The sequence below is a fragment of the Chrysemys picta genome, chromosome 9 (assembly GCF_011386835.1).
Source record: "Chrysemys picta bellii isolate R12L10 chromosome 9, ASM1138683v2, whole genome shotgun sequence".
Lineage (NCBI taxonomy): Eukaryota > Metazoa > Chordata > Testudines > Emydidae > Chrysemys > Chrysemys picta.
The window spans coordinates 51,020,285-51,082,851 of NC_088799.1; the positions used below are offsets into that span (position 1 = coordinate 51,020,285).

At 52.2% G+C, this 62,567-nt stretch overlaps 1 protein-coding gene across 4 annotated transcripts; it reads right to left on the minus strand.

The window, feature by feature from the left end:
- Positions 1-675: 675 nt before the first annotated feature.
- PFKL (phosphofructokinase, liver type) lies at positions 676-44,793 on the minus strand. Of its 4 annotated transcripts, none has more exons than XM_065556209.1 (23): positions 44,542-44,734; positions 29,847-29,920; positions 27,022-27,099; positions 24,505-24,544; positions 22,578-22,767; positions 21,525-21,690; positions 21,218-21,262; positions 20,631-20,739; positions 19,112-19,207; positions 18,923-19,015; positions 17,954-18,079; positions 17,390-17,454; positions 14,388-14,451; positions 13,258-13,407; positions 12,827-12,897; positions 10,861-10,948; positions 7,739-7,891; positions 6,389-6,553; positions 5,281-5,342; positions 3,689-3,800; positions 3,142-3,241; positions 2,506-2,611; positions 676-1,990 (listed from the first exon to the last, which is right to left on the minus strand). In XM_065556209.1, exons 6-23 carry the CDS (start codon positions 21,596-21,598, stop codon positions 1,843-1,845), a joined length of 1,827 nt encoding a protein of 608 aa, XP_065412281.1. In that variant the 5' UTR covers positions 21,599-21,690; positions 22,578-22,767; positions 24,505-24,544; positions 27,022-27,099; positions 29,847-29,920; positions 44,542-44,734; the 3' UTR covers positions 676-1,842. The 4 variants fall into 4 exon arrangements, with proteins under 4 accessions (XP_065412281.1, XP_065412282.1, XP_005303722.2 ...); XM_065556210.1 differs by having other exon boundaries at positions 13,258-13,404; positions 44,542-44,665; XM_005303665.5 differs by lacking the exon at positions 24,505-24,544 and having other exon boundaries at positions 44,542-44,793.
- Positions 44,794-62,567: the final 17,774 nt, after the last annotated feature.

Consider the following 62,567-nt stretch of genomic DNA (forward strand, 5'->3'; position numbering starts at 1 on the left):
AGTGGTCATTGTATGCGATGATCAGAGATCGAAGACTCTAAATGTGTTCCTATCTCTCCACCAATCAAAGAAAAAGCCCACGTGGGTGGTGACCTGTCAGCTTGTTTTCTGGGAGAAGAAGCTATAAGTATGGACTCAGGGAAAGCTCCTGGATCTCCGGACTCCTTGGACTCTTACAGGGAAGGGTACTCTGTGGTATGGGGCCTTGCCCATTATTCCTGGACAGCTGCACAGAGTGCTCAGAGCAGACGCCTAGCGCTCAGCAAAGGCCCACGGCGGGCTGCAGAGATGCCGTCTACATGCTGCGCGTGCGGCTGAAGCTTAGCCAAACCACGGCCTCGCCTAGGATTTCATGCTGCATCGCTGCCCTGCTTCCCAGCGAGCTAGACTCCGTGCTGAGGCCTCGTTGGGTGGGGTTTCAGCGTCTGGACGGATAAGAACACCACAGCACAGGGGCAGTGAACCAGTGACAGTGGGGGAGAGGGGCCTGTTTTCCAAATTAGCTCACCCTCTCTATGATCTACAGCCCTTCTCTCTCCATTCAGCACCACGGGACTCCGCCAACACGGAGAGCTGGGAGCCGTGCTCTCCCTTGGTCCAAGCCCCCATGAAGAAGAGCCACGCTGGTGCTCGGCTACACAGGCAGGGGCGCAAGCACCGCTTTCCAGACACAGGTTCAGGTTCAGCAGGTTTTATCGCTAGGAGACACAAGCAGCACCACAGACAGCACAAGACACGGACTGCACAGAGAACACCGGGACACAGCTACAGCCACGGTGACCACCCCACAGCGTGCATTGGGCATGGTGGCTCACGAGGAACATCGGCAAGGGCCGGGAAGGGCGCTGAGCGCCTCGGCCGTGCTAGGAGCCTGCGCTGGAGAGCAACAGAAGCCAAGCACTCGTGCGAAACAACGTCTTCTGGGTGCTGACTGCTCAGCACAGAGCTGAGCTGGGCTGGCGCCCAGCGCCCAGAGAAGACTCCCGCCGCCAGGAAGAAATGCAATTTAGCAAGAGTCCCATCAGAGGAGGCGAGCGGGAACATGCAGGTGACACACGTCTGCCAGGTTGGGAAGAACAGAAGGGGCTTTATTGGGTGCCTACGCAATGGCGAGAGAAAGCCACTGGGAAGCGTCTGCGGAGACCTGACGCTCATCCATGGTCCCTTCCAGTTCATTGCGGGTGACACTAACACCTTTGGCCATGTGAGTGAACCATGAAGAATTCATCAGACACTGAAGACATTAAGTAACGGGAACAAAATCCGAGTGTGGGCTAAAGGATCTGCCCTGTGCGGACTGGATGTGAGCACGCTCCTCCCCCAGACACCAGCCTCCTGGGCCAATCTCTTCAAACGGGACGAGCCCACCGGGAAAGCCTTACAGGGGCCTGGCTTGGGTCCAGACCCTGAAGGGTCTTTAGACACCTACGTCCCTCTGAAACCAATGGGAGTTAGGCACCTCAGTACCTTTGAGGGTCTGTCCACAGAGCTTGCTGAGAATCAGGCTCCTGTAAGGTGGCTCTAGCCAGGCACCCAAACCACTGATCACTGAATCATCGGTAGGCCTGGGACCCTGTAGCCCAGACCCAGCAGGGGAGAGGCAGATCACAGACCCGCTCTGCAGGCCGGGTGGGAGACAGGAGTGTTAACTAATCTCGGAGGCTGGTTGAAATCCCCAGAAGGCAGGAGATCCTGGGAGTCACGCTAGCCAGCGTGCCAGCACAAGCACCTGGTAGCCCCCGTCCTGGCACCGGGGACTGGGGTTCAGCTAACACTGTGTGGAAAGGCAATAGAGACACGGGGGATGGGGCACTACAGCGTCCCTGCAGCTAGGGGGCGGTGCTAGAACCCCTTCTCGATGCTGAGGGTGCGCCGGGTGACGTGCTCCATCTTGCCAGAGATGTACTCAGTCAGGCTGATCTGGTAGTTGGCCAACATCTTCAGCATCAGGCGCAGATTGAGCCACCACTGTTCCTGCGGCAGCCTGTGCCTGTGGGGGAAAGGGACAGAGATCAGCCCTGCACCGAGCTGGCTTGCAGCAGTGAAGGGTCTAGCCCAGAGACTCGTGCTCCTGGCAGATGGACAAATCCCCCCCATCCGGTGTTTCCAGCCCGCGAGATGTGCTTTCCCCGCAGCGGAACAGATGGCTTTGCAAAGGGAAACTGGCCCTGTCTTGGAAACCCCAGTAACCCCAGACTTTGAAATGCACCAGGAGCCCAGCGGGTGGAAAGCAGGTTTTCTGAGGGAGTCAGACAGGGGAGATCAAACCAGGCTGAAAGGGAAAATGAGTTCTGCTCTTGAGCTGGGGCGTCGCCCAGCCAGTTCTGTCCGAGACGCTGGGAACACTGCCGTCCTGGCCCATGACTGCGTCAGGCCAACTCCGGTCCCTGCCGCCAGCGCGTGACAGGCGCATCGCTGCTGGCTTGGCTGGCAGTGGCTCCGGCTCCCAAGCAGGCTGGCGCACTGGGAGAAGGGAACCCCCCTCGCTCCCAGCCTGGTACTCACTCAAAATCGGTGACTTTCTTGAGCTCCGACACGGGGCTGAAGGCCACCGTCTTCTTCCTGAGCCCGATCACGCAGGCTGAGTCTACCGAGTTTGCGAAGACGCGCCCTGTGGGACCACAAGTGGGGTGTTAGCAGCAACATGGACATAGCCACGCAGGGTCCCCCACCTCCCCTGCAGAGCGCTGACTAACCAGCAACACACCCCAGTCTCAGCAAGGGGCTTCCGGAATGCAGGGGCCGGCTTGCTGCACCATCAGCTGGGGCTACCTCGTAACGAGCCACTCCAGGCCAGGACTGACTGAGCTGTGGGGCCTCTGCTCCCCTTTCACCTCTATAGGCTATCTCTGCAGGCCACGGCTGGGGCAGGTTGGGACATTGCATGGACACTTTCCCATGCTGAGTGTGTCCCGCGGATCACCAGGGCTGGTGGGGCCACAGTTACCAGCCTGGCTCAGCCGCTGGACACTCGCCCGGGGGTTGGGGGGTGGTGGAGTGAAGCCTGCCCGATGGACCCCAGGGGCTCAGTGTCAATGCCTTGGCAGGCAGAGCATTCTCTGAGCCCAGGGCAAACACTGCATCCTCGCCCACATTCCCCGTGCCAGACAAGGCCTCCCCTTGCCGCGACACTCGACCTACCCTTGCGATAAGCCTCCTGCAGCTTCTCCGACATCCACAGCATGGCCTTCACCCCCAGCTTGGTGCCATAGTTACGGTCAAAGGGGGTCGGAGCTCCGCCCTGCAAACGGAGACGGGTGGCCCCACGGGGCACGGAATTAAGCCAGGAACAAAGGGAGCTTGTCGCACAGCTGCGGGGGGAGGCTTTAGGTGGGGGGGTGGGGGGTGGCATCTACTCATCATTGTGTAACGCGGGAAGTGGGTGCCCTGGAAATGGCCACCCGCCTCTGGGCCGTACACAGAGCATACAGCCCAGGCAGCTGCAGCACAGCATGTGCTGTGCTTTCGGAGGGGTGCGGCCTGCAGAGCAACACTCAGACCGGCTAAGCACGGTGCGTGGAGGCCTCCGCACTGCCGTGAGCGCAGGAAGACAGGGAAAGCAAAGGGGTGGCAGGGCCTAGAGGTGACTATGCCACAGCCTGTCCTCCTGAGCTGAACGGGAGCCCATCTCTGGCCCTAGCCGCCTGCCCAGAGGGTTCCCAGCCCAGCCGGGGCGGCTGCCGCCTACCTGCTGGAGGTGTCCCAGGACGTTGATCCTGCAGTCGAAGATCCCTCTGCCCTCGGACGAGTAGAGGTTGTAGAGGAACTCAGTGGTGTAATGTTCATGGCACTTCTCATTGCTTGGGGGAAGGCAAAGGAGAGCGCATTAGCGGGGCTGCCTCCCGAGATTCAGCAGGCCATGGTGGGGGGGCAGAGGATCCTACCCACAGCTTGCTGCGCCATGGGCAAAGCGGGGAGCTGCACGGTGCTTAGAACAATAAGCTATGATCCCAAATCCCAGCACGACCTGGTCACCGCCACCCCTGGCCGGGCTGTCTCTGAAACATTCCGCAGTTACCAAAGCTTGGCAGGTCAACAGCCCAGTGCAGGAAACTCCCCCTGCCCTGCGTGCCAAGCCCTGGCTCAGGGCCAAAGCCCTAGGCATTAGAGATGGAAGAGCACAGCGAGATCTAGCTCTCCCTCGCCCTACCTGTTCAGGATTGCCCCGGCTGTGTGTTAGCCAGCTCTTTGTGGAGCCTTGCTTCAAACATCTCACGGGATGGGCCTGCCACCTCGGCCTAGCCAAAGAAATCGTCCTGCTAGGGAACTTTCCCTCCTGGAGGCTACATCTAATTCATCCTGTTCTTTGACAGCCCCCTGAGGGACTTCTCCCCAGGCTTCCACCCACCAGGCACCAGAGCTGGTGAAACAGTCACTGCTCAGCTGTGCTAGATAGTGGTAGCTCCCCAGGGGTGGTCTCAGCCAGGCCGGGAGAGACCGTCCCCGCACTAGCCATACCGCACGGCACAGCCATGTCTCACTTGCTGACCCCTACCACCCGCAGGTCTCACCCCTTGCTCCTGCGGTCCCGTTTCCTCTCCCCCATTCACATGCTTTTTCCCCACTCTGGTTCGTCCCAGTATTTCCTGCCTATGTTTCTAACCACTGGGGGCTTCACTAGGCTGATTTGGGTTAAAGCTGAATTGCCAGGTTTGGAAATAAAAGCGTCTGAAGGCCGGAGGTCAGAGTTTCTTGTTGGCCCTCAAAGAGCTAAAGCTGTCTCAGCCCCCTAAAAACAACCTGGCACTTGGAATGCTGCTCTGCAATGGGGCTGACTCCCAGCCCCAAGCTCATGTCTTCAAACTGGTTCATTTAAACTCTTTGCGGTTCAACCGCAGCCGCACCAAAACCAATGTTCTCCACCCTTGCGTAGCGTGTTGGCTTCCCTTGAGAGTCCCTCCCTGATTCCTGTGTGCACGTGTAGCCATTCAACGGGCAGCAGTCGGGCTGCCTGGAGGGTCAGGGCTGTGTCCTTCAGCCGGCACACTCCTGAACCCTCTATGCTCCAAACGTGCATCCCATGGGGTACTCTCCTCAGCAGCAGGAAAAGGGTTAAAACTACTAAACCCTCCCCCCAAGCAGGATTTAAGCAGGGCCACCCCCCCTGCCCAGCTCTATGTCAGCTCTCCAGCCTGGCACTCAGGGGGTGCCGAGGGGGCTGGCCGGTGCCCCACGCAGTCTGGTTGCGGGCTGGAGCGTGGAAGCTGGGTTAGTTTCGCAGTGGTGGTGCAGCCTGCAGAGCTGCGTTGCCACAGAGAGAAGAGCCTTGGGCTGACTCACCGGAGCACCAGGCCCCTCTGAATGTCAGTCTTCATCTTCTCAGTCAAGTGCTCAACGTTGGCCTACAAGACAGACACAGGGCATGCTAGTACAGCACTCAGCACCATCCCACCACCCAGCACCTGCCTGGCCAGGGGCTTCCTGCCCCATAGAAGGCCCTTAGCCCCACTCTTGCCTTCCCTCCATTCAAACCTTCGGTGCAGGGCAACCCCAACCCAGAAACACCCTCATCCAATCAGCATTATCTCCTCCTTCCGGCAGGGTCCAAACAAGGGCTACAACTTGCTCTCAGGCAGGGAAAGGAAGCTGATCCGAGGGGGGCATCTCCTCTGTCCTGCGCTAGTGCAGCCATGAACAAACCTTGGCTGGCCCCTAGGTATTGCCTGGGGGAAGGGAGTTACCAGGGCTCATTCCACTGCCTCCCTGGGTGAGCTGTACTGCTAGGGCCTCTGGCGAATAATTTTCTCACCTCCCTGATGGCCCAGGCTCTTGAGACCCTTCACCCTCTGCATCAGAGGGACCCAGGGAGCCTATGCTTGTAGCAGGAGGTGATGCCATCCTCACGATGGGAGGTTACCACACCAGCCTCTGCCACGGGGCCTTTGTGAATCCAGCACTCAGATTCAGATCTGATGAGGCAATGAAAGGCAGCCATTTGTTTTCCTCTGCTACCTCATGGTCCTTGGGCCCAGGGATCCCTATCAGACCCTCCCAACCCCATGTCCAGCACCGTGCCCTTCCCCGTCACATCTACAGCTGATGTCCTCACCGAATTCCCACTGGCAACCCCCACGCTTAGATCTCCTCGGTCCAGCGAGTGAGTCAGAGATCACGGCTCTCTCTTCCCAGGAACCATCCTGCGCTCTCTCTCCTCCCTTTAATTAATGGTGCTGCAAAATAATTACACGTGCTACGTCTGCCCCACGTACTATGTCTGCCCCAAACACACTAAGGGAACGCTGGAGCAAAGCCACCTGCTGCATGCTCTTCCTGTTCCTGTACATATCATGTGGCCGCATCTCAGTCTGGCCCACGTCACACCCACAGGGAAGGACACGCCCAGCTCTGTGCAGAGCGTATCTCCGCGGGAGCCAGAGAGCGAGCTCACCTTCAGGTCGTGAATGGTGAAAGGATCCTCGTAGACGTAGGCGGCGTCCGCTCCCACGGCGATGCCGGTCACTGTCGACAGGTAGCCGCAGTAACCCCCCATGGTCTCCACGATGAAGACGCGGCGCTTGGTGCCAGAGGCTGACTGCTTAATGCGGTCACAGCTCTGTGCCCGGGAGAGAAGAGAGGGCTCGTTAGCACAGACGTCAGAATTGGAGCAAGTATGGGATCCCCACCCCTGGTCATGGACAGCTGGCAAGGAAAACCAGCCGTGGGTCAGAGCCATGTCTGCTGTCATCCTGAGCAGACAGGCTCTCCTCCTCCAGCCTGGCAGCCGAGGATAGCTTGGCCCTTCACAACCCTTACAGCGCCCCTGAAACACTAGACCCAACTTGGATGCATGCTCCAGCAGGACAGGGCCCTTGACCCCTGCTTCCAGGCAGCACTCTGCCACTGACCGGCAGGTGTCTGCTCGGAATCAGAGCAGCTCTGGGGTCCAAGCCCTGTGCTGGGGAGGACCCCGCTGTCTGGCAGCCCGTGGAGCATGGCGGGGCCCAGGCTGAGCGGGCAGAGGAAGGGGAAGTGCCCCTGGGTCCCCTCCCTGCGCGTAACCTGGTGACACAGGCCTGGGCCTGTCTGTGTTGGAACCTTTCTGGCTGGCTTAGCAGGGTGATGAGCAGAGCGTCTAGCCAGCGCGGGGAGGGAGGACAAGGCCCCACACAGCGATGGGAGGAGGAAGGGGCTGCTTTGGGGTGCAGGAGGCTGTCGAGGCTGGCCCCAGCAGGAGCCTGGGTCGAGGCAAGGGGTGGGTCTCTGTGCTCTATGTGGGGGGTGAGCGAGTGCTCCCCAGGCAGTGTGCAGAGGGGAGAGGGGGAGGATGGGGCTGTGTGGGTGACCCATGCTAGAAATGCAGGGGAGGGTGGGCAGCCAAAAGGCACCGCCTCCTTCCCCACATTTCCCTGTTCAACAGGCTGCAGGTTTTTGTGCTGATGGCTCCTAGCTGCACTGTGGAATTTGTCAGGGGGTGGGCAAGAGCCCCTGGAGCAAGGGGCCTGGATGCTGGGACTCACCCTGCACGGGGATGCCCCATGCACTGGACCACAGAGTCATGCTTGCTCCCTCTCTGGCCCAATGACGTTGGAAGCAGCAGCAGCCTAGCTGCAAACCTCAGGCTCTGCAGATTGCAGTGCTGGTCCCAGGGTTATCTAGGTAACTACAAGCTAGACACTGCGAAGCTCAGCGTCACGGTGCCCAAGCCCCTTTGCAGATCCGGGCCTGCGATGGGAATGCATCTCCCAGCAGTGACATGTCTCCTGCTCATGCCTCCCCCCCGCCCCCCGACTTGCCTCACCTCCATGGCAGCATTGACGGCTGTGTCGCAGCCCAGGCTGAAGTCCGTCCCAGGCACGTTGTTACTGATGGTGGCCGGGATCACGCACATGATGATGCAGAGCTCCTCATACTGCCCTCGTGCCTCGACCAGCTGCAGTACCCCCTCGTACGCCTGCAGGGGGCAGCACAAGTGGAAATGTCACGACACAGCAGAGACTATAACCCACCCCCAGGGCAAGGCCAGTTTGATGCTCCGTGAATTGACATGCTCACAAGGGTGCTGGGGGTTAGCAGAGACTCAGATCTCCTATCTACCCCCCAAAGTAGCAATGCGCATACAGCAGGCACAGGAGCTCCCCAACTGCCTGCTTCAGCGTTCCGCAGGGTAAGGCCTTTGGGATACGGACTGTCTCTGTTCTGTGTGTGCCGCACCTAGCGCAGCGGGGTCATGGGCCATGGCTGGGGATCCACAATATCAGTAATAAATAATAAATAATAATACTAGTGCCAAGCTCAGCCACTGGCTTTCCCTGCTGAGCCTGACAACTACTAATCCCAGTGCTAACACCAGCTCTGTAGGCCTTTGGGAAGATCACTCAACATCCCTTCCTAAAATGTGGCTGCAGTGGCTTGGGGAATCTCTCAGTGTAGAACTGATTTTGTGAACTCTCTATATAACTATCCCTCAGCGTATATTGAATCAGCCATCTGCTAATGGGGTCTGTCACATTCCACCGAGACCTGGCTATAACAGGAACAACGAAGAGTCATTAACCTTCCATTCAGGGGGAAGCACCCTAGAACAAAGAGATGGCTGCAGCAGAGGAGACACCAGTTCCCCAGGATGGCTGCAGGAGGTGGGGTTGAAGCAGTGGAAAATCCCCAGCAGAAATGAAGGAACAAAAACAAGGAGTGTTATGAGTTGCTGTTAAAAAGGAATATGCTTGCTGGGCGAAGAGGGACCTTCTGATGGCTGGAGAGCAACAAGGTAAAGGGAGCTTATTTCAGGAGTCAGAGGAAACTCCACATTCAGGAAGAGAAGACTGAGCTAGAGGAGAGGGGTCCCAGAGGGGGGGAGCTGGGACCCCAGAAGGCACGGACCAAAATCCAAGGAATGCTCAGAGTTGGGAGGACCCTGAGGGAGGGAGTGGCGTACAGGGCTTTCTTTGTTTGCCTACATCTGTGTATCTCTTGTGCTTTGTCTATCAGTAAAGTGCGATTGGTTTCGAAATTCTTCTGCAAAGTCTCCATGCAACTTGCTCCAATTGTCGTGTGTCCCTGAAGGGTTAAACTTAAACCCGAGTGTCCATTGGGGTGGAGCTCTAGGGAGGGTGTCCTTGAGTGACTGGGCTGTCTTGGGAAGCCAGCACTGGTCCTGGGGGCTCAGGACAGCTGGGCCACAGTGGCCTATTCCTTAGAAGTGGCATCAGAGTCTTGGCCTGAGAGGCCAGAGCCAGAGAAGGTGGTTGGAGCTTGCCCAGAAGCAGACAGATCCAGCACGTGGGTCCAAATACATCTCTGTGGAGGGGCCAGGACGGGGACAAGTTAATAACACATACCTGCCTCACATGGGGGTTGTGGGGCTCCATCAGCTGCAGAGCACGTCAGTGCTATTCTTACCTATGACTGACAGGAGCAGTGACTGCTGCCATGACTCACACCCAGACTCCAGGCACAGAGCGTAGGGGCAGAGCTTTACCCCAGCTGGTTTAGAAAGGAGGCTCATGGGCCCCCGGAAGGGGAGAGAAGCATCCTGCATGCAGTGGCCTAGAGCAGGAGCTGATGGAGTCTGCCAAGAGAGGGTGCCTGACTCGAGGCCAGGTTACAATAGCACCCAGCAGACCCCAGGGCCCGTGTCTCACCTCACACCAGGTGCATTTTGCTAAGCGCATGCTACGTCCAGCTTGAACGGGTTCAGCCTTTTGTGATCTTCTGACCCCAAGCAGGATAGCTGTGGTCCCTACCTCACAGCGTGGGGCTGGGGTGTACCCAGGCAGCTCCTGCACATGCACAGTGTGTCCAGGGCCACATTGAGCACCCACATTTCCCAATTTGGGATACACACATCATCACAGAAATGGGCCTGTGGCTAGAGCACTAGGCTGGAACTCAGGAGATCCGGGTTCTAGTCCCAGCTCTGCCACAGACTGCCCGTGTGACTTGGCCAAGGTGCTTCATCCATCCAGGCCTCAGTTCTCCATCTGCAACATGAGGCTAGAACACCTTTGCCTGGTCTGTTCAGAACTGTAAGCCTTTGAGGTGGAGACTGTCTCCTACCATCAGCATGTCTAGTGCCTAGCAGCGGGGCCCTGATCTCAGCTGGAATACTAGTACAGTAGAACCTTGAAGACCCAAACACCAGAGTTATGGACTGAGCGGTCAACCGGACACCATGTGGAACCAGAAGAACGTGATCAGGTAGCACTGGAGACCCCCAAAAAAGGCAAATACTGTACTGTGCCTGCATTGCACCTTAAAGGTAGGCACATCTGGGCTGCCTGTTCGCACCCTCACCCCACGCATGGGCAGCCATTTACAGCTAGGAGGTGAAGATGCTGAGGTTCGCAGGCACAGCAGTGAGCCCCTGCTGTCAGCCCGAGCCGGCAGAGCAGGAGCAGCGCTGGCATCTGTGCCCCTTTCCTGTAAGCTGTGGATGCTGGTTTCATCCCCTCCCCTTGGTCGGGAGGGGGACAAGCTTGCAAGCTCAGTCTGAGCCCAGGAAAGAAGCTACTGATGCTACAAGGAAGGCGCTGGGGCAGGACCTGCTGCTCTTGTGGCCAGAGCCTGGACTGGAGTGTGAGCTGCTGGAGTCGGAGGCCGAGCGGCTGCCGGCACGCTGGGCTCTGGAGGAGCATCTCAGTTTTAAGGGGCCACAGACTGCACTGCGCAGTCACTGACACCACAGTGCCCCAGGGTGCCTCACTCCTCACCCTTGCAGCCAGGGGGCTAGACCCAGCTGCCTGTCCCCACCCCCACGTGCGGGGCTGCCGCTTACAGGTAGGAGGTGAAGACACTGTTCAGAGTTCCGAACAACCTCCATTCCCAGGGGGCCGTAACTCTGAGGTTCTGCTGTCATACAAAATAATTCACCAGCCCCCTTTGCCCAACAGACCATCGAAGGGGCTGGCAGCCTCACCCCACCTCAAAGCCTCCAACAACAAGGAGGCCGTAGATGTTGAATTTCCGCACGTTCTCCACGATCTTTTCCAGGCAGGTCTTCGGAAGAGTTCTGTAAAGCGAAACAAGGGGGTGGCTGAGTGCAGAACGTACCCTGCACACCATGCTGGTTCTACAGCCGGGAGCTGGGCTGGCCACATCCAGGGAAGAACACACACTAGTGAGAAGGAACTCACTTCATCAAGGGACAGTCACCTGAAATCTCAGCCCTGACTGGATGGCAAGAGAATTCCCTCCCTGCCACCCAGTCATTAGTGCTTAATGGCTATTAGCCAGGATGGGCAGGGATAGTGTCCCTAGCCTCTGTTTGCCAAAGCTGGGAATGGGCGACAGGGGATGGATCACTTGATGATTACCTGTTCTGTTCATTCCCTCTGGGGCACCTGGCATTGGCCACTGTTGGAAGACAGGATACTGGGCTAGATGGACCTTTGGTCTGACCCAGTGTGGCCGTTCTTATGTTCTGTTCAGGATGAACAGAGCAAGGATAAGGTGAGGAACTTGTCTGGAAATATGCTCTAGCTCAGCCACAAGATACGGGCTTGAAGCAGGTACCACTGGGTGATGATCTCTGGCCTGTTTTATATGGGAGGTCACACTAGATGATCACAGCAGTCCTTTCTGGCTTTCACATCTATGACAGAGAGGTCTGCATAGGACAGTGGCATCTGGCTATTGCTTGGGACACCCTTGGAGAGAAAGTCTCTCTCACAAGAACATGAGCAGACAAACACACAACACACCCCTTCGCCGGGTCCCAGAAGCATGAACTGCACTCTTAGCACCCCAGGGAGCAGCGAGACCACAGGGATCGTTAAACCCACCTGCTCCTAGTCTCCCAGGGGTGCTAGCAGCTGCACTCACAGCTTGGTTTGTCTGGGCTGGGAGTACACCCTCACCCACCGATAAGGATGGCGGGGAAGCCAATCTGCCAGCTTACTGAAGGCTGTTCTGCCAGCCCCACCCTCCAAGCGGAGCAAGCTCGGCCTCAGACTCCAATGCTGGGTAGCGCAGAGGGAGCGGGTCGGGTGTGTTTCATCTCTCACTTGGGTTATTTTCTAGGACACACTGGCAGCCTGGGAGAGGCCCGGCGACCATGCTGGGATGCACCAGAGCCACAGCTCGGTGAGAAGGTACTGGGGACCGTCCCGGGGCCTGGGTCTCCCGCCGAGCTCTGCAGAGCTGCGGTCCTCCTAGCGCTGAAGCAGACGCTCCTTGCCAGGCACAGCTCCGCGCAGGACTCAGGCAGGCTCCCCAGAGCTGTCACCCAAGAGCCCACATCACACCACGTGCCTGGGGAACAGTGTGGAGACGGGAGGGAGGAGAGAAGCCTGGTGACGCAGCTAGGCCCTGGGATCTCAGGCCATTGCACCAGGACACCTGACAACTGAGCCCCAGGGTCTGATTTGCGCCTTGTGCAAAAGGGATGGACAACACAGGCAGCCTGAGCAGGCAGAGTTTGCTCTCATTCCACACAGGTGCCTGCAGCTACCCTATGAATTCACAGCCGGATCGAAGGGACGCACCCTGCAGCAGGATCCCAAGAGGCCAGTTGCTCCCCCCGCCTCCCATTTTGGGGAAGTTTCCTTTTCACATGGGGCCTTTTCTTCTCTCAACAGCAATGGGAGATGTTGACTCCAATGAACCCTGGAGTGACCCCTAGGCTGCAGTGGGGCGACCCCAGGCGTGAGCTGGCAATGGCTCTGCTCTGGGATATGCAGCAGGCAGACCAGTTCTAGACACAGGTTTTGCTTCAAGGAGATTAACAGGCGTTTGCTCAAAGTACATGTGAGGCCAGCCCTACCTCAGTGGGTCATGGAGTTTCAGAAGCTTGCGCTTGGCCCCTGTCTCTCTGCTCCTGCCCTGATACTTTTCATTGTGCTTAGCAGCAAGCACTGCTCAGATTCGCCACCCCGTCCGTGGCACTTACCGCTTGGTGCCCAGCATGGACCCGCCGCGTCCCAGCCAGCCTGCTACGTCGTGCCAGCCCACCTTGCGGATCTGAAAGGAGCAATGTCTTGGTTCATGCTGACGACAATCCAGCCTTTTCCCATTTGCTCCCAGCCTGGCTGCCGGGAAGCTTGAGACACCCGTCAGCAAATCCCCTGGCTCTGGGCAGTGAGATGATGGCACGTTTTGGAGGGGGCGCGTGAGGATGGAATTTGGCTGCTTACGCTCTCCGCGCTGGCTGAGCTCAGCCTGCCGATCTCACTGGACGGGGCCAGCTTACTAACGGCTTGGTGACGTGGCAAATACTCGCCAGGGGTGTTAATACAAAGCCACCCGAGTAGGTTCCCCAGAGGCACATGCCGATGTCTGCCCCCAGCTGCCCCTGCCCGCAGTCAAACTGGAGAGGTGTACCTGCCCCTTCGACAAGCCTTCAAAGCCATCGTTCACCACGTAGACCGTGTGCCCCTGGGAGATCCCGATACGCACTGCCGACCTGACAGCTGCGTTCATGCCGGCCGCCGGGGCGCCGACGTTCAGAATCGCCAGGCTGAAGTGAGTCTGCTGGAAGGGAGACAAACAGCACCAGTCGGCACAGACAGTGGCAGCAGGGAGAGCACACGCGTGCCCGGGGCACTGCGGCACTGCCACACCACACGCCAGCCAGCCCCAGCCACATCAGCTGAATGGCACCAGGGGCACTCTGCTCCATGACCCATCGGGTTTGTGGCTCCAGGGATCACTGTGACCACAAGTTCTCTGGATCAGTCACTGTGGGAGGGGGTGTGGCCTCCTGGCAGCCCCAGGAGCCGCTCAGCTGTGGGCCGGGGTGCTGGGAGAGGCAGCCCACCCTTCCCTGCTGCAGCTGCTCACCAGCTCCCCACTGGTGCGGGAAAGAGTGCAGAGTGGGTCTTGCTGCACCAAGGCCTGTTCTTTGCCAGGCTGCGGGAGCCCCAGGGAGAGCAGGATCAGACACTGACTGGCTCTGTCTGTCCCTAGGGAGCCCCTAGCACACTTGGTTCCCCCTCCCCCGCCCAGCCCCCTCCAAGGACCACATGCTGCTAGGAACAGCCAGCATGCAGCTTCCGCCACCCTCTTAGCGAGATCTCCATCCCTCTTAACAGGAGGGGTTTCCGTCATTGAAAAGCTACCTGAGCTAAGAGTGAACCTGGGCTCTGCCTCCTGATGCTTTTGGGGGATCTGGGTGTGAGATTGAGACCAGGTCTGTGTGCGCATCCAAGGGTGGGTGTGTTGGTGCATGCATGCATGCGGGTGTGTCAGTGCACCCAGGTGGGTGAGTCCGTGCATGCAGGCGGGTGAGTCCGTGCATGCATGCGGGTGTGTCAGTGCACGCAGGTGAGTGCATTGGTGCGTGCATGTGGACATGTCCGTGCACGCGGGTGGGTGTGTCCGTGTATGCATGCAGATGTATTGGTGCATGCGCGTGGGTGGACACCTTTTTTTAGTTTTCAATAACTTGCAGTCTATGCTAGATTAGACCCAAGAGCCCAAGCACTATCTGCACCTTCTCCCCCCTGACTTACCTTTTCATGGGCTGTTTTCTGGTGTGCCAGGAGCTTGTAAATGTTCCAGTTATTTTCAAAGCTCCTGGAAAGAAAACCACTCTCGATGAGCCAGTGACCCCACACCACAATCACATCGAACCCCACCTGCAGGATCCACTCCAGAGTTAGCGATCAGCGCCAAGCTGGAGATCACAGATTTAAGCAGGGAGGGGACAGGGCCATGTGCCTAGGAGAACAGCTCCAGGGTGTCAGACTGTAGGAACTGTAGGGGGGTTCCAAAGAGGATGGAGCTCGGCTGTTCTCAGTGGTGGCAGATGACAGAACAAGGAGCAATGGTCTCAAGTTGCAGTGGGGGAGGTCCAGGTTGGATATTAGGAAACACTATTTCACTAGGAGGGTGGTGAAGCACTGGAATGCTTTACCTAGGGAGGTGGTGGAGTCTCCTTCCTTGGAGGTTTTTAAGGCCCGGCTTGACAAAGCCCTGGCTGGGATGATTTAGTTGGAAATTGGTCCTGCTTTGAGCAGGGGGTTGGACTAGATGACCTCTTGAGGTCCCTTCCAACCCTGATATTCTATGATTCTATGAACTGGGTGTTCGGAGGGGAGGGGGGCAAGGGGGTAAGGCTATGCCGATTTACTCCAGCTGAAGGGGGAGCTAACGAAGTGTGAGCCCCGTATCTCGGCTAGTTGTGCGTCTGCATTCCCCAAGGAGGGAAGGGCTGGACAGTTGATGTCATTATGCTATTGTACTTCCAGAATTTAAACTAGTGTTTTTCGTTGCTTGTGCATGAACATGGGACTACTTTGAATCTCTCTCTCCCAGATCCCAGTTAATTCTCCCATTTAGAGCAACCCCCTCCCAACTTTCATCTTTCTTAAGGCAGTTTTGGTACGTTTTAGTACTCACAGAGCCTTGGGAAATGGCAAAAACATCTTCCTTTGGCTAAGTGAGTGTTAAACTCATCAGAATTCCGGGTTCCCGCCTTCTGAACAAGATTTTAAATCATGGTAGCTGAGTGAGAACAACTTCGCTTTGGGGATTTTCTAACAGAAATGCTGACTAGTGCCACGTGCAGATTTGATTGCATGGGCTGTGCTGCTGATTAACTGCCCACACAACTTTGCTAATGAGTGAAGGTTGCCGAGTGGTGCCTCATGCCCTTCTGGAATGAGGAGCTCTGCTACACAAACCAGGCAATACAGGGTTAAGGAACATCACACACAACCCAAGCACAACCTTAACTCTGCCCCTGGGAGCTGGCAATAGCCAGTGCAAATGGCACACTCAGGCTGATGCGATGAGAAGCAGCCACGAAGAGTGATCAAAAGAACCTGTCATTGTCTGTGTTGTGTTGCACAGATCTGAACTGCAGCATTTATCCGCATGCCCCCCAGCTGCGGTCGCTGTGCTAGCAGTAGCTGTACTGAATGGAGGAGGGAGCGAGTTGGCAGAGCTGTTGCGGTGACAGTGCACGTGTACCGTGAGGATCAGGGCTGCCCTGAGCGCTGGGAGCTGCAGGGTGTGTCAGTGGCAGGGCACAGGGACTGCATCATGGGACTGCTGGCGCTCTGCTGGCAGAGGTGGCAGTGGTCTCTGGACTTAGCACGGGGTCAGCGAAGGCAGTATCTCAGAAGGGCTCCTCAGGGCCAGGGCGAAGGGGAGGGAACAGCAAGTTGGGGGGGTTGTGTGGAGCAGGCTCAGGCCGGGGTAGATGGCTCCTGTTCGCCGTGCCTGGCCTGAGCCCAAGTGTCGTCTCAGCAAAGCGAGGCTGTCTGTCCCCCGCAGGGCTCGTGGGCCGTGTCCCCTGTGTGTGCAGAGCGCTGCTCCGGATGCCGGCAGCAGGCTGGGACCTCGCCTGCTGAGGGCAGGGGAGGCTGCAGTGCGGGGCTGGCGTCACTCTTGCTCGCCAGCTGCTCTTTGCAGAGGCAGAGGGTCAGCTGCCCTCCAGATGGGCCCCGCCCACCGGGCGGCCAGAGCCGTGCTTTAACGACGCTGCTGCAGTCCATTTCCTTGGTTTTCAAAACAACTTCTCAGCCCCTCCCCATGTCCCACGGCCCAGCTATCCCTCTGCCCGGCCTCTGGCTCTGTGGCAGCGACTACCCAGCCCCAGCATGCCCTGGCTGCACGTAGCACCCTCACTGCCCTGTGTCATCTGCTCGTCACCCCTCTCTCTCCCCCGCACAGCCTTCCTCTCTGTGGGCAGCAGGCGTTGGCAGGGAACCCGCAGGGTGAGGGGCTGGGCAGAGGACACGGGAACAGCACAGGGACTAGCATGGAGCTGGGAGGGTGGAGGCGGGGGGCGTATTTTGAAAGGGGGACAGAACTGAGGGGCAGGGATGTGGAGGGGTTGGGCGGAGAGCGATAAAACCTCCCCAACCTTGCCCTTCTGCACAGCTCTGATCCCCCCTTCCCACCCCACTTCTCTCTGCACAGCTCCCACCCCCACCTTCCCTCCACCTGCTCACTCCCCCAGTGCCGCGAGAAGGGCCAGGACCAGCTGAAGGCAGGGAGGGGCGGGAGAGTGGAGATGCAGAGTCCCTGCCCCTGCCCTGGGCCTCGTGCACAAGCATTTCACTCCCTTGGGCGCGTCAGTTTAGCTCTCACCTCCCTGCAGTTCCAAATTTCACTCTCAGTAACTGTCAGCATCGCTCCCCCAAAGAGCCAGGGGTGCAGGGCACAAGCTGAGATCAATCCCAAGGAGTGAGATCGGTTTGGGGAGGATCAAAGCCATCGCCTGGGCCCCAGATGTGCACAAAAACATTAGAAGAACCAGGTGATTTTGTAAATACATGATTTCTTGGGGGGGAGGGACTGTAGCTTGGAAATCCCTTGCTCAAATGACCCCAAATTTGCACCATTGACCCTATCCCACATCCCCATGAGCCACAGCAAGTTTCAAAGCAATCTGAGTGAGCATGTGCATTGTACAGTACTTAGAATAGTCATCTTAAAAAAGGTGAGTGACTCTCAACCGTAGCTATTGCAGAGCTGCTGCTCCACCATAATCAGGGTGCCTCACCTCCCCCGGAGCTGGATTGCCTCTTCGAACCTCTTCTCATCCATCGCTTTCTGCACGTCCTTTGTCTGAAGAAAAAAAAAAAGTGATGGGGAAGTTTCAGTAAGAAAGAAAAACCCACGTAATTCAAGGGAAGTCAGCTAAATGTGAGACACGGTTGAAAATGAAATTACACTTGGCAGATTATCTCTTAGTAACCCCTGAGCCTGGCTAGGGAGCAAACAGGGCAGAACAAGGCCAGAAATGGATTCTCTCTCTCACACACACAGACTCAGGCTTTGGACGACAGCCGAAGGGATGTACTGGGACTTTAAATCTCTAGATACAGGGGATCTGTGTGTGTGAGACTCTGCATTGCTAATGACACATAAACCCCCACCTGCGCATAGCTAGAACAGACCCCCAGATACGCAGATCTCTGGGGCCATCCTCCATTTGTTCTGGACTCTCGAGTGCTGTTTCTCCCTTGCTAATTGCTGTCATGTGCACAGCAGAGTACAGTATAAAAGAGAGGGAGGCCAAACTGAGCAGTAGAACTGTTCACCCAGAGCTGCCCCATATACTCACCACCTGGACGCACTCCATCAGGGGCAGGCGGACAGACTGGTTCCCGGAAAGGCTCACCACGCAGGCGGGCGTGTCAGGCGTGGCCTCCAGCAGCGCCATCACGGCCTCCATCCCCATCTTACTGCTCTGTGGAGGACACAGTAACCTTGGTATGAGGGCTGATTCTCTAGTGTGGGCCCGCTGCTGCCACGTGCCCTGCTGCATGGCTCATGCCCACCTGTCAGAGGCAGCCGTGCTAGTGGGGAGCCTCGTACAGACACGCTAATGGGAATCGGAGCATCACGTGGGCTTGGCTACACAAAACACACCACGTACTAAGGAGAGACTGAGCTGGTAGGGCACAAATGTACCTGAGGGCTGCTGCTGAAAGATCCCGCAGCCACCCAGATCTTCTCCCAGACCCCCACATGCCAAAGAAACTTCCAGGGAGCAAGCCCCTGCCCCACACATACACCAGAGGAGACAGGTGCTGCTGCAACTCCTGCAGGGGTGGTTTTAATTCTGTGCTCGGGTGTTTCCCCCTTGTTAACTCACTTCCCCACACAGGTATCAGAGCCACGGGCCACTGGACAAAGCTCCGGCACAGCCCCTCGGAGGGGGCAGGGAAGAGATGGGTGGATTCTGTGGCTCAGTGGGTTTGTTTCTCTAATTTAGATGATTAGGATCCCAGATCGTTACTAGGCTATTTAAGATTAGGACAGTTAGCAGTGGATTAGGAGGGGGCCGGTCTCTGTTCTGCACAACAGGGTCAAGCACCAACGAACGCTGCACTGTATGTGTGACTCCAGGCATTCCCCCGAGCCTGTAAGCAAGTGCATCTCGCATTGGGAACCTTCCAGGGGCCCATTTCCTGCTCACCGTGCTGGGATTTCACCCTCCCAAATGCAGGCACACCAGACCCGTCGCTGCGATCACACACAGGGCCCGCTTGCACACAAGTCCCCTCTCGGCCAAACCGATTGTACCTACCAGCACGCGATCGAACGCCGAGGGGGTCCCGCCACGCTGCACGTGACCAAGAACGGTCACCCGGGTGTCAAAGCCGAGGCGCTGGACAACCAGCTGTTCAGCAGAGAAAAGAGAGTGGGTTTGTTACAGGCCAATGTACTTCCAGAGCCCGCCAGCAAAGGAGCGTGTGCCCCAGAGTGCGTCACTTACATCCTTCACGTAGCTGGAGGAGATGGGTTTGCCGTTCCTGTCGATGGCGCCTTCAGCGATGATTATGATGTTGAGCCGGGACCCTCTGCTGCGCGTCTGCCACAAGAGAAAGAAACAGCCAAACTTAACCGGAGCTGGCAGGAGCAGACAGACTGGCTCCGCTGGCTGTTCAGGGAGCTCACTGGTGCTCAGCACTGATCATTTGCTCCCTTGCCTGGAGCAGGGAACTGCAGATTCCTTGGTAAACTGATGGAGAGGATGCACCGTGGCTGTATGTTTCTGTGCCCTTTGCTAAAACGCAGTGACATCCCTCACTCAAGTCAGGGAGATCTCTCAAAATCTTCTCCAGCCACTGCAGCTCAAGGCCAGAATCCCGTTACCCAGCAACGTGCCACCGCACCCCAGGGACACAGCATGGCACTGCCCGGTCTGCAGAACTCTAGAAAGCAGCCCCCTCCTCCCCACGGAGCTCCATTAACTTCAATAGGGCCCTGCCTGCCAGTTTCTCTGGGCCTCCCCTGGGCACGTTTCAGCTGGATTTGTATTCAGCAGCATATTTTGTTTAATTAAAGAGACGGCTCAACCCTCTTGAACTCCTGTTGGCGCACACACTCCCCTTCATGCACCGGCTCCGCTAGAAATGCCCAGTTCAGCCTTCAAGAGGGGTCAGCTCCTCAGCTCGGGGGAATCGGTGTCGCCTAGTGATTGCAGCGGAGCCGTTCCGATTCACAGCAGCTGGGGATCTGGCCCAAGCTGTTCCTAATATGAGAGAGGAGGGCACAAGAACTAGGCCAGGCCCAGAGCATGCCCACTTGTGGAAACCCTAAAGAGGAAGGCGGGGGGACTCGCCCCATCAATTGGCTTTGTCTGAAGACACTGTTACCATCACGCTGTCTAACCCAAAACAATTACAGAAGCTGGTTTTCAAGGAAATGAGCCCGTAGTGGAAACTCTAGTGGAAAAGACAAGGGTTGTACACAACCGTGTACATGTACATCGTTGTGTGCGACTCGGTGGGGTCCATGTGGGCAGGCAGATCTGCTGGCATGGAGCAGAGTGCAGGATTGGGGCCCTAATATAGGTGTGCACCCTATTGAGGGGTGCCCATTATACAGTTAACAGAACAAAGGACCAGAGATCACGGCTTGGTAAAGGACCAGTGAAGACAAAATATTAAGCATTTGAGTCAGCCTTGCCCACACGCTCCATGAGCATTCTTTCCAAGCACCTGAGCAGCCTTCTGGTCCCACAGTGGTTTTGAATTGAAATTTACCAGGTGTTTGGCTGAGAACATTGGACTGCTGATGCTAAGAATAGACTCCTGCTTTGAAATGGGGGTGTCACTTCATTAAGATCCTTTTTGCCCAAGTGGCAGGACTAAGAGAAGGGCAGATAAAAAGGAGAGACCAAGGAAGAAGAGTAGAAGCTTGGAGTGGCATTTCTCTCTGGATTCCCCACCAAACCGAGCTCACTTCCCCAGCTGACAGAAGATGATTGCCGCGTCCCAAACAGCACTCACCTCCCCAAGCCTCTCGCACATGAAATCCTCCCAGCCATCCTCAGGAGGGGCCTCTGGGATGAAAAGCCAGTCAGCACCCGAGGCCAAGGCAGACACCAGCGCCAGGTACCTAGGGAAGCAGACTAGGGAGGTAAGAACCGTGTGGCTTGGGATCGAAACAAGTTCAGGCCTCTCATGGCTTGGGAGTAAGCATGAGAAATCCTGTCCACATGACAGCACCTGACAGAGTTAGTGGCATGGTTAGCTTGCAATATGCCTTGGGCCTGCACACACTACGGTTATGTTGCTAGTAACCACAGAGGCTGGCAGCAGTCTCCTTTCCACCAGAGCAAACCACTGCATGGTTCCCATTTGCCCCAGGGCGCATTGCTGATTAGGGACTTCTCTTGGCTCTTGTGTAGTGCATTCCACACAGCCCAGACCTTCCATTGCCCTCAGCACCGCTTCCTCCCCTCCTATCCAAAACCCACTCTCTTCCCCTCCCGACACTGCCAGCACCCATCCCCACCACACACCCCCGCTTCTCCCTCTCTCCCAGACAGCCACCCTCGCCCTCCCACCTCCGAAGAGTGGGGGCCTCTCCTTACCCACAGTGTCTGCCCATCACCTCCAGCACAAAGGTCCGCTGGTGGCTGCAAAGAGAGAACGAGGATCAGAATTTGGAGAGTAGTGTCTCTCTACAGCAAGGCTCCTTGGCCAGAGTCAGGTTCAGTCATCAAAAGGCCCCTCCCATCGCATCCCCCAAGAATCTGGGTCAGAGGCAAGGGCTGTGCAGCGCTGTGTTACTGTTCAGTACGGAGCTCTGGCCCTGCCGAGCTGGTACACCCTCCTGTACGTTCTGTGAGAAGGAGCCGGCAGAGAGAGGAGGGCAGCCGCGAGGGACTCCCCGCTCACCTCTGGGCTGTGGTGGTGATCGCGTCGATCACCTCCATGATGCGGTGCAGCGCAGAGTCCGTGCCGATCGTCATGTCGGTGCCACAGAAATCATTGTCGATGGAGCCCACCAGGCCGACGATGTTCAAGTGACAGTATTTCTTAGCCACCTCCTTGGTGATCTTACCTGGGGTTAAACACAGAGAGGCTGCAGCAATCAACTCCTGACTTTCCCTGCAGAGCAAGACACTGCTCCGGCTGCGGGGCAGAATGGGCCCTGCTTATGGGCATGCAAAGCAAGCCGTTACTTTGACAATACATGTTAAATCTAGGTATCCCTGTTCTGCTTGAACAGTGTGACTGGAAAAGGCCATTGTCCTGAGTCTTCCAAGCCGTTTGCTGCAGACAGCAGGAAGCAGCCATGCAGCTCCCAATTGCTCCACCAGAAAAGCAGATTTGACAAGTTGCAGTAAGGAGAGTCATATAAAAAAAAAGACCAGCCTAGAAATTGTGGTTAATTTCATGGTGATCTCCTCTGTTAGGCCTTCAAAGCCATCAAACCAACTTCACGATCACACCCGCTTTCTTCCTGGATCAAACAGAGAGCTGCATCCTGACTAACTCCTTTTTGATATAATTTCAAGACTTCAGGCTCACGTTCATGATTTAGACTTCGCACCTAAGCCCACATGTGCCTTTGCGCAGAGAAAGGCAGAACAAGAACCCACAGTTCGAGCTGATGCCAGGCAAGTTTAACAGTGAGGGCAATTCGCCATTGGAACAGAGGGCCAAGGGACATCTCTTGATGTCCTCACATCCGGACTGGAGGCCTACCTGGGAGACGCTTTAGCCAAATACAAGTTATTGGGCTCAACGCACTGAGTAAATGTAATGACCTGTGATGTACAGGAGGTCAGATTAACTGATCTGATGGTCCCTTCTGGCCTTAAAATCTATAAATCTGATGATGTCTCATGCTCAAGCTACTCCCCCCCCCTTTGGCTTTGGCCCTGGGGATTAGCACAGTGCTTGTATTACGCTGCAGTTCAAACTGGGGCCTGTGCTGGCACGTACCGTCTTTGACCAGCTCCTCCAGCAGGCTGCCCCATTCTGTCCGGAAGATGTTGGCCCCCGTCAGGCTGCCGTCCCCGCCAATGACGCACAGGTTGGTGATGCCGTGCTGCACCAGGTTGTGGGCAGCCAGGAGGCGCCCCTCTCGCGTGGTGAAGGCTTTGCAGCGGGCGCTGCCAATGATCGTGCCGCCCTACAAACAGCAGAACAAGGTGAGAGAGGAAACAAACAGCCAGAACAGCTGGTGGATGCAAAGGGCCAACTGGGTGGGACTGACCCTCAGGAGCACAAGCTCTTGGGGCAAATCCACCTGGGAATCAGTCATGGGAAGCGTCCTGCCCCTATAGCTAAAGGATGGGGAAGGGTGAGCAGGTTACCTGTGGGTAGAGGGGAGGAAAGAGGGTGCAGGAACCTTATTCCGGCCCATGCCCCAGCAGGCCAAGATTCAACCATACCTAGAGCTCTAGAGGGGTCCAACACCTGTGACTGCTGATGTTGCACTGGCTGGAGGGGATGCGGTCTCCCAGCTGGTGGCAGGCTCTGGCCAGCTGTCCCCTCTGCTGCCCACTGCAGCAGGCACTAGCCAGGGGAAGATGCTGCTCTGCATTTCCACCTGTCCTTCCCCAGAATCACCTGCCTTGAGCCAGCCTGTGCTGTGACGGCAAGCTGCCACCCCTCCCGCACCGCAGCAGCGTAGTTCGGGCAGGAGCCACCCGACGTTTCCGTTTCAAATCTTCCCAGTCTCCTTTGGTCCCAAGGTAGAAAACAGCTGGGGCAGAGTTAACCAGCAACGTAACGGTTCCACTTAAAACACACCACCCACCGCCTCCCTGACCGTGCCCCTCGCGTCCATTTGCTGGGATCTCGACTCTTCGCCTTCCAACGGAACAATAAGGAGTGAGGACGGCTGTTCTCCTGGGAGTCGGACTGAGCCAGCGGGGGCAGGCCTCCCACAAGCTCATCACCAAGGCGTCAGACCCACAGCTTTCATAACTCTTTGCAGCCTTTGTATTTGTCTCAGGCACTTCCTCCGGCTCCGATTGCAAATCAAGCCCAAAGAAGTGGTCGCGACCCTCCTGCCCCAAGGGAGCTAATGTGCCCCCAACCTCTTTGCACCACTAATGGCCTGTCTCACTGCCAGACGGCTCTCCTTTTGGAAGCAGACTCTCCAAAAGGTGCTGGCAAGAACAAACGCTCCCTTGGGCACTTGGTGGCCTGGCACTTGGCCCATCCCCGCGAGAGATTGCCCTGTTTTGTTCTGGGTCACAGCCCAGCATGCAAATTGCTTCTGGTTCATTTAGGGGCATGTCCCAGCAAGGAGCCTGCCTGTCTCTGGCTTGCATTTGCGCCTGGGGTTTGCTACAGTTTAGCTGATGTACCTTAACTAGCACTGTGAGGCCTAATTGCTGCTTTTATCCCCATGGACTCTGCTGCCTTGCTACATACTCCCAATCCTGAGCGTGGGGGAGAGTTAGGAGCTGGCCTGTTTTCCCCATCACCACACACTCACAACCGCATAGACAGCAGCTCCCGGGTCAGCAGCGCACCTTACACCCATGGCAGTAAAAACACTGGCATGTGCAAAACAGAGAAGGGTTCGGAGAAGGAAAGCGAAGGAGGGAAGACAAGGGAGGCAGAGAGACAAAATGCCACGGATTTCAGGAGTTCGCTACCACGGTTGGCTTTACTGCTTTGGAAAGGCCTGGCGTAAACGCGGGGGGACTTGCCAGGTCCCTCAGGCAGACGTGGCAGGGACACCAATGTGACATCCCTGCCCCTCTCCTCCGAAGCCAGGCTTCTGAGGTCACTCCCCATGGATGAGCGAGTGGCACTGCCAAGCGAAGCAAGGCGTGGCATGCTGAGTGCCAGCGGCTGTGGAACAGCAGCACACAGACGGGAGTGGGGAGGGCATGCAGCACCGGAGCATTACCTGTGAGCAGGGAGACACACTGCTCAAATCAGGGAAGATGCTAGAGGGAGAGGGGAGAAAACACAAGAGAATGGAATGAAAGGCTCAAGGAACTGAGGGATGCTTCCAAGTGGCCAGCATAGCTGGCTGGTTTCGGTCCTGGCTACACAGCAGTTACAGCTTTCTTGGGCGCCTGGTAGATCCCAGCTGGGAACCAATGGGGCTAGCACCTCATCTGGATCAGCGACCCACACTGGGGCAGACAAAGCCAGTGTTTCCAAGGCAGAGCCCTCCCCCACCCCACTGAAGCCCTTGCCCCTTAAACACAGGCCAAGATGGTATTTCTGTAAGAGTCAAAGTCCCTGCTCCAGGACCCCCACTCCCCAAAAGTCTGTTACACCAGGTCATGGCAGAACCAGGTTATTCGCAGGGGGCATGTGGGGCTGAACCACGCTTTAGCCCAGGCCATTGTGCTATGCAAAGAACCACACTGACATGCCGTTGGGAAGTATTTTTGTGGCCCTGATTGGTTGTGTGTTTCCACGCTGCACAGCTGTGTTTAAATGTAGCTGGTTTTGTGGAGTAGGCGGGGCCTAGAAGGGGACCTAGCAAGGAGAAGCAAGAAGGGCTCGAAGGAGAGAAACCACTGGGAAGGTACATCAAGCTGTTTGGTTTTGGAAGCGTATCTGGGGGGGGGACTGGCTACTTGCTTGTTTTTGACGTTAAACATTCCAGTCCCTCTCTCCAGTGTTTCTAGCAGGGCTGTGACACCATGCCAGCGGCACCTGTTTAAATCTCCTTCGGCTGGATCCCTAGCTGGTGTAAATCAGCGCTCCCCACTGACTGCAGGGGAGACTGTCTGTGTGATTTCAAGAGAGCCATGCTGATTTGTGCCAGCTAAGGATCTGGCCCTTTGGTTTGTTAAAGCCTATTGAACTCAAATGCCTCAGAAACCTGTGGGAGACAAGATGGCTTTAGGTGCCTTTATTAAAGATTCAACAACCCCTTGTTCACTGAAGGACTCAGAAAGCCTCAGTCCTCATGTGAGACCTCCAAGGAGACCTCCAGCAAACCAGGGTAAGCTCAGATGCATCAGCCCAGATACTTCAAGGTAAAACCACAAGCAAACACACAATTCAAAACCACATCTTTTACACGTCAGAAAGAACCAAGACAGGGACACGGACCAGAGTGCCTAAACCCAATTCATTTCCTATCAGCTGGTCCCCTTTAAGCTGGGGTCGCATCTACACTACAAGTACACTGTGAGGGGCAGGGTTTCCCCAGCAGAGTTTCCACTTTGCAATGTAGATGGACCCTAACCTCGTGTTCACCATGAATCAGAATCTCACTACGGCCCAGGTCTGTCCAAGCCTGCAGCCCAGTTCAGGGACACAGTTATATACACGGTTAGGTCCCATCTACGCTACAGAGCAAACTGTGGCAGGGACAGTGGTATTGCTGACACAGCTGTCTTTACAGTGTAGGGTCAATGGGCCCTTAAAGAGCCAAGCATGTTTTTAACACAGTTTGGGGCTGTCTACGCAGCTGACACCAAAACTGTGTTATCACACCGAACGACCGCAACTTGGTGCACCAGTCCTCGATTAGTCTGGCTGTGCAGTCAAGACCAAAGCTGCTCCAGGACCTTGATGTGAGAAGCACAGACTGAGCGGGAAGGCAGGAGAGACGACTCGTGAGGGGGAAAGAGATGTCTAAATCATACAATGGAGTCAAATCAACCCAAAGGCGTGTTTCAGTAGGACGCGAATCACTGTTACCAAGAGGGACGGAGAAAGGAGACCCGCTCCCTGCCTCAGGGGGCTTGGGAAAGGGGCATGCACAGACATGGATGGAACTCACACACAGCCATTTAGCAAGTTTAATGAAGTGTCACCTCTGAGATGGCCCCCTTCCTGCTCTCTTGAGGAAAAGGGCTCAGCTAACAGTGTTTCTCTGGCCTTGCTATGCTGCCGGATGGCTTACACTGACTTCCCCTCCAGGGGAACAGCCTCTTTCCAAAAACGCTTTCTCCCAAAAACGCTTTCTCCCCACTGTCTCCTGCTAGCAGAGAACGGAGCACACACAGCGCTGTAAATCAATCACCCCCTACTCCCAGCGTGCCCTGGGCCTGCAGTTGCAATCATTAGGACAGGAAGAACAGCCTCTATCCCCAGGCTAAAGAGTTCGTCCTGGTGTTCAACATGTGCTGGATGGATCCAGCATCTAGACTCCATTGAACTGGACTAGAACATGGTTTAGCTTTGCCCAGCATGATCAGCCAAACTGAGCTACAAAACCGAGCTCTGCAACCTCAGTGTGAGCCCAGTGTAGACGGGACCATGGGGAGCAAAGACTAGGATTTTATATGTTATTACTAAATCATTTCAGAAAACCCTCTCCAGCTCTGACCCCCGCAGACCAGAGGAAATCACAACACTGGGCAGATGCGTCAGAGATGCATGTGAGCTGCACAAGTTAAAAGGGAAGGACTGAGAGGCCTTTATACTCACAGAGGGCAACGGCAAAATTGCTTACCAACTGAATGATGTTCGAGACGCTCAGCCAGTTTGCTTGCTTAATGTTCTCTCCTCCTTCCACCAGCCCCTCGTAACCCTGCAAACAGAGAAGCAAAGATGCAGACGTGAAATGACCGCCTCGCTGAAGCAGGAGCCAACACCCAGCAGCTTCTGTGCGGCGGATCCGATTCACTGGTCCATTTTGGCTACGCGTCTCTCTGGGCCTGGGTGAGGGATCAGTGAGACAGACACCTCACGAGAGGGTGAGGCTGTAAAACAGCTCCTTGGCAGGACCGCAGGTAACCTTGTGTGAGCCCCCGCAATGGCGAGTGCAGACTGGGGTTAGTGCAGAGCCTGCTAGGCATGTCCAAGGCAGCAGGAAGGTAATGCTACCCCAGGTGACTGACAGTTTGGGTTCAGGGCCTGGCATCAGGTACTGGCAGTCAGAAATTCCTCCCTCAGCCACAGAGCATCTCCCTGTGCCCACTAAGGGCTGAAACAGACCAGGAGGGACACAGCTGGCTTCCCCTCTCCTGCTCCACCTCCCCGTCCCTGCCTTTCTCCCTCAGGAGCGAATGGGGCACGGAAGCCCTCACATCTCACTGTGCGTGTGGGGTAGGGTTGCCAACTTTGTAATATTTAAAAACCGGACACTGCAGCAGGAGTGCTGGAACCTCCCCTCCCCTGCCCCACCCCACCTCTTCCCTGAGGCACCACCCCCCATTTGCTCCTCTTCCCGTCTCTCTCCCCCCTCCCCCATTGCTTGCTGCTCTTTGCCTCTCCCCAAACTCTGCTCAGCATGGGAGGGTCTCGCCTGTCAAGCCAGGACTGGGGGGCTGGGAGCTGCAGCTGCCCGATGAATGTAGGAGGCGGTCCCAGCTGAGTAGGGGCTGGTGCGGTGATGACCTGGTGCCTTCCTGCCTCCCCCCGCCCGCAGTGACTGGACACTGTCAGGTTCCCTTTTCGACCAGACTTTCTGGTCGAAAACCAGGCACCTGGCCATCCTAGTGTGGGGGAAGGGGAGAAGTTAGCTTAGTTCAAACATTTAAAATAAAAAACTAAGGGCCAGATCCTCAGCCTGTGTAAAGCCAATGGAGTAAATGACACTGTGCCACTTCACACCAGAAGAGGGCCTGGTTTCCATGGCCCTGCGGTGGGAAGTGACTCTCATGAGCACCAGGAGGAGACCAGGAGCACTAACATTTTGCTGCACAGAATCCACCCAAGCTAAAGGCTGCTATGAGACACTTTGGCTGCTGGGGTGGCTGGAAGCAGCATGCAGCAATCCCCAGCAGCACACTCGCACAGAAGGAACAGAACAAAGCTCCGGACGTCCCGAGAGTTCAAGCGGGGATCACACCCCACACCCTCCCATTGACTGTTACCGGGCAACAGCTGCAGGGGTGAATGGCCGTTAAAATTTCACTAGCTCTCCAAGCAGCTGGCATTTGTAATCCAGCTCCTTGTGGGGAGAGGAGGGGCGACTGGGACGGGAGAGGGCTGAACGAAGGCAAAGGGGGGTTCTAAATTGCTCCCTCCCCAAAATAGCCAGCTGCTGTGTTTCATCCACTTTTACACTCATTTGCTAGTGGACAAGCTCAACAGCCCAGATTTGACTTTGTTCGGGGCTGGAGGAGTCCAAGGAGAAAGAGCAGGGATCATAACAACGAAGCGTGGTTAGATGTTGGCTGCATGTGTGTTTATTTAGTGTGCAGTTTCAGCTTTGGCAGACAGTGGAGATAGCAGACCTTAATTAAACCACCCACGTTAGGGTCACCAATGTGGTTAGATGTTGGCTGCACGTGTATTTATTTAGTGTATGGTTTCCACTGCAAGCCTGGGGCCAGCCCTTGTTGGCAAAGTGAGCTAGAACTGCACCTTCCATTTGTAACGGCACAGCGAGAAAACCCTCCGTCCCCAGTGGCACATTAGCCACTGGGCCAATGGGGCCCATCCCCAGGGGCCCCGACCCTCTCCGCCCACCCACCCAGAGCTCCTTCCGGGGAGCGGGGTCAGAGCACAGGGGCTTGCCCCACTCCGCCTGCTGCCCCAGCACTCCTGCTGGGGAGCAGGGGAAGCCCCCACCCCACCCACCCTGCTGGCGCACCAGGCGAGAGGGGCGGGATGGCATGCCCCCATGACCAACCCCCTTTCCCTGGCAGGAGCGTGGGGGAGGGGCCCCCCACTTGCTCTGGCCCATGGCCCCACAAAAGCTTAATCCATCTCTGTCAATCCCAACTGGATGCGGCCGCACAACCCAGCTGCAAACCCAGCAGCAACTGTGCCAAGAACCTGGCAACTCTCTGCCTTAAACTGAAGTCACCACAAATGAAGCTGAGCAAGACCGTGGGAGTGAAGGGGGGAGGGAAGAAGGGACCCTTGAAAAGAAATGTCCATGATTGTAGGGATCACGATACCAAGGAGCTAAGAGAAAGAGCTCCTCCTGCCCAACAGCTCTGCCAGTTGAATCTGTCACGAGCTATAGCTAACCCGTCTATCCCAGTTTGGGGTTTCCCCCGGGAAGAAGCCACCAGTCACGCCAACTTGATGTTAACACACTGGAGACTAGGAGTCACGACTCCTGGGTTCCACCTAGGGCAAGTCCCTGCTCCTCTTTCGCCTCCGTGTAATCATTTGCAAAGCAGGGGTGCGATCATCCTTCCCTGTCACAGGCAGGCTCTGAGTAGAGGTCACTAAAGGTGAAAGGATGCTGCACTATCACAGCATAACCAAGCCCCAGTTTATTTCCCCTCCAAGTTCCATAGGTGGCACTTAGCCATTTACAGGACAAAGCTATACAATCTCTACCCCTTGAGAATGACAGAAAAAAATATTGAATCGAACCTCATAGATCAGGAAAACTTTTGCTCCAACGTATATTCCCATGCGAGTCACGGCACGGACGGCGGCATTCATACCTGGAAAGGGAGTACAAAATAAACCACAGTCAATACTGAGCACCTGGGTATAGGGGCCACAAAACAGGGACCGGTCCTTATAGTCCTGAGTTTCAATATGGTTCAGGTTGCTATTAGATCAAAACTTCCCAATTTATAATCTCGATAGCAATCACAAAGTTGGGGGAGTAAGAGTATAGGTTTATTACTATTTCTCACCATCAAAACGATGGACTAAGGCAATTCAACAACAGATACATAGACCAGGAGTAGGAAAGCTAGCTACACTTAATATAGGTAAGTAGTTTTCATGTACAAGAAAGTAACATTATAAATAACCACTTCCTCATCTACAGCTAAACCAGACCCAATAGAATAAATAGGCTCACAGTACCTCAGTCCCCCCAGATTCCTCTTGCACTGTGATTATATAGATTACCAGGCCTTCCCAGTGGCTAGCTTCAACCTAAACCTTGCCCTCACAATATTCTTTGTCTTTGACAGCGGGTGTTAGCTCTTGTATTCTCCAGCATGCGGCTAAACCTTTTGCCTGCCCGGCAGGGTTAAATGGGGAACCCCAGATGGCTTCTGGGGGAAAAAGAGAAGAGGCTGAAATGAAGAGGCGGGGAAGGAATGTAGAAATGAGAGAGAGAGAGAGAGAGAGAGAGAGAAGAATAAACAAGAGGGGATGAGGAAGGAACATGTGAAAGTTAAGGTGAGGAAGGAGAGAGAGACATGAGAGCAGGACCAAGGAAATGAGAAAGTAATTTTAAGAATAAGGGTTTTTGCGGGGGGGGGGGGGGGGGGGGGGGAGGGGTGTTTGCTTGTGTTTTGTTGTTTTTGTTTTTTAGTTTCTTTCAGCTACTGCTATTAGATTGATAACCATAGCAAATTTCACCATAAAGCTTCTCGCCTAAAGCTTTGCAATTCCTTCCCCTATCTGAAAAGATGTGAGAATGGGGAGTGCACCAGACAGAAACAATCAAACCCATTTGTTACAACCAAAATTAAAGTGACCACCTGTGAAAGTGCTGGTCTAGAAGGAGGGTGGATAAAAATCGGAGTTTTTTAAAAATTAAAAAAAAATCTGATTTTTTTAAATTAAGTTGGATTTTTTTATTTGTTATAAGCTTTTCTTTTTAAAACTGTTATTTAGGAAAATATATTATAATTTAAACAAAATAAATCCGATTTAAATAACAAAAATACAGTTAATTCCTCTGTTTAAGAAATCATTTAACTGTAAATGTGAAACATGTTTTGATAGGTATCCAAAACATGTAAGGTTGTTTTAATACAAATAAACTTCACATGCTGTTGTGTGTGTTTAATTAAATTCCAGTTACCCATCCTAATGCAGCTTGAGGCAAATCATGCACAAAAAGTTAATTATCTAGTATAAGTATCTCACAGTCAGTTAACAGCCTTTCATCTCCAAGCAGTTGGAGTCAATCTGATTTAGGCCAAAAGTCAAATGATTCTGGAGGGTTCATCCTAGTCCATTGTGAAATTCGTTCACAAGCACCACTCACTTTGGCTGTCTCTAATCAGGAGTTGTCTGAGCCTGTAAGGCGGTTACAGATCCTTGGATTTACTAGACCACTAGTGAAATACCTGCCTGCACTGTATCTGGTTCTAGACAGGGGGGATTGATTTAAATCAAAGCGATTTAAATCACTGAGTGGCAAGCCTCAGTTAGTAAATAAGCAATATCTCATTCACCATTTTCTGACATACTAAAAATGTACAGTTTATAAGAATCTGAAAATATTAAGCTATATAGTTGCTTAAATAAATGTACATAGTTATAGTGTACCCTCCTAGATAGCAAAAAGATGTACCAAATATAGCGTCAAGGCTCTATTTAGTTGTAAATCAACGTATTTTAATGGTTATATCAACCAATGAGTGTGCACCTTTCTTTAGAAATAACTGAAGTACAAATGAAAAGGCTGATTAAAATAGATTTAAATATAGGCTTCCCACTCGGTGATTTAAATCGCTTTGATTTAAATCAATCCCCCCTGCCTAGAGCCAGATACAGTGCAGGTGTAACCCACACACCTCCAGGGTGTGGTGTTCTGTCCCATCTAGTGGCACCGAGACCACTTAGAGAGAGAGTTAAATGAGTCTGCTCTACAGCCTTAGCTAAGAGCCAGTTTGCTTTTAGCTCCTTTTGTAGCGGCTCATGCACTAAGCTCCAGAGGTCGCTGGTTCGATCTGGCCCGCTGATGACCGGGGTCAGTCGGCGTTACACAGGCAGGTACTTCACTAGTGGTCTAGTAAATCCAAGGATCTGTACCGCCTTACTATTTATTCCAGGCTCAGACAACTCCTGATTAGAGAGCATCAAAGTGAGTGGTGCTTGTGAATGAATATCACAATGGACTAGGATGAGCCCTCCAGAATCATTTGACTTTTGACCTAAATCAGATTGACTCCAACTGCTTGGAGATGAAAGGCTGTTAACTGACTGTGAGATACTCCTCTCCATGGCTGTTTCCCCACTAGGCACTGGTCTACACTACAGGGTTAGGTCGAATTTAGCCGCTTTAGGTCGATTTTATAATGAATGTGTCTACACAAGCAATCCCGTTCCGTCGACCTAAAGGGCTCTTAAAATCGACTTCTGTACTCCTCCCTGGCGAGGGGAGTAGCGCTAAAATCGACTTTGCTGGATCGAATTTGGGGTAGTGCAGACGCAAATCGACGTTATTGGCCTCCGGGAGCTATCCCAGAGTGCTCCAATGTGACTGCTCTGGACAACACTTTCAACTCCGATGCACTGGCCAGGTACACAGGAAAAGCCCCGGGAACTTTTGAATTTCATTTCCTGTTTGGTCAGCGTGGCAAACTCAGCAACACAGGTGACCATGCAGTCCCCCCAGAATCGCAAACGAGCTCCAGCATGGAGCAAAAGGGAGACAATGGATCTGATTGCTGTATGGGGAGAAGCATCTGTGCAGGCAGAACTCCGATCAAAAAGAAGAAATGCTAATATATATGCCAAAATCGCACAGGGCATGATGGACAGAGGCTACAACAGGGACACATAGCAGTGCCGCGTGAAAGTCAAGGAGCTCAGGCAAGCCTACCAAAAGACAAAGGAGGCAAACGGTCACTCCGGGTCAAAGCCCCATACCTGCCGCTTCTATGATCAGCTGCATGGCATTGTAGGGGGGGACCCTACCACTACCCCACCACTTGTCCGTGGACACCTGCAAGGGGGGAGTCTCACGCAACTCAGAGGAGGATTTTGTGGATGAGGAAGAGGAGAAGGAGGAGGAGGAGAATGCGCAGCAGGCAGCAAGCAGTGAATTCGTTCTCCCCGGCAGCCAGGACTGCCTGGAGCGAATACCCTCCCAAGGTGGGATCCCAGATCCTGAAGGTGGAAAAGGCCCCTCTGGTGAGTGCACATTTTTAACTACACTACAGGGTTTAAAAGCAATAGTGTTTAATGTTTGATTTGCCCTGAAGACTTGGGATGCATTCATGGCCAGTACAGCTACGGAAAAGTTTGTTAACGTGTCTGGGGATGGAGCGGGAATCCTCCAGGGACATCTCCATGACGCTCTCCTGGAGGTACTCTGAAAGCTTTTGCAGAAGGTTTCTGGGGAGGGCTGCCTTATTTCATCCTCCACAGTAGGACACTTTACCACGCCAAGCCAGTAGCAAGCAGTCTGGAATCATTGCAGCACAAAGCATGGCAGCGAATGGTCCTGGGTTTTGGTCGCATTCAAGGAACATTTGGTCTATATCTTTCTGTGTCAGCCTCAGGAGAGTGATATCATTCATGGTCATCCAGTTGAAATAGGGGAATTTTTGTAAGGGAACAGTAAAAGGACCCCATTCATGCTGGGCTGTTTGCGCTTGGCTAAAAGGGATCATCCCTGAGAATAGCCACGTGGTGGGGGGAGGGGGTGAAGGGATCATCCCAAATAGCCATGCGGAGGGGTGGGGGGAGGGGTGTGCTGCACATCCACCGAAAACCGCAGCCCCTCCTTTTAAATGGCAAACCCAACCGGCATTGCTTGCTATTGGAGAAAGGAGGGTGCTGCGGTTCTGAAACATTCCCACACGTTATGAAGGTGTTAGAAGCCAAACCCGCATACTCTTTGGCTTTACCATGGCTGCCTGGAAACAGAATTCTGTTGCCCAGCTGTGTGTGATGTGTCACCATACCGGCAGGCGCTCACTATAAAAGGCAAAATGCAACCTTGTACCTAAAGCACATGTGCTGTCTGCTGTGAATTGCTTGATTCACTGTGAAAGAGTCTCCCTTTTGTTCTCAGAAATGTATCATTTTAAATTTTACTCTCCATTTTCCGCAGGTGCAAATGTTTCTATGCTCCCCCTATCATTCTCCGTCCCTGAGGTTATCGCAGATTAGAAGGTGAAAAAAACCCACTCGTGATTACATGTTTTCCGAGCTCATGCAGTCCTCCCGCACTGATAGGCACAGCTGAATGCATGGAGGCATTCAGTGGCAGAGTCCAGGAAGGCATTAAGTGAGCGTGATGAGAAGAGGCAGGATGCAATGCTGAGGCTAATGAGGGAGCAAACGGACATGCTCAGGTGTCTGGTGGAGCAGGAAAGCCAACAAGAGCACTGCATACGCTGCATACAATGTACAACCGCCTGCCTTCCTCCCCAAGTTCCATACCCTCCTCACCTAGACGCCCAAGAACACAGGGAGGGAGGTTCCGGGCACCCAGCCACTCCACTCCAGAGGATGGCCCAAGCAACAGAAGGCTGTCATTCAAACAGTTTTGATTTGTAGTGTGGCTACAATAAGCAATGTGGCCTTGTCCTTCCTTCTCCCTCCTCCCCCCACCCCACCCAGGCTACCTTATCAGTTATCTCCCTTTTTTTTTTTAAATTAATAAAGAATGAATGCATGGTTTCAAAACATATAGTGACTTTATTTCCTTTGCAAGCTGTGATCGAAGGGGGGAGGGTGATTGGCTTACAGGGAATTAAAATCAACAAAGGGGGCCGGTTTGCATCAAGGAGAAACACACACAACTGTCACACCGTAGCCTGGCCAGTCATTAAACTGTTTTTCAAAGCCTCTCTGATGTGCAGCGCACCTACCTGTGCTCTTCTAATCGCCCTGGTGTCTGGCTGTTCAAAATTGGCAGTCAGGCAATTTGCCTCAACCTCCCACCCCGCCATAAACGTCCCCCCCTTACTCTCACAGATATTATGGAGCACACAGCAAGCAGTAATAACAATGGGAATATTGGTTGCGCTGAGGTCTAACCTAGTCAGCAAACAGCGCCAGCGAGCTTTTAAACGTCCAAAGACACATTCTACCACCATTCTGCACTTGCTCAGCCTATAGTTGAACTGCTCCTTACTACTGTCCAGGCTGCCTGTGTATGGCTTCGTGAGCCATGGGAGCAAGGGGTAGGCTGGGTCTCCAAGGATAACTATTGGCATTTCAACATCCCCAACATTAATTTTCTGGTCTGGGAAGTAAGTCCCTTCTTGCAGCTGCTCAAACAGTTCCTAAAGATGCAAGCGTCATACACCTTTCCCAGCCATCCCACACTGATGTCAGTGAAACATCCCTTGTGATCCACCAGTGCTTGTAGCACCATTGAGAAGTACCCCTTGCAGTTTATATACTGGTTGGCAAGGTGGCCCGGTGCCAAGATAAGGGTATGGGTTCCATCTATCACCCCACCACAGTCAGGGAAACCCATTGCAGCAAAGCCATCCACTATGACCTGCACATTTCCCAGAGTCACTACCCTTGATAACAGAACGTCAGTGATTCCATTGGCTACTTGAATCACAGCAGTCCCCAGAGTAGATTTGCCCATTCCAAATTGATTCCCGACTGATCAGTAGCAGTCAGACGATGCAAGCTTCCACAGGGCTATCACCACTCGCGTCTCATCTGTCAGGGCAGCTCTCATCTTGGTATTCCTGCGCTACAGGGTGGGGGAAAGCAACTACCAGAGTTCCAGGAAAGTGGCCTTATGCATGCGAAAGTTTCGCAGCCACTGGGAATCATCCCATACCTGCAACACTATGTGGTCCCACCAGTCTGTGCTTGTTTGCTGGGCCCAGAATCGGCATTCCACTGTATCAACCAGCCCCACTGCCACCATGATGTCCCAATTGCCACATCCCGTGCTTTCAGGAACGTCTGTGTCCATGTCCTCCTCACAATCGTCCTCGTGCTGCCGTCTCTTAGCCAGGTTCTGCACATACTGCAGTATAATGTGCGAGGTGTTTACAATGCTCGCAACAGCAGCAGTGAGCTGAGTGGGCTCCATGCTTGCCGTGCTATGGCGTCTGCACAGGTAACCCAGGAAAAAAGGTGCAAAATGATTGTCTGCAGTTGCTTTCACGGAGGGAGGGAGGGAGAGGAGACTGACGACATGTACCCAAAACCACCCGCGACAATGTTTTTGCACCATCAGGCATTGGGAACTTAACCCAGAATTGCAATGGGCAGCGGAGACTGTGGGAACTGTGGGATAGCTTCCCACAGTGCACTGCTCCGTGAGTCGATGCTAGCCACGGTAGTGAGGAGCACTCCGCCGACTTAATGCGCTTAGTGGGGACATACACAATCGACTGTATAAAAATGGATTTCTAAAAATCGACTTACTGTATTTTCTGGCGAATAAGACTACTTTTTAACCCAGGAAAATCTTCTCAAAAGTCGGGGGTCGTCTTATACGCCGGGTGTCGTCTTATAGGGCGGGTGCTGAAACTTCCGAGCCGGACTGGAGAATCTGCGGTCGCCGCATATGGTGGGGGGAGCTCAAAAACGGCCGCGGCCACATCCCCGCCCGATGACGAGGTGAGGGGGCGCCTCACCGGGAAGGTGTAAGTGAAGGGCGGAGCAAGCTGCAGGCGTCCGGGACGCCCGGGGTATGGAAAAAAGAGAGAGAGCGGCGCTGTGCCCAGAAAAACACGCCTCTTTCACCCGTCTGGCCCGCCCTTGTATCCTATTACCGTACCTCCTTCACTGCCTCTCAGATCTCGCTCCTGAGGTCTGCAGTGAAGCGGCGCAGGCGCGCATGTGCGAGATCTGAGAGGCAGAGAAGGAGGTAATAGGATACAAGGGCGGGCCAGACGGGTGAAAGAGGCGTGTTTGCGCTACCGCTCTGATAGTCTTGGAGACAGGGAGGGCTGGGCAGGCAGGGAGAGCTGACCAATCCAAGCAGGCTTTGTATACAACAACCAGCCAATCGCCGGTAAGGTACATCGCTTGCCGTGATTGGCTGGTTGTTGTATACTGGGTACCACATACAGTACAGCACCAGTATCTGTACCTGTTCATACAGTATAGCACCAGTACATACAGTACAGTATACAAATGTCCAACAGTCAAAACCCCATCATGGCTCCACCAGCAAGAAGAAAGAAATATGAAGCCAGTTTCAAACTTAAAGTTGTAAACTTTGCCATGGAACATAATAACTGCGCTGCTGCAAGACAATATGGAGTAACAGAAAAGATGGTTCGGGACTGGAAAGCAAATGAAAAAGCATTAAAGAGTATGCCAAGGGGTAAGTGTGCATTAAGAAGAGGCACTCCACATTGGCCAGAACTCGAAAAAGATGTAGCAGACATGGTGAATGAGCATCGCCAAAACGGTTATGTAGTGACACGAAATAAAATACATTTGTTTGCACTTCAGTGGGCCAAATCTAACCCAGATCACAGCAACAGATTTAAGGCCACTGTATCCTGGTGTACTAGATTCATGGGAAGGCATAATATGGTACTGAGGCAAACAAAAGATGAAAATTGCCCCAAAATTACCTGCAGATCTCGATAGCAAAGTAAATAGTTTCCATCGATACGTAATACAACAGCGCACTAAACATGGCTATGCGTTAAGTAGTATTGGAAATATGGATGAAACTCCAATGAATTTTGATATGGTTGGAAATAAAACTGTCCATCAAAAAGGTGAAAAAACAATTTTAATTAAAACAACAGGACATGAGAAGTCCAGTTTTACAGTGGTACTAGGATGCACAGCTGATGGCGCCAAACTGAGACCAATGATTATTTTTAAAAGAAAAACAATGCCGAAATTCAAGTTCCCTGTTGGTTGTTTTGTACATGTGAATGAAAAAGGCTGGATGGATGAAGAAGGGGTAAAGCTATGGCTTGATAATGTATGGAGCAGGCGACCAGGTGGACTTATTCAAAAATGTAGTCTACTGGTGTGGGATATGTTCAGGGCTCATTTAACTCCCAGCACCAAGCAAATGCTTGCAAGACTAAACACAGATGCGGCAGTTATTCCTGCAGGATTGACATCGTTGGCACAGCCACTGGATGTGTGCCTAAACAAGCCATTTAAAGATCGCATTCAAGAACAGTGGAATGAATGGATGGTTAGCGGCGAAAAGTCATTCACAAAAGGAGGAAACATGCGTGCTCCACAGCTGGATGTTTTGTGCAAGTTTGTCATAAAAGCCTGGAATGATATTGATGCAGAAACAGTAATCAAGTCTTTCAAGAAGTGTGGCATATCAAATTCATTAGATGGTATGGAGGACGACTACTTGTGGCAAGATGAAGAGGAAGCCGAAGCTGAGACCACACCATCTGATACGGAATTCGATCCATACGATGACTGCCTTACAAATGTATCACAAGATGTCGTTGATGTACTTATGATATCAGATGACAAACAGGAGGATTTTGAAGGCTTTTAAAGGGAAACTGTCACGCCAGCAAAACCTGTAAAAATACCGTAGCTTGCAGTTATGATGGGCGTTGCTAACTCGCCAGGGACTTGCCCGGCACTTGCTCTCTCTCTCTTGTTTGTTATCTTCCTCCTATCATCATCAGTTCCAGTTTGGTTGACAGCTTAGAAAACAAACAGCATGGCAGCTCCCATGGGTTTATTGTCTTATCCTTCCTTTCAGCTTTAGAGTGAATTAGGAAAAGTTTAATCCACTTGCACTGTTTTATGTTTACATGTTTGATGACAAACAGCCTTATGTTTATAAGTGACAGTTTTCCTGCTAAGTACCTGCATGTCATAAGCATTTGAATTAAAATTACCATATTGAAATCAAATCTGATGTTTTTTTAATTTTTTTTTGGTGTGCGTTGGAAGAGGGGTAGTCTTATACGGCGAGTAAATCCCAAACTCTATATTTTAACTGGAAAAGTTGGGGGTCGTCTTATACGCCCAGTCGTCTTATACGCCGGAAAATACGGTATATAAAATCAACCTAATGTCATATTGTAGACTGGGGTAGGCAACCTATGGCATGCGTGCCGAAGTCGGCATGCGAGCTGATTTTCAGTGGCACTCACACTTCCCGGATCCTGGCCACCCGTCCGGGGGGCTCTGCATTTTAATTTAATTTTAAATGAAGCTTCTTAAACATTTTTAAAACCTTATTTACTTTACATACAACAATTGTTTAATTATATATTATAGATTTATAGAAAGAGACCTTCTAAAAATGTTAAAATGTATTACTGGCACACGAAACCTTAAATTAGAGTGACTAAATGAAGACTCGGCACCCCACTTCTGAAAGGTTGCCAACCCCTGTTGTAGACATACCCTTAGTTACCATATCTGACCACGAGTGCTGATTAACGTTATGTAGCATAGAGCAGGTTCCCCTTAACGCTCTTCCTTCATATCTATCCCCTTTTCCTGTTACTTATCACAGCGCTAGAACTGTTTGGTTCCTCCCTTTCTCTATGCGTGCTCCTTTCAACCCAAGTCTATTTTAGGCCCTTGGAAGATAATGTAGCAAGTCTCAGCTGTTTTCCCACCTGATTGGGCAATTTCAGTTTCAGATCCCACAGCAACTGCTCACATCAGGCAGTCCTGTGTTTGGCACTGCCATTTCATACAGAGCAAACTTCAGTGTCTGTCCCTTGGGGTTAGAGTTGTGCCAATAGGGAACAGGATGGCTAGCAGTTCTTTGAACATACCTCCATGTCCTGATGCTTCCTATGAAGATTCAGGCTGCATTAACTTTGGCTCAGGAGACCACACTGCCAAACAAGCCAGCCTTTCATTTGTATTCATAATGGGCTGACTCCAGTGACATTGCCAGAGATTAATCTGACCCAATATATTTGTGTGTGTTAAAATGCATTAAAATCACTTTTCTTTGTTGAAAGAATTAAGCCAGTCACTTAAAGCAAAAACATAGCTGGCCAGGTGAATCCCTGCCCAGACATACAATCACCTTTTATCAAGGGGCAGGCCTTGAAAATGTACCTGGCATATACCAGCCAGGGGGCTTACGCTACCAGCTATAGCAAAATACACTGGTGCTAGAAACATTGTTTTTTTTTAAGTAACAGCTCAGATTCTGCAGAACCCCGATGCTGCAGGAAATTGAACAAGAGGATTTCTCAAATATCTGCCAAAGGGGATCCTTCTAACCTTTGTTTAGAGGTGACATGCAAAAGCACTGCTCAAAGTTACAAGCTTGCCCACAAAGATGCCACAAGAAAGAAAAATGGAGATGGGGGTTTATGAAGAGAAGCAGTGCTGTATGGTCAAACAACCCCAGAGATTTATCACTGTCTTGCAATCCAGAGAAATGTGAGCTGCAGCCCTCCTGGGGCTCCTCAACACGCAGAGTGCCATGCCAGCTACCCTGAGCAAAGGCAGATGGAAAAAAGGGTTAGAAATGGAACAGTTTGTTCATGCCTTAGTTAGCTGCTCTTTGTGCTGTTACTGACTCTGGCAGCAAAACTAGGACATAAGCAGCTCAGACTATCGGAGAATACAGTGGTGTCACATGAACATGAACATTACAGTAGTACCTGAGGCCAACCAGATTTGAGCCTCATCATTCTAGGCATAAACACAAACGTGACAGCCCATCCCCCCAAGAGTTTACAATCTAGGTGAATGAGACAGACAGACTAATGGATTAGGGTGGGGGAAAGAAGGTAAACAGCATAAGTGCAGTTCTCAACCAATCAGGAGCAGCAATAACAACTTGTCACCCGCCAGTGCCTAGCTGTTATCAGGTCTAGAGCAGTGGTTTTCAACCTTTTATTCATTTGCAGACCCCTACAAATTTTCAAATGGAGGTGCAGACCCCTTTGGAAATCTTAGACATGGTCTGCAGATCCCCAGAGGTCCATGGACCACAGGTTGAAAACCACCGGTTTAGTTACACTGGGCCAGATCTCGCAAACACTTACACACGTGAGTAGCTTTACTGCATCTATTAACTTCTCCGGGGCTATACAGTTACTCACCTGCTAGTGTTTGCAGTAACTACAGCTATGTACTGTACTTTAATCATTAACATGCTCTTTGCCCTGCCAGACAAACATCAGTGAAGTAGGAGTGAAGTTGCTAGAACAGATTGTGCAAGCACTTGTCTACAGGCCAGAGGAGTCTTAGAAAGATCTCCTTCAGGGCAGAGCCACTCCCAGAATTCCAACGAGGAGTCTTCTGGCACCATAAAGACTAACAAATTTATTAGAGCATAATCTTTCGTGGGCTATGACCCTCTTCTACATCTGAAGAAGTGGGTCATAGCCCACGAAAGATTATGCTCTAATAAATTTGTTAGTCTTTAAGGCGCCACAAGACTACTCGTTGTTTGTGCTGAAACAGACTAACACGGCTACTCCTCTGAAACTTGTCCCAGAATTCCAGCACTTAGCAGAATCTAATGTTGACTTTTTAGCTAATCCTTGGACTGCAGCACGTAAAACAAACTAATCCACATGAGATTTAAACAAGCTGTCTACAAGTTTATCCTATGGCTGAGAATGAAACTGCACAGAGGAAAAATACAGTAATCCCAGCCTTGTGGATCTGCAAGAGAAAATGCATTGGCAGAATATCAGTAAGTGCTGGGCTGATCGCTAGGGCCCCGATTCAGGAAAGCATTTTAGCACATGCTTATAGACCTAACTTTAAATATGTGCTTAAGTGCTTCCCTGAATCGATATTTGGAGAAATGGGGTATTTTCTATCAGGCAGGCAGGCTCCTCCTTCTCTGGTTTCATTAGTCCAACACCCTAAAACAAAGCTTAGCAAGGTTAATTTAGGCACCACCAGATCTCTGTTTTCCAACCTTTCGCTACCATTGCCATTAGGGAAGAAGAGGAATGTAAAAAGGGGTTGTGATATTTGGGGTGCATTATTTTTACAATAAACATGCTGAGTCAGATCCTCAGCTCGTGTAAATCAGCGTAACTTCACTGAAATCAAGGGATCTGTTCTGATTTACAAAGGTTGAAGATCTGGCCCATAGAGCTCAACATGTTCATATTGCATGCAAATAAATTTTACTGCAACAGTAGGATTCAGAAATTGAGGCACAAAGAAGCCAAGAAATTAGGTATTAAGGCCAGATTAGGATATCTAAAGTGTACAGAACTTTGCCAAATGACTGCTAATGGGGGAACATGATAACTACAAGTATTTGAAAGATGTAAACAATAAGGAAAGAGGAATTGTTTGGGTTTTTTCACCCCAAAGAACATAACTATGAGTATTAGGATGATCTATATAGCACTGCTGGTGTCGATGGCCGTTTTAGAAAGTGAAAAGACAAAGTCTCTGCCATAAAGTTTTACAATCTAACTTAGACAGATTACTCAATAAGAAATGAAAACAGATTATGGAGGGAGGAGTCAACTGAAAACAAGGGGAAAAATATAAAAATTTGCATAGTAACCCCGTGTTTTCAGTTGCTGATCGTTTTCCAAAACTTTCACCTTTCAGGCTCAAGTTTTCCAGAACTGCTCTCTGTCTCAAGGTGAAATTTCTGGAATGCCTGGGCACAGCTGGTTCTGCCCCTTTGGAGTGTGAGAATGAAAATATAAATGACACTGTCACCATTATAAAATCTGTTCTAGATCTTTATTTTAAACCACTTTAGTGCTCACCGGGCTGTGATTGTGAAGATGGAATTGGCACCCTAATATTCCCCTTATATTAGAAATAGCATGTGTGGAGCAGTTGTTGTTATTACATCAGGGGGCAGATACAGACACTAAAGCTCATTCTTCATTTTGGAAGGTGGGCATTGGACTGCAGAGGTCAGAGCAGACAGTGGCAGGCTGCAGATTCCACCATGCCCTTGCTGCTGTGTTAAGCAATGTTTCTTTAAATCAAAGGAATCTATGCCTTAATAAGAACAGCACTCTGTGCTCATATCATTATAGACTCTTATGAGGGGTAGAGTTTAGATGCACTCTTGCTATTTCTTGATGTTTCAGTGCTTATTATTATTAATCACAGTTATTACAGTAGTGCCTAAGGACTAACCAAGACCAGGGCCCCATTGTGCTAGGCACTGTACAAACAGAATACTAGATAGTCCCTGTCCCAAAGAGCTGACAATTGAAATACACCAGACAGACACAGGAAATGTGTAGCTCACACAAGCAGAGTGGACAATGTGATGGCAGCAAACGGCATGTTAGTGGCCTGTTTTTTTTTTACCCATATTAAAGGTAAACCGATTTAAAAAAAAAAGACATTTAAGATGCCAAATGCTCCCGAAGATTACATTTTAAAACAAAAAAGATACAATATAGGAACTCCGTTTCTTTACATCCTGACTGTAACTGAGCAGATCTTTCATTACTCTGAAATCTCTGCTATCGGTGTAAACACCCAGTATTACCATCACCCTAATCACAGATTCAATAGCTATGCCATAAAGTGGTAATGCACTGATCTCCTGGTAGGGACAGCTGTAGACTGTTCCCTTTATTTCAATCCCTAGTCAGTTTCACTGCAGGTCACTCCTGGGGCCACCATCTGGTCTGGCTCACACACTTGGCAACTATATAAGAGAAGCCAGTAGGGCAGCGTAACCCCACAGCGGCCACTAGACAAACAGGCAGGCCACAGCCAGGCAGTAGGCACAGCTGCTGGGGGCAGCGGGGCAACGTGCCTCATACGTTTCACCCTGCTGAGTTTGTGCCCCTCACGGCAGCTGTGGGGCTAATACAGCCCTATGGCAGAGCTGAGGGTCGTTGGGGCCTGGCTCTCAGAGGTGCTGAGTGCTCGCAGCTCCAGGTGCACAGTCCGTGTGACCAAGTGCAGGGCACCATGGCGACAGGCAAGGCCTGGCATGCAAGAGGCCTGGGTGCTGCACCTATGGGTGTCAGGGTGAGAGGGGATCCCCACCTGGCTCCCCTGCATTGCCCTGACCTCTATGCCACTGGCCAGGCCCTCTGCCCAAGCATGTCCCCCTCTGCCCTCCAGGACCCAGGCACTACCATGCCACCTGGGCCGGGAAGGGTTCAGGGATCGACTGGTGATGTCTGGCAACCCCACACAGGCTCTGCAATGGACCTCTCAGAGCTGCCCACCCGACCATCGAGCGCTCTGGGGGCGATTAGCAAAGGCGCCCCCTCCTCCGCGAGGTTGTTCAGAGGGCGGAACCTCGCCTCTGGGATCTATTGCTCAGGCCGGTCGCCATGACTAGAGGCACGTTCACCAACAGCACACGTGACTCGGGTTTGGGCACGTGCGAACCGAGAACCTCGGGCCCCCTCGGGGGAGGGGGGAGCGAGCCCGTGTAGCCCCCTCCCCAGGGTCGGGGGGCAGATTGGGGGCAGCCCCCCGGGGAGCGGAGGAATCTTGGGGGGCGGGCGGGACGCAGCGCCCCGGGGAGCGGAGGGGGCGGGGGGCTCACCTTGTGCGTCCCCCCCGCTGGTGAGCACCGCCAGGGCCATACCGGCCCCCGACATCCGCAGCTTCTCCAGGTCTAGCGCCGCCGCCATCCCGCCAACTCAGCGCCTCCCCGCCGCCAGCACAGCACGGGCAGTAGCCAGTCGAGCGCCGCCTCCCCGCGACCTTCAGCTTCGCTCCGCCCTGCCCGGGCCCCCGCCCCGCTGCTGCTGCGTCCGGGACTGCCAGCCCCGCGTATGGAGACACCCCAGCTCCCGCCCCCATATAGAGACAGCCCCGACCCCCCGCTCCGGCCACTGACACCCCCCTGCAGTGACACCCCCTCCCCAGCAACCCCCACCTGCCACTGACACCCATATAGAGACAGCCCCGACCCCCCCTCCTCCGGGCACTGACACCCCCCTGCAGTGACACCCCCTCCCCAGCAACCCCCACCTGCCACTGACACCCATATAGAGACAGCCCCGACCCCCCCTCCTCCAGGCACTGACACCCCCCTGCAGTGACACCCCCTCCCCAGCAACCCCCACCTGCCACTGACACCCCGCCCCCATATAGAGACAGCCCCGACCCCCCCCTTCTCCGGGCACTGACACCCCCTGCAGTGACACCCCCACCTGCCACTGACACCCATATAGAGACAGCCCCGACCCCCCCCTCCTCCGGGCACTGACACCCCCCTGCAGTGACACCCCCTCCCCAGCAACCCCCACCTGCCACTGACACCCATATAGAGACAGCCCTGACCCCCCCCCTTCTCCGGGCACTGACACCCCCCTGCAGTGACACCCCCTCCCCAGGAACCCCCACCTGCCACTGACACCCCGCCCCCATATAGAGACAGCTCCACCCCCCCTCCGGGCACTGACACCCCCTGCAGTGACACCCCCTCCCCAGGAACCCCCACCTGCCACTGACACCCCGCCCCCATATAGAGACAGCTCCACCCCCCCTCCAGGCACTGACACCCCCCTGCAGTGACAACCCCTCCCCAGCAACCCCCACCGGCCACTGACACCCATATAGAGACAGCCCCGACCCCCTGCCTCCCACTTACACCCAGGGCCGGCTTTAGGCCAATTCAACCAATTTCCCTGAATTGGGCCCCGCGCCTAAGCCCCGGTACGGCGAACCGGCATGGCTCGGCTTCCCCAGGGGGCCCTTTAAATTGCCACCAGAGCCCCACTGCTGGAGCCCTGGGGTAGGGCTGCGAGGCTCTGGGGGCCATTTAAAAAGTCCGGGGCTCCTGCTGCCTCTACCGCCCCGGCCCTTTAAATAGCCGCTGGAGCCCCACCACTTCCCCAGGGCTCCCTCGACTATTTAAAGGGCTGGGGTGGTAGAAGCAGGGGAGCCCCGGGCCCTTTAAATAGCCCCCAGAGCCCTGGGATAGCGGGGGCTCTAGCTGCCTCTGCTACACCCCCTGCGCTGCCTGCAGCCAGGCCCTGTCTCCAGCCAGCCCCTGCTGCACCCCCTGCCCGCAGCCAGCCCCTGCTGCACCCTCTGCTCTGCCTCCAGCCCCGCACCCCCTGCCTGCACCCCCTGCCCTGTCCTGCCTGCACAAGCCCCGCCCGCCCTGCCTACAGCCAACCCTTGCCGCACCCTCTGCCCTGTCTCCAGCCAACCCCTGCCGCACCCCCTGCGGCCCTCCCCGAAGCCAGCCAGCCCCGCCCGCCCTGCCCTGCCTACAGCCAACCCTTGCCGCACCCTCTGCCCTGTCTCCAGCCAACCCCTGCCGCACCCCCTGCGGCCCTCCCCGAAGCCAGCCAGCCCCGCCCGCCCTGCCCTGCCTACAGCCAACCCTTGCCGCACCCTCTGCCCAGTCTCCAGCCAACCCCTGCCACACACCCCTGCCTGAAGCCAGCCAGTCCTGCACTCCTCTGTCTCCAGCCCTGCCAACCCCTGCCACACACCCCTGCGACCCTGCCTGAAGCCAGCCAGCCCGCCCCACACACCCCTGTCTCCAGCCAGCCCTGCACCCCTTGCCCTGCCTGCAGCCAGACCCTACCTCCAGTCAGCCCCTGCCCTGCCTCCAGCCAGCCCTATGTCCAGTGGTGCCCTGCAGTTCCCAGGGCAGTAACCCTGCACACCTGCTTCAATGAGGGGCCCTGGGACCCACACATGTGCACACACACCCCCAGGGAGTGGCGGGGACCCACACATGTGAAACGGAGCTCATTATTAACCGATCAACAGCATATATGACACAATGTGCAAAATATATAAAATTATTATTTATATAGTTATGAAAAGTAAATAATACATGGAAGAAATGAAAGGCTTTTTTTTATGTTTTTTGTTGTTGTTGTTGTTAGTCATCCCTGCTGGGGCCCCACCGAAAATGTTCGAATTGGGCCCCGCACTTCCTAAAGCCGGCCCTGCTTATACACCCGCCCCAGCAAACACCTCCTGCTAATGATACCCCGCCTCCATATAGAGGCAGTCCCGAACCCCCTGCCACCTCCCTGCAGTGACACCCCAGCCCTGGCAAACCTCTGCTTTCCAATGATACCCAGTCCCCCTGCAGATATACCCAGCAACCTCCTGCCCCCCACTGACACTTCCCTGCAGAGACACTATGGCCCCAGCAATCCCCACCTGCCAGTAACACCCAGCCCCTACCCTGTCCAGAGACACCCTGACCCCACCAACCCTCTGTCTGCCACTGACACCCAGTCCCCCTGCAGAGCCACCCTGGCCCCAGCAACCCCCAACCCCTTGTCCAGAGATGCCCCAACCCGCTGCTTCTCCCTGCCAGTTACACCCAGCCCCTTTGCAGAGATACCTCAACCCCAGCAACCCCTGCCTAGCAGTGACACCCAGTCCCAGACACTGTCCCCCTTACAGACCTGGCCCCATTCAGTACCACCCCCAACACTGCCACCATATCACCTGTGGGCGAGCAATTGAACAAAGCAATCACTATGTTTGACCCCTCAGTCTTCAGCCTCAAAGAAACCCCCAACACCTTCACAAGAGGAGCCAGCCCGCAGCCTGCTCTGAAACTGCACTACACCCTGCTGGCCTCGGCTAGTCTCTCCCCATGAGCATCTTCCCCCTTGGCATTTGCCCATGCCATTGGCTTCCTCAGTCCCTCCTGTCTATTCCCCTGACTACTACTACTGTCCCACCTGCCGCCTCCTCCTCACCGTACATGCTGTCTGCTCTGCTCCTCTCCAGGGCCTCTGCAGTCCAGCTCCCCTGAAGCAGCCCCCACCAAGGGCAACAGTCACCCTCTCCCAGCCAGGTCTCAAGGCCTCTTCCACTCCATCCACGATCTTCATCCTGATCACACCCTTCATTCCCCAATAGCCTTACCCAGAGGAGCTTTTGATAGTTCTCGAGGTACCCTGGACTATGTCACATTGTTACCCTGTCCCTCTAGCAAGAGGTAGACTGGCCCGTTGGAGCTGGGTGTTAGCACCCAAAGACCACTAGCCTTTCCGCCACACAAGCACTCTCCTCTGGACTATTCCTTGCAGATTAACAATAGGTGAATCCATGTCCCATTGAATCATTCCCCTGGGATATCCAGCCCTTGACGCTGGCTACTTACAGAAATAGCACATCCTCTGCCCCAGAGGTGCAGTGAACCCCAGTTTACCAGTGTTATCTTAAATCACCATTCCTCACACAGCACTTGTGAATACTTATAATAAAACAAGTAGGGCTGTCAAGCAATTAAAAAAATTAATCATAATTAATCACACTGTTAAACAATAATAGAATACCATTTATTTAAATATTTTGGATGTTTTCTACATTTTCATATATATTGATTTCAATTATGTAACTCTTCTGCCCATCTGAGCTGGCAGCAACAAGGGCCGGGTTCAGTAGCTAGGGGTTACGTTTCAATAACACAATGCAAAACCGGCTCGAGCCCCCACCCAGTGACCTCAGACAATTACTTATCACCCCCCGGGTGCCTCTAAGAGGCAATACTTCCCCTCTCGCAAGCACGGAGTCTGAGTGTAGCAAAATCCTTTTAATAAAGGAGGGAAACAATGAGGCATTATATGGGGAAACACCACAAACAGGATTCGTAACACAAACCATGAGCAAAAGACCCACCCACCCCCAAGTAAGTTTGGAAGTATCCTTCCCCCCACCCCCCGGGACTTAAGTAGAGCAACCCAAAAAATCACCCAAAGTCCCACACCCCAAAAGTCTCTTGAGTCTAGCAACCCAAAAAAATCACCCAAAGTCCCAACAGTCCAGCAACCCAAAAGTCTCTGTCCCTGGTCAGTGCAGCCCCAGATTTCAAAAGTTTATCTGCAGAGTTTTATCTCCCAGCCGGGGGGGGGGGGGAAGGGGGAGCACCTTACATGGTCCAAGGCCAACTGCCCCACCTCTCCATGGGCTTCTGCTGCAGCCTTCACCGTGAGCCAGTCCACCAGCCGTCCCACAAACAGTTCTGCTCCACCAGCTACTCAGCAATATATCTTCAGGCCCACTCAACAGCACTCAGTAATTTTAGCTTTTTAGTGATAGTAGCTTATAGTAGAGGAGCCTCAGTGCTAGTACACCATTAGCCCAAAGTGAATTCAGCTCAGCAGCCTGTAACTAGACTCCTAATAGAATTAAAATTAGTTCTGATATTCCACACTAGAGAGAAGAAGGAGGAGGCAGCAGCATAGCAACTGGTATTTCAGGCCCTCAAAGAGGGGGCCCATGCCATCAGATACAAATGCCTATCCCCATTTCCTCTCAATTCACTGGGTTTTGGAACCCATGTCCCTTGTCTAGCGAGTGCTACTTAGTTGATGGCGAGTCCCTCTGTCATAAAAGTTTCATTGTCCTTGAGTCACATAATCAGGGTAACAACACTTTATTCTTCCTGCCCCAATAACAGAGAAACTGGGGATCCCACAGCAGCCAAAGTGACCATTTGGGCTCATGCTAGGCAGGGTGGGTGTGCCTATGCAAACAAGATCAGCCCCTGAAGTTCTTTTCCACAAGTCTCCACAATTCACCACCAGATGTCAGGGTAGAGCTCATCCTGACTCTGCTTACAATTACAACACAATACAAAGTGTACAGTGCTCACTCTATATTATTTTTATTACAAATATTTGCACTGTAAAAAAGATAAACAAAAGAAATAGTATTTTTCAATTCACCTCATACAAGTACCATAGTGCAATCTCTTTATCGTGAAAGTTGAACTTACAAATGTAGAATTATGTACAAAAAATGACTGCATTCAAAAACAAAATAATGTAAAACTTTAGAGGCTATAAGTTCACTCAGTCCTACTTCTTGTTCAGCAAGTCTCTGAGACAAACAAGCTTGTTTGCAGGAGATAATGCTACCTGCTTCTTGTTTGCAATGTCACCTGAAAGTGAGAACAGTCATGGCACTGTTGTAGCCGGCATTGCAAGATATTTATGTGACAGATGCACTAAAGATTCATATGTCCCTTCATGCTTCAACCACCATTCCAGAAGACATGCGTCCATGCTAATGACGCGTTCTGCTTGATAATGATCCAAAGCACTGCGGATCAACGCATGTTCATTTTCATCATCTGAGTCAGATGTCACCAGCAGAAGGTTCATTTTCTTTTTTGGTGATTCGGGTTCTGTAGTTTCCGCATCAGAGTGTTGTTCTTTAAAGACTTCTGAAAGCATTCTCCATACCTTGTCCCTCTCAGGTTTTGGAAGGCACTTCAGATTCCTAAACCTTGGGTCTAGTGATGTAGCTATATTTAGAAATCTCACATTGATATCTTCTTTGTGTTTTGTCAAATCTACAGTGAAAGTGTTCTTAAAATGAACAACATGTGCTGGATCATCATCCAAGACTGCTATAACATGAAATACATGGCAGAATGTGGGTAAAACAGAGCAGGAGACATACAGTTCTCCCCCAAGGAGTTCAGTCATAAATTTAATTAATGCTTTTATTTTTTAATAAGCGTCATCAGCATAGAAGTATGTCTGGAATGGTGGTTGAAGCATGAAGGGACATACAAATGTTATGTCAATGGCAGTATCATAGAATATCAGGGTTGAAAGGGACCTCAGGAGGTCATCTAGTCCAACCCCCTGCTCAAAGCAGGACCAATCCCCAGACAGATTTTTGCCCCAAATCCCTAAATGGCCCCCTCAAAGACTAAACTCCCAACCCTGGGTTTAGCAGGGACTCGGTGCAGGCGACACCATTTCAGATCCAGGGTGAACCCATGATCTTCCTCGAGGATGGGCAAGTGTACCAACATCTAGGCACGCCCACAGGTTTCCTTGTCCAGCAGACACCTGAGGATATCATCACGGAGATCCTATGAGATGTGGCCAGGATCGACTCCTCCCTACTGGCACCATGGCAGAAGATCAACGCCTTGAACACCTTCCTGATCCCCCGTATTTCATTCATTCTGAGGGGATCTGCTGTGATGAAGGTACCTCTTAACAAAGCAGACAACACCATCAGGCAGCTAGTGAAGAAGTGGATGTTTCTTCCCCAGAGAGTCAGCAATGAACTGGTGTACATCTCGCACAGGCAGGGTGGTGCCATCGTCCCTCGTATGGGTGATCTCTGCGACATTGCGGTGATCACTCATGCCTTCCGTCTTCTGACGTGCCCGGATACCATGGTGAGGAACATTGCAGAAAGTGCTATGCAGGATGTCATCAGAAGCGAATTGCAAGGACCCCTCCAACCAAGATGTCACCACCTACCTGAGTGGCTCACAGGAAGGCGAATTTGGAAGAGACGGAGGAGACTTTGCTTTGCTCTGGACTCATGTCCGCAATGCTACTCAACAACTGGAGATGTGTATAGGCTGCCGCTGGATGTGGTGTGAGGAATGCCAGGACTTGGGAGTCCTGGTACCACAGGTAAAGAATGCAGAGCACACAGTTGTCACTCTGAGAGTTAGAACCATGCTGGAGAGGACCCTGAAGGATGGCATCTGCTGCCAATATGTGAAAAACCTGAAACGGAAGCCAGACCAGGGCAAGGCATTCAAGGTGACGTGCAAGTGGGATGCCAGCAACCACTTCCTCCCTGGGGGCAGCTTCACCCGATTTGCCGACTGGAGGTTCATCCACAGGGCCCGGCTCAACTGCGTTCCGCTGAACGGAGCCGTCTGCCATGGAAATCTGGACAAGCGATGCAGGAAGTGTGGCTATGGCAATGAGACCTTACCGCACGTCCTATGTAGCTGCAAGCCCCATTCCAGAGCCTGGCAGCTGTGACACAATGCATCCAAGATCGCCTAGTCCGAGCCATCCCGCCACCCGTAGGGAAGGTGGCCATGAACTCTGCCATCCCTGGAACCGATAGACAACTGCAGCCGGACATCGTCATCACCAACGAGGACCAGAAGAAGATTATGATGGTGGATGTCACAGTGCCCTTCGAGAACAGGACCCTGGCCTTCCACGATGCCTGAGCTTGAAAGGTGGAGAAATACACCCCTCTGGCCGAAACCTTGAGAGCTAATGGTTACCAGGTTCAGACACACGTGCTGATCATTGGAGCCCTCGGTGCATGGGACACCAGTGACAAGTGAGTGTTGAGAGAATGTGGAATCAGTCAGCACTATGCTTGGCTGATGCAGCAATTCATGGTGTTGGATGCCATCAGGTGGTCGAGGGACATCTACATAGAACACATCACCGGACATCAGTAATACCAGGAGGATGAGCTGAAGAGCCAATGAGAAGCATAGTCGGGAAAGTAACTGAAATATTTTCCTCATGGATTGTATTTTCAAAATGGACAACCTACGTTCAATTCTCAATTACTGAGGGACAATCTTCACTCACTGATATATTTTCTTTCCACAACCAACTCTCTGTATAACTTTTCATGAGTGATGTACCCAAATACTTGGATGCTAATATCTAAACCAGGGGTCTCAAAGTCCCGGCCCGCGGGCCACCTGCGGCCTGAGAACCTTCTGTGACGTTATTGACATAAACTGGGACCATATAGATCATTGTTGCAACCAAGGTCCTGTAGTGGCACCCAAATCTTGTATAAAGGGGGTCAAATGGGGTGTCTAAGACAAGGTTATGGTTTACTGGTTATGATTATGCTGTCTATATGTGTGTATCAGTTTTGTAGTTGAAGTTATGAATATTGGCTCTATACTGTCTGTATGGCAAACTTATGCTATGCTTCTGGGTGACATCCCAGACAAGCTGGGATTAGCTCTGACTAGCCTGCTTGATGGCCCATTAAGGACCATCAGCTATACAATGGACCCCTTGAGAGAAGGCAAATATGCCTTCAGACTCAGCAAAGTATGCAGGGACTGGCCCATGTGACTCCAGGCTCCATTTTGCTGTAATTTTCCACAGTAAGAACAAAGAGGTGTTCTTACACCTGGAAAAGACTATATAAGGCTGATGCCTCATCTCCATTTTGTCTTCAATCCTGCTTCTTACCTCTGGAAGGACTTTGCTACAAGCCAAAGCTTTGAACAAAGGACTGAATGACCCATCCCAGCGGGGATGTACTCCAGAGACTTGATTTGAACCTGCAGTTTATTCTATCACTGCTGCAAGCCTGAACCAAGAACTTTGCCATTACTATATGTAATTGATTCCATGTAACCAATTCTAACTCTCATCTCTATCTTTTTTCTTTTATCAATAAGCCTTTAGATTTTAGATTCTAAAGGTTTCAGAGTAGCAGCCGTGTTAGTCTGTATCCGCAAAAAGAACATGAGTACTTGTGGCACCTTAGAGACTAACAAATTTATTAGAGCATAAGCTTTCGTGGACTACAGCCCACTTCTTCGAATGCATATAGAGTGGAATAAATATTGAGGAGATATATATATACACACATACAGAGAGCATAAACAGGTGGGGGTTGTCTTACCAACTCTGAGGGTATGTCTACACTACGGGATTAATCCGAATTTATATAATTCGAATTTGGGAAACAGATTGTATAAAGTCGAAATGTATGCGGCCACACTAAGCACATTAATTCGGCGGTGTGCGTCCAAGTACCAGGGCTAGCGTCGATTTACTGCAGCGTTGCACTCTGGGTAGCTATCCCATAGCTATCCCATAGTTCCCGCAGTCTCCCGCGCCCATTGGAATTCTGGGTTGAGATCCCAGTGCCTGATGGGACAAAAAACATCGTCGCAGGTGGTTCTGGGTACAGCCTCACCTCCTCCCTCACTCCCTCCCTCCCTGCATGAAAGCAACGGACAGCAGACAACCATTTCGCGCCTTTTTTCCTGGGTGAACACTGCAGACTCCATACCACGGCAAGCATGGAGCCCGCTCAGCTCAAGACAGCAGTCATGAACATTGTAAACACCTCGTGCGTTCTCGTGGAGTTTATGCTGAGCCAGGACCAGAAAAACGAGGCAAAGAGGCAGCAGCGGCGGCAGCGCAGCGACAAGCATGATGAGGACATGGACATGGACACGGACACAGAATTCTGTGAAACCACGGGCCCCGGTGCTTTGGAGATCATGTTGTTAATGGGGCAGGTTCTAGCCATGGAACGCCGATTCTGGGCAAGGGAAACAAGCACAGACTGGTGGGACCACATAGTGTTGCAGGTGTGGGATGATTCCCAGTGGCTGCAGAACTTTCGCATGCGTAAGGGCACTTTCATGGAACTTTGTGACTTGCTGTCCCCTGCCCTGAAACGCCAGAATACCAAGATGAGAGCAGCCCTCACAGTTGAGAAGCGCGTGGCGATAGCCCTGTGGAAGCTTGCAACGCCAGACAGCTACCGGTCAGTCGGGAATCAATTTGGAGTGGGCAAATCTACTGTGGGGGCTGCTGTGATGCAAGTAGCCAAAACAATCACTCAGGTGCTGCTACGAAAGTTAGTGACTCTGGGAAATGTGCAGGCCATAGTGGATGGCTTTGCTGCAATGGGATTCCCTAACTGTGGTGGGGCGATAGATGGAACCCATATCCCTATCTTGGCACCGGAGCACCAAGCCACCGAGTACATAAACCGCAAGGGGTACTTTTCCATGGTGCTGCAAGCACTTGTGGATCACAAGGGACGTTTCACCAACATCAACGCGGGCTGGGCGGGAAGGGTTCATGACGCTCGCGTCTTCAGGAACACTACTCTGTTTAAAGGGCTGCAGCAAGGGACTTACTTTCCGGACCAGAAAATAACCGTTGGGGATGTTGAAATGCCAATAGTTATTCTTGGGGACCCAGCCTACCCCTTAATGCCATGGCTCATGAAGCCATACACAGGCAGCCTGGACAGGAGTCAGGAGCTGTTCAACTACAGGCTGAGCAAGTGCAGAATGGTGGTAGAATGTGCATTTGGCCGTTTAAAAGGTCGCTGGCGTTCATTATTGACTCGCTCTGACCTCAGCCAAAGAAATCTCCCCATTGTTATTTCTGCTTGCTGCGTGCTCCACAATCTCTGTGAAAGTAAGGGGGAGACCTTTATGGCGGGGTGGGAGGCTGAGGCAAATCGCCTGGCTGCTGATTACGCGCAGCCAGACACCAGGGCGATTAGAAGAGCACACCAGGAAGCGCTGAGCATCAGAGAAGCTTTGAAAACCAGTTTCATGACTGGCCAGGCTACAGTGTGAAATATCTGTTTGTTTCTCCTTCATGAATACCTGCCCCCTTTATTGACTCATTTTCTGTAAGGAACCCACCCTCCCCCTTCCCCCAGCTTGCTTTCAAACCAAATAAAGTCACTATCATTTAAAAATCATTTATTCTTTATTAATAGATTAGAAAAAGAGGGAGGGAACCCGGGTGGGATTTGGGAGGAGGATCGGTGGGAAGGAAAAGGCCACTAAAAAAAGGTTAAAAAAATGACAGCCTTTTGCTTGGGCTGTCCACTGGGGTGGAATGGGAAGGTGTACGGAGCCTCCCCCCCCCCGCGTTCTTACACGTCTGGGTGAGGAGGATATGGAACATGGGGAGGGGGGTACAGGGGCTGTAGCGGCAGTCTGTTTTCCTGCAGCCGTTCCTGAAACTCCACCAGACGCCGGAGCATGTCTGTTTGCTCACGCAGCAGCCCCAGCGTTGCATCCTGCCTCCTCTGATCTTCCTGCCGCCACCTCTCATCTCGAGCATCTCTCCTCTCCTCACGTTGGTCCCTCCTGTCCTCACATTGGTCCCTCATGTCCTCACGTTGGTCCCTCCTGTCCTCACGTTCACTGGCTTCTTTCCTATACTTTGCAACCGTTTCCTTCCACTCATTCAGATGAGCTCTGTCACTGCGGCTGGATTCCATAATTTCTGAAAACATCTCGTCTCGCGTCTTCTTCTTACGACGCCTTATCTGTGATAGCCTTCGGGATGGAGGAGGGAGGCTTGAGGAATTTGCAGCTGCTGTAGAGAGGGGAAAGAAGAGAGAATTGTTTAAAAAGATACATTTTGCAGAACAATGCTTATACTCTTTCACGGTGACCAACACTATTCACATTACATAGCACATGTGATTTCTGTGCAAGGTCGCATTTTGCCTCTTAATACTGAGTGCCTGTGCCTGTGGCTTTGCTGCTAGAGATCACAGGTCCGGGCAACAGAATTCGGCTTGCATGCGGCCATGGTAAGCCATTGTCTTACGGCTTCTGCGCCCTCCTTACCCACATACCAAGCAAAGCCCGTAGAGTGCTGCGGTTTTTCTGTTAACATTCAGCAGCAGCAGAAAACAAACTAACCCCCCCCCCACCATGAATTCTCTGGGATGATCGCTGTACCCCTCCCCCCACCGCGTGGCTTGTATCAGGGAAGATCCCTGCAGGAACCAAACTAACCCCCCCCCGCCGCCCCCCTCCCGCCATAAATTCTCTGGGATGATCACGGTACCCCTCCCCCCACCGCGTGGCTGGTAACAGGGAAGATCCCTGCTAGCCAAACGCGAAAAGCTCAGGGCCAATTTCCCATCTGCGCTTGGCTAACTGCAGGGAAGGATTTATTTTCAGCCACAGGCAAACAGCCCAGTAGGAACGGCCACTTCTGTCCCCTTAATTAAGTTCCCGTATTTCAACCAGGTTACCATGAGTGATATCACTCTCCTGAGGATTACACAACAAGATAAAGAACGGATGTTGCTTGAATGCCAGCAAACACTGGGACCATACACTGCCAGGCTTTGTCAGGCAATGATACCAGATTACTTGCTGCAAGCATGGCGTGGTCAAGTGTCCTACCATGGAGGACGGAATAAGGATGCACTGCCCAGAAACCTTGTGGCAAGGCTTTTGGAGTACCTCCAGGAGAGCTTCATGGAGATGTCCCTGGAGGATTTCCGCTCCATCCCCAGACACGTTAACAGACTTTTCCAGTAGCTGAACTGACCGCGAATGCATCCCAAGTCCTCAGGGCAAAGTAATCATTAAAAACCGTTTGCTTTTAAAACAAGTTTTATATTTTAAAAGGTAAACTCACCTGAGGTCCCTTCCATGGGGTCAGGGTCTTGGATACTGGCTTGGGAGGGTTGGGAGGGTACTTCAGTCAGGGTGAGAAAAAGATCCTGGCTGTTGGGGAGAACGGAGTGCTGTGTGCTCTCTGCAAGCTTGTCCTCCTCCTCCTCCTCCTCCTCCTCTCCCCCATCGGCAGAATCCTCAGGTGTAGCTGATGAGACTATCCCCGACCCGGAATCCACGATCACAGGTGGGGTAGTGGTGGCGGCCCCCCCCTAGAATTGCATGCAGCTCGGCGTAGAAGCAGCATGTCCGCGGCTCTGACCCAGAGCGACCGTTTGCCTCCTTTGTTTTTTGATAGGCTTGTCTGAGCTCCTTGACTTTCACACGGCACTGATCTGAGTCCCTATTGTGGCCTCTCTCCATCATGCCCTTGGAGATTTTTTCAAAAGTTTTGGCATTTCGTCTTTTAGAACGAAGTTCTGCTAGCACTGAATCCTCTCCCCATATAGCGATCAGATCCAGTACCTCCCTCACGGTCCATGCTGGTGCTCTTTTTCGATTATCGGCCTGCATGGTTACCTGTGCTGATGAGCTATCTGTGGTCACCTGTGCTCTCCACGCTGGGCAAACAGGAAATGAAATTCAAATGTTTGCGGGGCTTTTCCTGTCTACCTGGCCAGTGCATCCGAGTTTAGATTGCTGTCCAGAGTGGTCACAATGATGCACTGTGGGATAGCTCCCAGAGGCCAATACCATCGAATTGCGGCCACACTATCCCTAATTCGAAATGTTAAAATCGATTTTGGCGCTACTCCGCTCGTCGGGGTGGAGTACAGAAATCAATTTAAAGGGCCCTTTATTTCGAAATAAATGGCGTCGTTGTGTGGACGGTTGCAGGGTAAATTCGAATTAACGCTGATAAAACCGAATTAAAGTCGTAGTGTAGACCAGGCCTGAGAGGCCAATTAAGTAAGAGAAAAAAAACTTTTGAAGTGATAATCAAGATAGCCCAGTACAGACAGTTTGATAAGAAGTGTGAGAATACTTACAAGGGGAGATAGATTCAATGTTTGTAATGGCTCAGCCCTGGCCACTATGGACGTAGAAGCCCTCTACGCCAATATTCCACACAAAGATGGACTACAAGCTATCAGGAACAGTATCCCCGATAATGTCACAGCTAACCTGGTGGCTGAACTTTGTGATTTTGTCCTCACCCACAACTATTTCACATTTGGGGACAATATATACCTTCAAGTCAGCGGCCCTGCTATGGGTACCCGCATGGCCCCACAATATGCCAACATTTTTATGGCTGACTTAGAACAACGCTTCCTTAGCTCTCGTCCCCTAACGCCCCTACTCTACTTGCGCTACATTGATGACATCTTCATCATCTGGACCCATGGAAAAGAAGCCCTTGAGGAATTTCACCATGATTTCAATAATTTCCATCCCACCATCAACCTCAGCCTAGATCAATCCACACAAGCGGTCCATTTCCTGGACACTACTGTGCTAATAAGCGATGGTCACATAAATACCACCCTATACCGAAACCTACTGACCGCTACACTTACCTACATGCCTCCAGCTTCCATCCAGGACACACCACACGATCCATTGTCTACAGCCAAGCTCTAAGATATAACCGCATTTGCTCCAATCCCTCAGATAAAGACAAGCACCTACAAGATCTCTATCAAGCATTCTTAAAACTACAATACCCACCTGCTGAAGTGAAAAAACAGATTGACAGAGCCAGACGAGTACCCAGAAGTCACCTCCTACAAGACAGGCCCAACAAAGAAAATAACAGAACACCACTAGCTGTCACCTTCAGCCCCCAACTAAAACCTCTCCAGCGCATCATCAGAGATCTACAACCTATCCTGAAAGATGATCCTTTACTCTCACAGATCTTGGGAGACAGACCTGTCCTCGCTTACAGACAACCCCCCAACCTAAAGCAAATACTCACCAGCAACCACACATCACTGAACAAAACCACTGACCCAGGAACCTATCCTTGTAACAAAGCCCGATGCCAACTCTGTCCACATATCTATTCAAGTGACATAATCATAGGACCTAATCACATCAGCCATACCATCAGGGGCTCATTCACCTGCACATCTACCAATGTGATATATGCCATCATGTGCCAGCAATGCCCCTCTGCCATGTACATTGGCCAAACCGGACAGTCTCTACGCAAAAGAATTAATGGACACAAATCTGACATCAGGAATCATAATACTCAAAAACCAGTGGGAGAACACTTTAACCTGTCTGGTCATTCAATGACAGTCCTGCGGGTGGCTATATTACAACAGAAAAATTTCAAAAACAGACTCCAAGGAGAGACTGCTGAGCTGGAATTGATATGCAAACTAGACACAATCAACTCAGGATTGAATAAGGACTGGGAATGGCTGAGCCATTACAAACATTGAATCTATCTCCCCTTGTAAGTATTCTCACACTTCTTATCAAACTGTCTGTACTGGGCTATCTTGATTATCACTTCAAAAGTTTTTTTTCTCTTACTTAATTGGCCTCTCAGAGTTGGTAAGACAACCCCCACCTGTTTATGCTCTCTGTATGTGTGTATATATATCTCCTCAATATTTATTCCACTCTATATGCATCCGAAGAAGTGGGCTGTAGTCCACGAAAGCTTATGCTCTAATAAATTTGTTAGTCTCTAGGGTGCCACAAGTACTCCTGTTCTTTTTGTAGATTCTAAAGGATTGGCAACAGCGTGATTTGTGGGTAAGATCTGATTTGTATATTGACCTGGGTCTGGGGCTTGGTCCTTTGGGATCAGGAGAACCTTTTTTCTTTTACTTGGGTATTGGTTTTCATAACCATTTGTCCCCATAACGAATGGTACTGGTGGTGATACTGGGAAACTGGAGTGTCTAAGGAAATTGCTTGTGAGACTTGCGGTTAGCCAGTGGGGTGAGACTGAAGTCCTCTTAGTCTGGCTGGTTTGGTTTTCCTTAGAGGTGGAAAACCCCCAGCCTTGGGCTGTAACTGCCCTGTTTGAGCAATTTGTCCTGAGTTGGCACTCTCAGTTGGGTTCTGCCAGAACCGCATCGTCACAGTGGCATAGTCATGCTTGGATCCACAGAACCAGGTCAATTAAGCTTTGGGTCAGAACCCCGCGCTATCCAAATTTGAATTTTGGGATTGAGAGTTTTGTTGGTTAAAGAGCTGCTGCAATGGCTGAGCAAAGAGCATATGAGGGACTTGGCAAAAAAACCCTGGAAAATTTGTGTTCAGAAAAGAGGATAAGCTTTAGAAAGAAAGCTACAAAGGAAGAACTGAGAAATCTATTAATAGCCAGTGATCAGGGAGCAAGAGCCCAGCCCTTATCTGAGGCTACAGAAGATGCAGAAAAAATTAGAGTGCAAAAGGCAACAAGTAAACTGCAATTTGAGCATGAACAGAAGCTAGCAGATCTTCGATTGTTGGAGAAGCAAAAAATAGCAGAGTTAGAAAGAGAGAGAGAGAAAGAAGCCGATCAAAGAAAGAAGGAGGCTGATGAGAGAGAAGAGAGAGCTCGTAAGGGGCGTCTAGAGCTGCTCGCTGCGGAACAGGAGACGGCCAGACTTCAGCTCCAAGTAATGGAAGAGCAGAGAAAGTCATCTCCACCTGGTACTCCACTTCCCCCCTGCCATGACAAAAACTGGGAAAGGATGTGTCCCATTTACAATGATACTGAGGATATAGAGGAGTTTTTGTCTACCTTTGAATGCCTCTGCAATCTGTACCAGATCCCTGAGGGTCAGCGAATGCCTGTCCTGCTGACCAGACTGACTGGAAAAGCCAGGGAGGTATTTAATGACTTGGGGGAACAAGAAGCCTTGGATTATGGGCGGTTTAAAGATTCTGTGTTAAGGCGGTTCAGGGTTACTCCTGAATCTTACAGAGTTAAGTTTAGAGAGTTTGAAATGTCTAAGGATTGTACTTTTGTAGAATGTGCTCATAAGCTAATGGGTTTTGTTAAAAAGTGGGTTATGGGAGCCAAGGCGCATGGGAGTTTTGAAAAACTGCTGGATTTAATAACTTTGGAACAGTTCTTAGACATTGTGCCTGACAATGTGAGAGCAGCTGTGTGTGATAGGGACCCTGAGTCAGTCCTACGGGCAGCAGAGATTGCGGATGCCCATACCCAAAACAGGGCTCGAGAAGGGTGTAAAACCCCGGGGAAAACTAATCACCATTCTTCCCAGTTCAAGAGGAGGGAAGGATTTAAAAGTAAACCTGACTCTTCTAAAGGAGTTCAAGGGGGCCCGGAGAGTAGGCACTCACATCCCAGGACGGAACAGGTTATATGCTATCACTGTGGTATGCTGGGCCACATGAGACCAGACTGTCCGACACTGAAGGGCAGCCCAAAACCAGCAACCCCAAATGCCACGGCAAACGCTAACCCTGTTGTTATAAACTCACAGGCAAGTCACACAGAGCCCAGCATTGGTGCCCTGTGTGCAAATGCTGTTTCTGTGGTCTCTGAAGAATTTGACCTTAAAACTCACATTAAAGCTAAATATGGGGGAAATAATGCAGAGTTTATTAGCAGTGCAGAAGTGAATGGGTAAGGTGTATGGCATGGAGGGACACCGCAGCAGATATCACTTTGGTTAAAGCAAGTCTTGTCAGGAAGGAAGATTATTTGCAAGGGGAAGATGTAACTGTTGTAGCCTTATCTGAGTATTTTGTCATGGTGCCTTTGGCTAAAATCCACCTGAAATGTAAGGGATTTGAGGGCACCATGGTTGTGGGAGTAAAAGACACAATCCCTAAGGATATTATGATTGGAAATTTTATTAAAGCTATGGTCAGTCAAGTTAACACAAACCAGGCACAGGAGAGGATTGATCCTAAGGTTGTGCCTATGGAGGGTTTCTACAAAAGTTTGTCTTTGGAAAGTAGCTGTTTGGCTGTGAATGAAGTTTCTGAATGTCTATCTAATGTCTCAGAAGTAAATCTGGAATTAGATCAAGCGAAGGGAGAGGAGAACAAGGAGATTTTGGATGAGCCTAGGCAGTCTTGTGAGCTGATGGCTTTATCTAGTCAGAAGTTTGGGAAGGCAAGGAGAGTGGAAGATGAGTGTCCCTATACCTTACCTGTTTCCTGTGTGAAGAATAATGACAGTGAAGGAAATGTGCCTGTGTCTGTCAGGGGTATTGACTTGCCTATGGAGGAAGCTACCCCAGTCTCCAAGCAGTTGTCTGTGAACAGCCCTGTGTGCTGGGACAAGGGAAACGAAATCCCAAACTGTATGTCTAGTAAAGGAAAATGTGTCTCCAACTCTTTTTTGTCTGTGGAGCAGACAGAAGGTGCCTTTCAGTCTGTGATGGTTGAGAGTAATTCAGTTGTCACAGAGTTGATTCTGGATTCAACTAAAGCCCAGGAAGGGAATGGTCCTAAGTTTGTGTCTGCTGGGGAGAATGGCACTGTAACTAGGTTGCATCCAGTTAGTGTCTTAGCAAAATCCCAGAGACCAGACAATTCTGGTGCTTGTATTTTGCCTGTTGCTCATGTGTGGTTGGAGAAGGGTGTAACAACTCTGTCTAATCAGGGTGATACCTTAGCCAGGGCATGAGGAGAGCAGAAAGATAATTTGGTTGTGGTACCTACGGACAGTTTAACAACTTGTAGCAAAAAGGAAAAAATTCCTAAGC

Excerpts from the sequence above, each read along its gene's own strand:
- PFKL (XM_005303665.5), bottom strand. The coding sequence starts at position 44,629 with ATGGCGGCGGCGCTAGACCTGGAGAAGCTGCGGATGTCGGGGGCCGGT. Across the intron at positions 13,408-14,387 it reads AGAAAACAGCCCATGAAAAG|CAGACTCACTTCAGCCTGGC; the intron begins GTAAGTCAGGGG and ends TCTCCCTTCCAG. Across the intron at positions 1,991-2,505 it reads AAGAAAGTCACCGATTTTGA|GCACAGGCTGCCGCAGGAAC; the intron begins GTGAGTACCAGG and ends TTTCCCCCACAG.